This window comes from Trichomycterus rosablanca, chromosome 8, assembly GCF_030014385.1.
Source record: "Trichomycterus rosablanca isolate fTriRos1 chromosome 8, fTriRos1.hap1, whole genome shotgun sequence".
Classification (NCBI taxonomy): Eukaryota; Metazoa; Chordata; class Actinopteri; order Siluriformes; family Trichomycteridae; genus Trichomycterus; species Trichomycterus rosablanca.
In genome coordinates this window covers 23,450,328-23,522,416 of record NC_085995.1, presented here as the reverse complement: position 1 = coordinate 23,522,416, position 72,089 = coordinate 23,450,328, and the positions used below count along the sequence as shown (strand labels likewise).

The 72,089-nt window shown below is 40.0% G+C and overlaps 1 protein-coding gene across 2 annotated transcripts; it reads left to right on the top strand.

Moving 5' to 3' along the window:
- Nucleotides 1–17,770: 17,770 nt before the first annotated feature.
- On the top strand, nucleotides 17,771–71,742 carry psd2 (pleckstrin and Sec7 domain containing 2). Of its 2 annotated transcripts, XM_063000592.1 has the most exons (15): nucleotides 17,771–17,922; nucleotides 30,888–31,324; nucleotides 33,330–34,001; nucleotides 54,028–54,198; nucleotides 54,286–54,366; nucleotides 57,122–57,234; nucleotides 60,408–60,466; nucleotides 63,089–63,178; nucleotides 64,124–64,167; nucleotides 64,279–64,469; nucleotides 65,515–65,585; nucleotides 66,698–66,855; nucleotides 67,820–67,964; nucleotides 70,238–70,381; nucleotides 71,414–71,742. In XM_063000592.1, the coding sequence occupies exons 2-15, from the start codon at nucleotides 30,951–30,953 to the stop codon at nucleotides 71,618–71,620; spliced, it is 2,520 nt and encodes an 839-aa protein (XP_062856662.1). In that variant the 5' UTR covers nucleotides 17,771–17,922; nucleotides 30,888–30,950; the 3' UTR covers nucleotides 71,621–71,742. The 2 variants fall into 2 exon arrangements, with proteins under 2 accessions (XP_062856662.1, XP_062856663.1); XM_063000593.1 differs by lacking the exons at nucleotides 17,771–17,922; nucleotides 30,888–31,324; nucleotides 33,330–34,001 and adding an exon at nucleotides 44,179–44,293.
- The last annotated feature ends 347 nt before the right edge of the window (nucleotides 71,743–72,089 follow it).

The following is a 72,089-nucleotide window of genomic DNA, read 5'->3' as shown; positions in this document are numbered from 1 at the left end:
GTGAGGTGTTTAAAAACTCCATCAGCATTGCTGTGTCTTATCCACTCATACCAGCACAACACACACTAACATACCACCACCATGTCAGTGTCACTGCAGTGCTGAGAATGATCCACCACCCAAATAATATCTGTAGTGGTTCTGGGAGAGTCCTGACCATTGAAGAATAGCATGGGGGCTAACAAAGCATGCAGAGAAACAGGTGGACTACAGTCAGTAATTGTAGAACTACAAAGTGAGTGGAGTGGTAAGTGGAGCTGATAAAATGGACAGTGAGTGTAGAAACAAGGATGTGGTTTTAATGTTATGGCTGATCGATGTATAATGGAATAATTGCTTCCACATTCTCAGACAGTCCTCATTTAATAAGGCATATATATGGATTAATGGGGTTGTATGATATACTAACATGCTGACTTACAGTGTAAATTAGAGCGAGATCAGACATGTAGATACCACTTTCATATCTCTTTTTTTAGCTTTATCCTGGTTCTTGCCAATTTCCTTTTTGGTTGGGTGTTTTTACTGACCTTTTTAGGACCCATGCTTACTAATATTTACACAAAAATGTGTGAAAATCACAAGAAAAGTTAAAGTTTACAGTGGATGCTACTGAAGATCTGCACTAGGCAGAAACAACAGCGAGACTGATACTTGCTGCTTTGTTTTGGCTGGTAGGGCATCTGAGGGCAGGCATCTTGATCCATACAAGTTTATGCGTGTGCATCGATTGCCAAGCAAACATTGAGTGCCGAGCATTTTTTTCTAAATTCTGGTGATGCAGTTGAGTGTCAAGGTACTACTGCAATTTCCTTCGGGATCAATAAAGTGTTATCTTATCTTATCTTATAAGTACTCAGACCCTTTGTTGTGACATACCAAATTATGGTCAGGTGCATCTACTTTGCTTTAATTGTTCTTGAGTGCCACATACCCAGTGATGTTTCTTTTTTTATAAACTGATACACTGATACAGATTCAATCATGAATTTGATCCACTGTTTGATAGATGCATACGATTGATAAATTTACATGCATAATATTGTTGGTACTTTAATCCATTTACCTGTGATAGGTTTCCAGAACAATCACTTTGTTTTTCATCTAGGTTCTTTTGTAAATGAAAGTGGCCTGTAGAGAGTTAGTCAGGCATGACTGGTTTTGTTTACATTTCTTACAGTGTAATAACTCTTCTATCACTGAGTAAGTCAGTAGTGAAGGGGGTGTTAGCAGGTCTGTTAAACCCTATATCAAATTCTCGCCATCTCACCCTGTTATCCTCTCTCTTTCTCGCTCTTTCATCAGGTTGGTGGATTTAATTACACGGATAGGTCTAAGTGTCAGCCATGCTTATTCTTATTCTTGATAATAACTATTGCTGACTGGGTAATTATTGTACTTGCAGAGCTGCTGTGCTGCCTAGTGCAGAGTTTCTGTCTGGATATTACAGTTCCTGCTCTAGAACTGCAGCTCAGGATTTCTTTTTCCCCCTCTCAGTTTCATCATGTCATGCAGTGCGTGACATCTTTATTATTTTGTGGCTGATATTAGCAAATAGGCTGAGAGCTTGGTGACAGCGCTCATGTGTAAATGTCACAGCATGAAAACAACATGCTAGCTCTGTGCTTGTAACTGTCTCCAGTCATACTGTCTTCTGTTAAATTCCCCTTCAATTTCTCTCCCACATATTTTCTTGCCGTCTGTCTTTACCTGTTTGTCTGCTCTTTTGTGCACATTCAGATACGCAGTCTGTATATACAAAAACAATGAGAATTTCAAGGTTAAAGACAAGTGTTAATGTGCGTTAAAGCAGGTATTGCTTTAGTAAACACAAAGGTGCTAAACCAGATGGGTTAACATTTGTAAGTTCTTTTCTTTTGTTATTTTCAGCAATGTCAGCAGTGTAGGCTAATCTTCCATGTGCACATGCACACCCACACACACTTAACACACACATGCATGTGCACACTGAGGTAAGTAGGACCGAGAAGGGCTGCAGGAATAAGGGAATATTTGTCTTCAATATTTAAACTGACTTAGATTTTCCTCTAAATTAAGTAGCTTATAATTAAAACAATAAATGATATAAAATCATATATCACAATAAATCATATATATACAGGGGTTGGACAAAATAACTGAAACACCTGTCATTTTAGTGTGGGAGGTTTCATGGCTAAATTGGACCAGTCTGGTGGCCAATCTTCATTAATTGCACATTGCACCAGTAAGAGCAGAGTGTGAAGGTTCAATTAGCAGGGTAAGAGCACAGTTTTGCTCAAAATATTGCAATGCACACAACATTATGGGTGACATACCAGAGTTCAAAAGAGGACAAATTGTTGGTGCACGTCTTGCTGGCGCATCTGTGACCAAGACAGCAAGTCTTTGTGATGTATCAAGAGCCACGGTATCCAGGGTAATGTCAGCTTACCACCAAGAAGGACAAACCACATCCAACAGGATTAACTGTGGACGCAAGAGGAAGCTGTCTGAAAGGGATGTTCGGGTGCTAACCCGGATTGTATCCAAAAAACATAAAACCACGGCTGCCCAAATCACGGCAGAATTAAATGTGCACCTCAACTCTCCTGTTTCCACCAGAACTGTCCGTCGGGAGCTCCACAGGGTCAATATACACGGCCGGGCTGCTATAGCCAAACCTTTGGTCACTCGTGCCAATGCCAAACGTCGGTTTCAATGGTGCAAGGAGCGCAAATCTTGGGCTGTGGACAATGTGAAACATGTATTGTTCTCTGATGAGTCCACCTTTACTGTTTTCCCCACATCCGGGAGAGTTACGGTGTGGAGAAGCCCCAAAGAAGCGTACCACCCAGACTGTTGCATGCCCAGAGTGAAGCAACGGGGTGGATCAGTGATGGTTTGGGCTGCCATATCATGGCATTCCCTTGGCCCAATACTTGTGCTAGATGGGCGCGTCACTGCCAAGGACTACCGAACCATTCTGGAGGACCATGTGCATCCAATGGCGGTGCCGTGTATCAGGATGACAATGCACCAATACACACAGCAAGACTGGTGAAAGATTGGTTTGATGAACATGAAAGTGAAGTTGAACATCTCCCATGGCCTGCACAGTCACCAGATCTAAATATTATTGAGCCACTTTGGGGTGTTTTGGAGAAGCGAGTCAGGAAACGTTTTCCTCCACCAGCATCACGTAGTGACCTGGCCACTATCCTGCAAGAAGAATGGCTTAAAATCCCTCTGACCACTGAGCAGGACTTGTATATGTCATTTCCAAGACGAATTGACGCTGTATTGGCCGCAAAAGGAGGCCCTACACCATACTAATAAATTATTGTGGTCTAAAACCAGGTGTTTATATATATATACAGTGTATCACAAAAGTGAGTACACCCCTCACATTTCTGCAGATATTTAAGTATATCTTTTCATGGGACAACACTGACAAAATTACACTTTGACACAATGAAAAGTAGTCTGTGTGCAGCTTATATAACAGTGTAAATTTATTCTTCCCTCAAAATAACTCAATATACAGCTATTAATGTCTAAACCACCGGCAACAAAAGTGAGTACACCCCTTAGTGAAAGTTCCTGAAGTGTCAATATTTTGTGTGGCCACCATTATTTCCCAGAACTGCCTTAACTCTCCTGGGCATGGAGTTTACCAGCGCTTCACAGGTTGCCACTGGAATGCTTTTCCACTCCTCCATGACGACATCACGGAGCTGGCGGATATTCGAGACTTTGCGCTCCTCCACCTTCCGCTTGAGGATGCCCCAAAGATGTTCTATTGGGTTTAGGTCTGGAGACATGCTTGGCCAGTCCATCACCTTTACCCTCAGCCTCTTCAATAAAGCAGTGGTCGTCTTAGAGGTGTGTTTGGGGTCATTATCATGCTGGAACACTGCCCTGCGACCCAGTTTCCGGAGGGAGGGGATCATGCTATGCTTCAGTATTTCACAGTACATATTGGAGTTCATGTGTCCCTCAATGAAATGTAACTCCCCAACACCTGCTGCACTCATGCAGCCCCAGACCATGGCATTCCCACCACCATGCTTGACTGTAGGCATGACACACTTATCTTTGTACTCCTCACCTGATTGCCGCCACACATGCTTGAGACCATCTGAACCAAACAAATTAATCTTGGTCTCATCAGACCATAGGACATGGTTCCAGTAATCCATGTCCTTTGTTGACATGTCTTCAGCAAACTGTTTGCGGGCTTTCTTGTGTAGAGACTTCAGAAGAGGCCTCCTTCTGGGGTGACAGCCATGCAGACCAATTTGATGTAGTGTGCGGCGTATGGTCTGAGCACTGACAGGCTGACCCCCCACCTTTTCAATCTCTGCAGCAATGCTGACAGCACTCCTGCGCCTATCTTTCAAAGACAGCAGTTGGATGTGACGCTGAGCACGTGCACTCAGCTTCTTTGGACGACCAACGCGAGGTCTGTTCTGAGTGGACCCTGCTCTTTTAAAACGCTGGATGATCTTGGCCACTGTGCTGCAGCTCAGTTTCAGTGTATACAGTGTATCACAAAAGTGAGTACACCCCTCACATTTCTGCAGATATTTAAGTATATCTTTTCATGGGACAACACTGACAAAATGACACTTTGACACAATGAAAAGTAGTCTGTGTGCAGCTTATATAACAGTGTAAATTTATTCTTCCCTCAAAATAACTCAATATACAGCCATTAATGTCTAAACCACCGGCAACAAAAGTGAGTACACCCCTAAGAGACTACACCCCTAAATGTCCAAATTGAGCACTGCTTGTCATTTTCCCTCCAAAATGTCATGTGATTTGTTAGTGTTACTAGGTCTCAGGTGTGCATAGGGAGCAGGTGTGTTCAATTTAGTAGTACAGCTCTCACACTCTCTCATACTGGTCACTGAATGTTCCAACATGGCACCTCATGGCAAAGAACTCTCTGAGGATCTTAAAAGACGAATTGTTGCGCTACATGAAGATGGCCAAGGCTACAAGAAGATGGCCAACACCCTGAAACTAGGCTGCAGCACAGTGGCCAAGATCATCCAGTGTTTTAAAAGAGCAGGGTCCACTCAGAACAGACCTCGCGTTGGTCGTCCAAAGAAGCTGAGTGCACGTGCTCAGCGTCACATCCAACTGCTGTCTTTGAAAGATAGGCGCAGGAGTGCTGTCAGCATTGCTGCAGAGATTGAAAAGGTGGGGGGTCAGCCTGTCAGTGCTCAGACCATACGCCGCACACTACATCAAATTGGTCTGCATGGCTGTCACCCCAGAAGGAAGCCTCTTCTGAAGTCTCTACACAAGAAAGCCCGCAAACAGTTTGCTGAAGACATGTCAACAAAGGACATGGATTACTGGAACCATGTCCTATGGTCTGATGAGACCAAGATTAATTTGTTTGGTTCAGATGGTCTCTAGCATGTGTGGCGGCAATCAGGTGAGGAGTACAAAGATAAGTGTGTCATGCCTACAGTCAAGCATGGTGGTGGGAATGCCATGGTCTGGGGCTGCATGAGTGCAGCAGGTGTTGGGGAGTTACATTTCATTGAGGGACACATGAACTCCAATATGTACTGTGAAATACTGAAGCAGAGCATGATCCCCTCCCTCCGGAAACTGGGTCGCAGGGCAGTGTTCCAGCATGATAATGACCCCAAACACACCTCTAAGACGACCACTGCTTTATTGAAGAGGCTGAGGGTAAAGGTGATGGACTGGCCAAGCATGTCTCCAGACCTAAACCCAATAGAACATCTTTGGGGCATCCTCAAGCGGAAGGTGGAGGAGCGCAAAGTCTCGAATATCCGCCAGCTCCGTGATGTCGTCATGGAGGAGTGGAAAAGCATTCCAGTGGCAACCTGTGAAGCTCTGGTAAACTCCATGCCCAGGAGAGTTAAGGCAGTTCTGGGAAATTATGATGGCCACACAAAATATTGACACTTCAGGAACTTTCACTAAGGGGTGTACTCACTTTTGTTGCCGGTGGTTTAGACATTAATGGCTGTATATTGAGTTATTTTGAGGGAAGAATAAATGTACACTGTTATATAAGCTGCACACAGACTACTTTTCATTGTGTCAAAGTGTCATTTTGTCAGTGTTGTCCCATGAAAAGATATACTTAAATATCTGCAGAAATGTGAGGGGTGTACTCACTTTTGTGATACACTGTATATATATATATATATATATATACACACACTGATCAGCCGTAACATTATTATTACATTCTTTCATCTAAAAAACATAGCACGTCTACGTCCATCACTCTCCTTTTCTGCCGCCGAAACCTTGATTCATGCTTTTATTACATCCAGAATTGATTATTGCAATAGCATCCTTTATGGTACATCTAACAAAATCCTAAAAAAACTTCAGTATATCCAGAATTCAGCTGCTCGCCTCCTTACTCATACTCGCTCCCGTGATCATATTACACCTGTTCTCCAAAAACTTCATTGGCTTCCCGTTGCTCAACGCATTCAATTCAGAATTCTTCTATTCACTCACAAAGCTCTCCATAATCAGGCCCCATCCTACCTCACCGACCTGCTCCATCAGCACATTCCCTCCCGTAGCCTTCGCTCTTCTGAGGCTAACCTACTGTCCATACCCTCTAGGACCAAGCACCGGACCTGGGGTGACAGGGCCTTTTCCATAGCTGCTCCATCTTTATGGAATGCTCTCCCCAAACACCTACGAGATTGTCCTGACCTGTCCAAATTCAAGTCACTCATCTATTCAAAATGGCATTTAACTTGTAACAACACGAAATAAATGCTTTTATTTTTGCTATTCTTTTTAATAGTTTTTATACTTAGATCACGACAGAAATGTGAAGTCCTAGATCCTAAAACTTGTAAAGTTTTCAGTTTCCTGATTGCATGTGAATCTGTCCTGTTTCTGTCCAATTTTAAGAAATTGTTCTATATTTGTTGTTCTCTCTCATAATTTAGCTAATTTTTAATGAACTGTCTTATGCTGCTCTCTTTGTTTTTATCTTAATTATTCTTGATGTTGATGTACTATTTTGATTTTGTACTATGATTTGTATGGTGTATGTATTTGTTTTGATTATTTGTCTTATGTAAAGCGTCTTTGAGTATCTTGAAAAGCGCTATATAAATAAAATGTATTATTATTATTATTAACATTAAAACCACCGTGCTTCTACACTCTCTGTCCATTTTATCAGCTCCACTTACCATATACAAGCACATTGTAGTTCTACAGTTACTGACTGTAGTCCATCTGTTTCTCTGCATGCTTTGTTAACCTGCTTACACCCAGTTCTTCAATGGTCAGGCCCCCGACAGAGCAGAGCACAGAGCAGGTATTATTTAGGTGGTGGATCGTTCTCAGCACTGCAGTGTGGTGTGTTAGTGTGTGTTGTGCTGGTATGAGTGGATCAGACACAGCAGTGCTGCTGGAGTTTTTAAATCCCGTGTGCACTCACTGTCCACTCTATTACATTTACATTTACATTTTCAGCATTCAGCAGACGCTCTTATCCAGAGCGACTTACAGAAGTGCTTCTATAGTGAACATTTCATTTCTCAAGTTTAGGTAAACAACAGTCGAAGAACACAAATCTGCTAAAACCTGTTAGAACCAAAGTGGCCTTTTTTTTTTTTTTTTTTTTTTGAAATGGAAAAGATTGGAATAAAGTGTTAGTAAATAAGTACAAGTTAGCCTAAGTGTTTAGTAAAAAGGTGGGTTTTTAATCGTTTTTTAAAGACAGCAAGAGACTCAGATGTTCGGACAGACAGAGGAAGTTCGTTCCACCATTTGGGCGCTAGAACAGAGAAGAGCCTTGATGCTTGTCTTCCTTTAGTCCTGGATGGAGGCTCAAGTCGAGCGAGACTAGAGGCTCGGAGGTTGCGTGGTACAGAGCGGGGTTTGATTAGACCCCGAAGGTAGCTTGGGGCTGGTCCTTTTTTGGCTTTGTAGGCGAGCGTCAGTGTTTTAAACTGAATGCGTGCAGCTACAGGAAGCCAGTGAAGAGAACGCAGCAGTGGGGTGATGTGGCAGTGTTTGGGTTGGTTAAAAACCAGACGGGCAGCTGCATTTTGAATGAGCTGTAAGGGTTTAATCGTGGACATGGGAGCTCCAGCCAGAAGGGAGTTGCAGTAGTCCAACCGTGAGATTACAAGTGATTGCACCAGAATCTGAGTAGCTTCCCTGGAGAGAAATGGACGAATCTTCCTGATGTTGTACAGGAGGAACCGACACGATCTTGTCATGTTGGCTATATAAGGAGAGAATGTCAGCTGGTTATCAAGAACAACACCAAGACTTCTTACCTTATCAGATGGTCTGATCTGGGAGTCATCCAGAGAAATGACTAGGTCCTGGGTTGGAGACTGATCTCCAGGAATGAGCAACATCTCTGTCTTGCTGGGATTAAGTTTTAGATGATGACCCGACATCCATTGTGAGATATCTCGCAGACATGCTGAGATGCGAGCTGAGACTTGCGTGTCTGAAGGAGGAAATGACAGAACGAGACACCCTCCATGACACTTGGTAGGAGCGCCCTTCTAGGTAGGAGACCATCCATTGCCATGCTGAACCTGTTACTCCAAGGTTGGAGAGAGTGGTAAGGAGAATGCTGTGATTCACTGTGTCGAAGGCCGCAGAGAGGTCAAGAAGAATAAGGACAGATGACAGTTTGGCTGCTTTGGCTGCATGAAGCTTCTCAGTAACCGCTACAAGAGCTGTTTCCGTAGAATGCGCTGCCTTGAAGCCAGACTGGTACTGATCGTGGAGATCATTCTGAGTAAGAAAGGCAGATAGTTGGTTATAGACAGCACGTTCAAGAATCTTTGATAGAAAAGAGAGGAGTGAGACAGGTCTGTAGTTGTTAATGTCTGTAGTGTCTAGTGTAGGTTTCTTAAGAAGGGGAATGACCTGAGCTTTCTTAAAAGCAGTAGGGACAACACCTGATGTCAGGGAGTTGTTGATGATGGGTGTGATGAAGGGGATTAGGTCCTGTGAGATGTCTTTGAGGATGGTGGATGGTATAGGGTCAAGTGTGCATGTAGTGGGATTGCTGGATGAGAGGAGCTGTGTAACCTCATCCATGGTGAGTGGGGTGAAGCTGGTGAGTGTGTTGGTGGGTTGAGGGTCAGTAGAAAGTGGGTCAGTCGGAGAGAAGGATTGATTGATTTTGTCGATCTTGTCCTGAAAGAATGTTGAAAAGTCAGTAGCAGTGAGAGAGGCAGAAGGGGGAGGAGTAGGAGGGTTCAGAAGAGAGGAAAAGATAGCATTAAGCTTACGTGGGTCAGCAGAAGATTGTTCAAGCTTGGCTTTTTAAAAAGATGTTTTTGCAGCAGTCATGTCAGATGAGAACCTGGACAGCAGATCGTGGTAGGAGTGGAGATCAACACTGAGCTTAGATTTCCTCCACTTTCTCTCAGCTGCCCTTAATTCTCTTCTGTTGCTGCGCAGTGCATCTGAAAGCCAAGAAGCAGGGTGAGAAGGTTTACCTCGTTTGAGGGTAGGAGGACAGAGCTGATCGAGGGATGTTGAAAGAGAAGAGAGTAGAGTATTAGTTGCAGAGTTGAGTGGAAGGGTAGCAAGAATGTCAGGGTTAGGTAGTGAAGTTAGGATGGTGGAGATCAACAGGGAGGAAGATAAAGAGTGAAGATGGGGCATGTTGTAAGGGTGAAAGTGTGGTTGGAGGTAGGAAGAGTTGGGAGACAGAGAGAGAAGGACACAAAGTGATGGTCAGAGAGGTGGAGTGGGGTGACAGTGAGGTCCAGAACAGAAGTTGGACGACTGAAGACAAGGTCCAGAAGATTGCCTCCTTTGTGTGTCGGAGGGCTGTGATTAAAGAGGAGGTCGAAAGATGAAAGAAGAGGAAGAAGACATGAGTTTCTCTTTCAACATCCCTCGATCAGCTCTGTCCTCCTACCCTCAAACGAGGAAAACCTTCTCACCCTGCTCCTTGGCTTTCAGATGCACTGCGCAGCAACAGAAGAGAATTAAGGGCAGCTGAGAGAAAGTGGAGGAAATCTAAGCTCGGTGTTGATCTCCACTCCTACCACGATCTTCTGTCCAGGTTCTCATCTGATGTGACTGCTGCAAAAACATCTTTTTACAAAGCCAAGCTTGAACAATCTGCTGCTGACCCACGTAAGCTTCATGCTATCTTTTCCTCTCTTCTGAACCCTCCTCCTCCTCCCCCTTCTGCCTCTCTCACTGCTACTGACTTTTCAACATTCTTTCAGGACAAGATCGACAAAATCAATCAATCCTTCTCTCTGACTGACCCACTTTCTACTGACCCTCAACCCACCAACACACTCACCAGCTTCACCCCACTCACCATGGATGAGGTTACACAGCTCCTCTCATCCAGCAATCCCACTACATGTGCACTTGACCCTATACCATCCACCATCCTCAAAGACATCTCACAGGACCTAATCCCCTTCATCACACCCATCATCAACAACTCCCTGACATCAGGTGTTGTCCCTACTACTTTTAAGAAGGCTCAGGTCATTCCCCTTCTTAAGAAACCTACACTAGACACTACAGACATCAACAACTACAGACCTGTCTCACTCCTCTCTTTTCTATCCAAAATTCTTGAACGTGCTGTCTATAACCAACTGTCTGCCTTTCTCACTCAGAATGACCTCCACGATCCGTACCAGTCTGGCTTCAAGGCAGCACATTCTACGGAAACAGCTCTTGTAGCGGTTACTGAGAAGCTTCATGCAGCCAAACTGTCATCTGTCCTTATTCTTCTTGACCTCTCTGCAGCCTTCGACACAGTGAATCACAACATTCTCTTGTCCACTCTCTCCAACCTTGGAGTAACAGGTTCAGCATGGCAATGGATGGCCTCCTACCTGGAAGGGCGCTCCTACCAAGTGTCATGGAGGGGATCCATATCTCCCCCATGCACTCTCTCAACCGGTGTTCCTCAGGGCTCTGTACTTGGCTCACTTCTTTTCTCTATCTACACCTGCTCTCTGGGCAAGGTCATAGCCTCCCATGGCTTCTCCTACCACTCCTATGCAGATGACACTCAGCTCGTTCTGTCATTTCCTCCTTCAGACACGCAAGTCTCAGCTCGCATCTCAGCATGTCTGCAAGATATCTCACAATGGATGTCGGCTCATCATCTAAAACTTAATCCCAGCAAGACAGAGATGTTGCTCATTCCTGGAGATCAGTCTCCAACCCAGGACCTAGTAATTTCTCTGGATGACTCCCAGATCAGACCATCTGATAAGGTAAGAAGTCTTGGTGTTGTCCTTGATAACCAGCTGACATTCTCTCCTCATATAGCCAACATGACAAGATCATGCCGGTTCCTCCTGTACAACATCAGGAAGATTCGTCCATTTCTCTCCAGGGAAGCTACCCAGATTCTGGTGCAATCACTTGTAATCTCACGGTTGGACTACTGCAACTCCCTTCTGGCTGGAGCTCCCATGTCCATGATTAAACCCTTACAGCTCATTCAAAATGCAGCTGCACGTCTGGTTTTTAACCAACCCAAACACTGCCACATCACCCCACTGCTACGTTCTCTTCACTGGCTTCCTGTAGCTGCACGCATTCAGTTTAAAACACTGACGCTCGCCTACAAAGCCAAAAATGGACCAGCCCCAAGCTACCTTCGTGGCCTAATCAAACCACGCTCTGTACCACGCAACCTCCGAGCCTCTAGTCTTGCTCGACTTGAGCCCCCATCCAGGACTAAAGGAAGACAAGCATCAAGGCTGTTCTCTGTTCTAGCGCCAAAGTGGTGGAACGAACTTCCTCTGTCTGTCCGAACATCTGAGTCTCTTGCTGTCTTTAAAAAACGATTAAAAACCCACCTTTTTACTAAACACTTAGGCTGACTTGTACTTATTTACTAACATTTTGTTCCATTCTTTTCCATTTAAAAAAAAAAAAAAAAAAAAAAAAAAAAAAAAAAAGGCACTTTGGTTCTAACAGGTTTTAGCAGATTTGTGTTCTTTGACTGTTGTTTTCCTAAACTTGAGAAATGAAATGTTCACTATAGAAGCACTTCTGTAAGTCGCTCTGGATAAGAGCGTCTGCTAAATGCTGAAAATGTAAATGTAAATGAGGACTGAAGTGTAGGGAGATTAAAGTCACCAAGAAGAGTCAGAGGAGTTCCATCTGAAGGGAAGAAACTCAGAAGAACATCCAGCTCTTCTATGAAGTCTCCCAATGAGCCAGGTGGTCTGTAAAGGACAATGATATGAAGAGTAATCGGAAAAGTAACAGTAATAGCATGAAATTCAAAAGATGAAATGTTAAGGTGAGAAACATTCACAGTAGTGAATTGCCATTTCCTGGTCAGGAGCAAACCTGTACCTCCACCCCTACCAGATCCTCTCGGTGTATGAGAGAAGGTGTAGGCAGAGGATAAGGCTGCTGGTGTTGCTGAGTTCTCGGTGGTGATCCACGTCTCAGTCAGTGCCAGGAAGTCAAGGCTGTGAGAAAGTGCAAAAGCTGAGATAAAGTCAGCTTTCTGGACGGCTGATTGACAGTTCCAGACCCCACCTACCACCACTGTTTGAGGCTGTTGCAACAGTTGTGGGTAGATGAGGTTGCTGGCGTTGCTGTTCCTATAATGTGCCCTCTGATGTCTGCAGGGTCTGTGAGATATAAGCACAGGAATGTTTGAGTAGCACATGCTGAGAAAAAAAGTTTGATAGATTGAACAATGTCAGAGACTGATAGTACTTACCCAAGTTAGTTTAGATTAGTAGAAAAGTGATAGAGAAGACAAGCTTTAATTTTATACTAAGCCCTGCCCCTCAATTCACACCTAAGCCTCTAACAACAGGTCTAACAACAGTCACCTGATACCACTTTAACCAATCAGCAAAACACAGATTAATGCATCAACAGACTATCTTTTAACAGTAGTTAAATGCTACTTCAATTCTAGCAATGTTAATAATCAAAGTTACAAAGACAGGGTCTAGAACAAGTTACAGCAAAAAATATACACTTTAACCAGAAGCTTACCTTACCCAAGAATACAAATGAACACCATAAAGTTACAAGCACTGATTAATTCAATGGCTGGAGCTTTAATTTTATACTAAGCTTAGCCCTGCCCCTCAATTCACACCTAAGCCTCTAACAACAGGTCTAACAACAGTCACCTGATACCACTTTAACCAATCAGCAAAACACAGATTAATGCATCAACAGACTATCAACCATCAACAGACTATTAGACACTCCTACCTAGTTGGTTCACCTTGTAGATGTAAAGTCAGAGACGATTGCTCATCTATTGCTGCCGTTTGCCGTTGCTGTTCACGGTGGTAAAAGGGCAGTTGTAGCCTAGTGGTTAAGGCACTGGGTTAGTAATCAAAAGGTAGCTGGTTCAAGCCTCACCACTGCCAGTTTGCCACTGTTGGGCCCTTGAGCAAGGCCCTTAACCCTACATTGCTTAGACAATAAAAGACATATTTATGTTTACATAATTTGTGTTTTTATGTTTTTGAGGTAAGATTTCATTTGAGCAAAGTTTGGGATTAAAAATGTCTAAATAATTGAGCAAAGTGTGGATGTAGGCTGTGAGAATTTGCTCTGTTACACTGAAGCACTTACTTTTAAGTTCCAAACTGCCCCTGGAAAAACAGGAGCCTAAAAACACATTCTTGGATAAAACTTCCATGGCTGCACACAGCAGCTGCACACAAGCCTAAGATCACCACATGTAATACAAAGGGATCTGGATTTAAAAATGAAGACATATATTGGAGTGGTGATTCACATTTTAAACTAATTTGACAGTACCAGGAAGATCCTGAGATAGGAATAATAGTCTGGAGCTGTATTAAATGGTTTAGTCTTGGTTTCAGTGAAGTAATTCCTAATGCTAGTGCATAGAAAAATGTGTAGAGAATTTTTTGCTTCTGACTTTTTAAGTAGCCTGTACAGGACCTTCATTGAAACTCTATCCAGCACTTTTTGGGATCACCAGCACTAATGCAAGCAGGAATTTCAGTCCAACATCCAAGTCCAACTCCACTAATGCTTTTGTGGCTTGAGGGAGGCAAATTACAACAGTCATGTTCCAGTGAAAATCCTAGCCAGAAGAGTGGAGGGTGTTATTGCAATGTCTGTGGTTTCGGAATAAGACCTTCAGCAAGCACATATAAATGGGTGTTCACATATTAATGGAAGTAATGTATCTTTTAGAGGGTTTTAAAAATAGAAATGTTTTTTTTTTTCAGATTTGTTCAAAGGACATCCAAGAAAACATTTTGTTAGAGTGGAGCACTGAGAATATTAATCTGCCTTTGTTTGGTATTTCTACATAATTGCTAACTGTTTGACCTTTCAGTATGATTTTACTGTCATGTTTCTTTAGTTAGAGTTTGATACAGATAGTTACAGCCCAGCTACCTTTTTCCCATTAGAGCTAATCAGCCCTCCAATTGTTCACATTCTTTGCCATCTCTTATTAATAAGAATATGATCCTCTTTTCATTATGCAATTAGTTTACACATTGAAAAATAGAACTATAAATAAAACTGATTCAGGGAAATTGCGTCAGCATTAGACAAGCCCAATGACTTATTAGCTAAGATAGCATCTTTCTCATTTCTAAACAAAATGACTTTCCATTTGCCACAATGGCGAACCCATTTTCATATCTGTTTATCCATTACAGAATGCATTTAGTGTTCTTGGGTTCTTGCCTCTGTCCTGCCCTCAAGCTCTTCACAGAACTGTTTACTTACCCCCTCCACCATCTCTATTTATTCTATCCATCAATTCAATGCTCATGCTAAATCCTCCCACTGTCCATTCATCATCCATACATCCAGCCCTCCTGCAATACACCTATGAGCTTTCTTTGAATGATTATGCATTCACCAGACCCACATCTGCTATCCATCAATTCTTCACATCAAGACATCGTTTCACTTTTTATGAGCTGTTATGCCTCCTCATCCCATTGAGTGTCACTTTAACTAGTTCATTCAGCATTTATTTTATATCAATGTTTTTAGCACATTTTCCATCTTTTCTTATAGCCAGCCAGTGCCCTATTATAAAAAACTGTCCACACCCTTCAGTTGTCTTTTCTACACCCTCCCCCTGTTTCGCTACATTTTTTTGCACACCCAGCACATAACGTCCATCAAATGGCTATCGGTGTATCGCTAACCATTCCCTACCCCCCAGGCCTTTGTCCCATGGGGGAATTGCATGGATTGAGAGAAAGAGGATTGCTAATAAATAAGTGATTACGATTGACATGGTAAGCGTCTGGGAGTCTCCTCCGTCCTCCATCTTCTGTTTTTAGTCTTTTACACTTCTTTTCACACAACAGCATAGTCAAAAAAGTCCATCCTTTATGTTCCCTAAGGTGTCACTGAAACCATGTAGTCTTGATACATCAGGGCCAAATGCACCTTAAGCATATCTAAAATAAGCATACTTTCTGAATTCTAATCTTTTTGGCATGTTTATTTTCACATATAAAGATTTTTTTTAGTAGTCTTGTAATTTCATTGATTTCTGCAACTGTTATTTTTCTAAAACAAAAATAAAATATAAAAATATAAAAATGTACAAACAGAACACCAAACATTTAGTTTGATTCCACATCCTGGCTTTAACTGGCCTGCCTGTCGTGGAGTTAGGCTTGGGGCTTGGTTACAGAATAATGTCTGTCTGCTTTGCCAAAAATGGCAGAGAGGGCATGGAGGCCTAGTTGAACATGTTCCTCTCAACTGACAGTGAACTGCACCTTGTTAAGCTCCAATTTGCTCCAGGTGGAAGTTTCTATTTATCACAGTTTCTTCCTCAAAGATTTGTCAGCTCCTCTGTTTTAAAACCTGCCTTTCTCTTCAAAACATGATGCCTGGCTTAATCTGATCCGGTTTTCTGCAGGCTCATGATGCCAGCACATTTTGTCTTTTTCTGGGAACTTAGCCAGGGTCACAGCACTTTTTGGCTGCATTTGTCTTTGGGGAGCTACCTCTGGGGCAGCTTGCTGAACTGCCCTTTTTGGAGCAGAACCCACATTTGGACCTACACAGGGCACAGGCTGTGCTAGTTGGTGAGGTGGGGTGCCACCTTTTGTATTGCTATCCTTGGCTTTTTCAGGGTTTCTTTTTTTCCTCTTTTCTACACTTTGGCTGTCGCAGAAGCTATGAGTAGTTTGCCATGTTGATACACCCAGTTTGCAATTCTGATCTATCCCTTTTCTATCCACTTTCTGAGCACGTGTCTTTCCTTTCTTACTTTGGTTGTTATTTTGGTTACTGCTTTTATTTTCCATTTACCTTCTGTAACGTTTTAGCCACAGTTTGTTTCTACCTTGGTTAAGCATTCTGCAAATTTTGTTTATTTTCAGTTCTTCTGGGTTTGAGGCTGCACCTCAAAGTGTCAGTGGCAAGGTGCAACCTGTCCCAGTACATCCGGCTATCACTTTTTATAGCAATCAACAATCTTCTGGCACAACTCTGATTGGATCTTTGACCATCTGCTTGGTAGTAGAGTTTTCCTCAACTTATCTGTTATGGGTTATGATCAGGTTTTTAAAAAGGCCATTGCAAAAGATTATATTTTAATCTGATTTTAAGTTCAAAAGTTCCAGAGGCTTTAGTGTCATTTCAGCTTCAGATAAGTACATACTGAAATGAAAAAACATTTTCCCGGGACCGGGACATGGTGCAATGAAGAACACAAGTGCAGACAGCACAATATACACAGTGTAGATAAAAAAACAATGTAATAAATACAAGACTTAGGCACATACCTAACCTTACCTAAAAAGTGAAGGGGGTGGGACTACAGACAAGTGTGGTGTTGGCCAGTACATGGTACTGAGTGAATGTCAAGTGGGGAAAAAAGAATATACAATAATATACGCAATTGTAAAACCAGTGTATGGTTAATGTTTTCCTGAAACACTTACATGCACCCAATATTTAATAATTCTCAAATAAATTCTTTTTTTTTAATTTATTCTGTCTACTTTTTGCAATGCACCAGTTATATCACTACCACTACCACCAACATGTATGAGAATATGCACATTGTTGTTAGGTTTGAATGACTGTTTCTCCTACAAACATACTTCTGGTTTTAGTGAATAGCAAACTTCATTATCATGATATACTCTAGAAGGCTACTGTCGTGAGTGATCAGAAACTAAGTTAAGTCATTTAAGGTGATGCTTTTGAGACAGAGGCTTCATGGGAGCCACTAAGCCAATAGAGGTGTAAAGCTTTCTTAGTCTGTGAGTAGTGACACTTGTGTTCTAGAAGCATTTAATGTAAATAGCCAAGCTGTTTTAGTGGTTCTTGGATTATTACTAATCTCCCAGACAAATTCCCTCTCAGCACAGCAATGCTCTTTTTACCTTGTACTTTCGGACAACTGTTTGCACAAGGGTAAACTTTTGACTTTTAGTGCATGCTGTGTCATTTTGCAGGTTGTTTCCACAGACTGTATTTTTAAAAAGGCTTGTTGATTGACAGAAATGCTGATACATAAATAAATATACAACTGACGCCCAAACGAATTGAGTTTCTTTATGGAGAATTGATTGGGGAAAGATGGAGAGCAAGGGGGTTAAGAAGGGAGTGTTGCACCCCTGCGATCGAGGACCGCGACACCCAGCCAGACATCGCGTGCACACACACGCACACACACAGCAAACGCATGCGCCCGCACACACTTGCACATAAGCGCGTGCAGATCCCGATCAACCCTCTCTCTCTCTCTCTCTCTCTGTGCTGTGTTGTGTTATGCATGTAGTAATCTGTATCACACCAACAGAAGATCGCGTTAGGACTGTTTGTGTATGTTCGGATCTGGATCTGGAATTAAGAAAAGAAAAAGAAGAAAGGGACTGGATGTGTTTTGTGCGCGTGGATGTGAGAGGACACTGCTTCGGTTGGTGCATTTTGCCGGTGAGCAACAATGATTTATGGCTGCTGTATTACACCCCGATACGAATGATTTGGGGTGTCTAATTGAGACATTACTGTGCGTGTTTTGCATGGTGCATTGAATTGATGTTTAATAGGCTATGCGATGCATCCACATCTTGCATATGTGCTTTATCTTGTGATACATTACAGCCTGTATTTGCACCGGTAGATTTTTAAAGCTCCTGGCTTTAGTTCATCAGCGTCCTGCATCGATATGCAACGTGCAGCGCGCAGTGTTGTCTAGATGGGGTTGTTTTCAGGCATACTGATTAAAATGGGGGACCAGGCATTTCGGATGAAAGCCTCCCAGGCTGTATTTTGGAGAGGAAGAATGAAAGCGGCCGCAGTGAGACGGAGTCCCCTAGCCATGCTGTTGTCATGGTTACTGCGCTGGGAGGCTGGGGAAACAGAGATGCAGCTCAGCCTCGGATAACCTGAGCGGTTTTGAGTGCATGTTTTTTTTACTCCAGCAATGCATAACACGAGGGTTAAGGAAGTATGCAAGAGTCTCACAGATTCAACTGGTACAGATGCCCATGCAAATTACATAGGCCTATATTATAGAAAGCCACTGGTGTGTTGTGTTTTGAACAGGTGCGCATCACCCAGCAGACGTTAATTGAAAGGTATACTGTATATAATGCCGGCTTCCTTTAAATTATCATCCACTGTTCCTTCATAAACAGTGCTCATTCTAATATCAGGGTCTGTGCGTTTACAGTCATGGTACCTGCCCAAACCTGGTCATTGTTTATAATTTAGTAATCCATTGTTAAGTGTTGAAGGTGCGAGACAGACACACATCAGAGCGCCAGACGAGACAGCAGCCCACCACAGACACCGGTTTCTATTTTCTCCTTCACATGTCGGGCCTCTAGCGACCAAACCGCTGAAGGGAAAGCCTTAATTAGATTTATCGTCTGGAATGATTTAAGGAAAGGCGGTGGAAACGAATCGTAGCCGATACAACACGACGTTTGACCTTGGAAGTGACAGAGAAGTGATTTAGGTTACAGAGACTGGTGCCTCCTACTATCTTGTTAGGCTCCTTACATGTCAAACCTGGATAAAAAAAATAACCCCACAGCCCCAACTCAGTTTACACAAAGATGTTAGAGTTATATGACCAGTATGGACAATGGAAGGAAACGACCACTTTTGTTTTCTTCATGTATTAACTTTTAGTGTATATATCCACTTTAAAATTAATTTAGCCAACATACTTACCAGTCTTCTGTCTTGTCCTTATGGAATTTTTAATATGAACAAGATTTGCGTATTTATAAGCGTAAGCAAAGATATGTAAATGGATGGAGTAAAAATGACCTTGACACCACACAAAATAGCATAACTTGTTGCAAAGCTTTTGTTGTCAACTACAGCTTTGATACTTTTACAGACATGATAAACTTTACAGCATTTTGATTTATTTTGACCTGTTCCTCTTGGAAAATTTTCTTTACCTTCTCAAGGTTACAAAGGTAACCCTCAGATGCAATTTTAAAGTCCTCCATAAAGATTCAAAGCAGATTGTTAATACCGTGCAAGCAGTTTTACAGTAAAAAAAAAACTATTTAGTCTTGAGTTGCTTTACGTTTGTGGTTGTTGGCTTGTTGAAGCGTCCTTTCTTGGTGGAATGTGTAATGCAGCAGTAACGTTTGCCGAAACAGCTCCATATCATGATGCTCCCACCTCCATGTAATGTGTTTATAATGTTTCTGAGATGCAACTCTTTTTTCTCCAAACTTAAGGAGCTGAATTATTGCCAAAGAGTTCTATTGATATATGTTCCATCATACTTCTGATTTTGCTAAACACTTTTAGATTTTAGACTATTTGCTATTTGTGCTCATTCTTTTCAAAAGAAAGTTTTTTTTGGTGTAGGGCATTGGAGATGATTGTGGTGCAGTTAATTCCTTGTCGTTCACTGTGTGACTGTTGTTCTTGCTGTTGTCATTTTTTCATCCTTTGTCTTTCATATTATTAGTCTGAGACCATATTTAACATGTCAGGCAATAATATAAGGTTTCATGAACTTTCCACTTTTGGCTTATTGAACCAAATGTACTGGCTATTAAATAAGGATGTTGAAGATGTTTGCTGTAGCTTGGTAGCTGTTTCCATTTGTGGTGCTTAATAATGTGCATTTTTTAGACATTTTTAGTTTTATCATTTTTTTGTTTAATTGTAAAACTTATATTTATATTTATTTAACATTTACATATGTTTTTTTCATTACAGTGACTGAATTCTTTCCCTTTATTAATTAGTTTCACTGTTTAAATCTTATTTTTAGGTACAAAACATTGTGAATGCTGAATAGCTAAATACTTTCCCATTGTATAGAGTTTTTCTTTAAATTCAAGACAAAAAGTGGGATATTCTAAAGCACTTAGTTATATCTGAAAGCTTTTTTGTGACCTGTGTGACCCCTATTTTTGTAAAATGCATGCTATGCTTACAAGAAGATGGATTGCAATAATTTACGTTATTTAAATAATCAATTTTTTTTTAGATAGTTTGGGCATGTGCAGAAGAGGGATGAGAGTTATATGGGGAGAGAGGTGCTGAGGATGGAGCCACCACTTAGGAGGAGGAGAAGAGAAAGGCCAAAGAGGGGGTTTACGGATGCGGTGAGGGAAGGCATGCAGGTGGTTGGTGTGACAGAGGAGGATGTTCAGGACAGGGCAAAATTAAGATGAATGATCTGCTGTGGTGACCTCAAACGGGAACAGCCAAAGGAAAAAGAAGAGGAAGAGAGATTTTTTGGATGGTGAATATTGAGGTTTTTTTTAAATGTCAGAGTTTTCCTTAAGGTGGACCAAAATCTGAAATATTTCTCGATTACAAATCAAGCAAAGCTAAGACTGACCTAAAATGGACAAATTAAGTCATAATGAGCATTCCTGGTCAGTTAGTAGTCATTGTGTACATTAATTAAGAATTTTTACATGGGCTATATAGCACAGTGTACAGACAGTTTCTAGGATTGAATACAGTGTAAAGGACATGCACACTGGGATTGCATGTCTGGGTATGTGTCTGTCTGCCGGCATTGTCTAAAGACTGAAAGGGGTTAGTGGGTCAAAAAAATGATCATGCAGAGAAAAATGTAGGAGGGTGAGGTGTATGGAACTGACATGTTATCATCCAATATCTGCACACAGTGGGAAGTCTGACTGACTGGTGCTACTCTGAATTATTCCTCATTTGTCACTTCACTGGTTTCTACAGTATTGAGCAGCCTTGCCATTTTATAGCTTTCTGCCGAGTCTCGATGCCAGACTTTTAAAAAGGTTGTTTGATTAAGTCTTCCTTTGCTATGGAATCTTAGCTCAGAGTTACTGCATTTGGTTCAGATTGCTGTATTAGTCAGTTTCCTCGGGGACTCTTTTGTCTCGCTTTGTCTATCTTGTTACTCCCCACCACACAGAAAAATTTTGCATACCGCACACCATCCCTAAGGACATTGTGCCTTGTTTTAATATGATCAATAAAGGAGTCGTGGCTTAGATAACAGTAGGTGTGCAAGAACGAGAAAGAGAAAGGATAAAGAAAGAAAACATGCAATGTAGGGCAATTTTGCAATACCTCTTTTTAAAACTGCATCTTTTTAAAACTGCTGAAATGTAGCAATTCCAAGCACAATAATCTGTTTAAAGAAGAGATCCTGCCATCCGTTACCCCTCTAATAGTGCTCTTTGGCAGCTTGATTAGAAAAAAGCATGTGGTACTGCTGACATTTAAATTCTTAAAAATGATACAGGTTATACTGGTTCATACTGAAAGAACTCCCTGTACTACACGGCTCTATAAAATCTCCACACACACTATTTGGACAAAAGTATTGGCACACCCTTTATAATTACTGAATTCTTATGTTTCAGCCACGACAGTTCCTAACAGGAGTAATAAATCAATTATATAAAGGAAATGATCAACTTTTAACTTTGCAGCAGCAGTTTGGGGAAGGGTTTTTTCTGTTCCTGTACACAAAGCAAGGTCAATAAAGACACGAAGAAAGGCTTGGTTTAAAGAAACTTCATTGGCCTGGACAGAGCCCTGACCTCAACCCCACTCAACAGCTTTGAAATTAATTGAAACATCAATTGAGTCTTTTCTGACTTACTCAATGCTATTTTGACTAAATGGGCACAAATTCCCATACTTCAAATCTTGTAAGAAGCCTTCAGAGGAGTGGCTGTTGTTATAGCTGAAAAGATCACATAGAGGTCACTCTACTATAAAACCATTTTTTATGAAATGGGATGTCCAACAAGCTTGTCAGGTGTCCAAATAATTTTGCTCATATAGTGTATCTACCTTTTTTGAAGTGCCTAAAAAGTTTTACTTTGGCTGAAGCCTTTCTCAATATAATATTTTGAACTAACTCACAAACGGAGTGTCTTTTATTGCACAAGAACAAAATTGGAAGGTTGTGTTTTGATAAATGCTTTGTTTAGCTACTAAAATTACCCTAGGTGTTACCTGGCCAGCTGTAGCCTAATGGTTAAGGTATTGGACCAGTGATCAGAGCTGAGTGATCAGTGCTGGTTCAAGGCCCACCACTGCCAGTTTGCTGCTGTTGGGCCCTTGAGCAAGGCCCTTAACCCTCAATTGCTCAGACTGTATACTGTAACTGTAATGTTAGTTGCTTTGGATAAAGGTGTCTGCTAAATGCAAAAAATGTAAATGTGTAAATCTGTGTGTGTGTGTGTGTTTGCCCTGTGATGAATTAGCCTCCTGTCCATGGCGTTTTGCCCATTGAATTGTACCCACTGCGACCCTAAATAAGATAAAGTGGTGGTAAAACGGACAATAAATGAACAAATAAATAAATGGTACACAAAGTTCAAAAAGTAGTTAAAAATAGAAGAAACTTGTGAGGTGCCATCAGCCAAACAGCTGTTTCTTTCACAACATATGGAACTCAGGTCACTGGTTTAAATTATTTGGGCAGAAAAAGGGGTATATTACAAGCACTTTCTCTTGGGTATGCTTTGCCACTAAGCAAATCCCAGGTAAAAGGAATGTAGGTTAATACTAACCAAGTCCATTCCCATGGGTGGATTGTCTACTCTAAATTGTGAGTGTGTGTGTATGTGTAAGCTGCCATGAGTTTGTGTAATAAGTATGCTTGTCTTGCACCCAGGGTGTCCCTTGATTGATCCTGGATCCACCAAGACCATAAATGTGTGTTTGCAGTTACAGACTGACTAATGAATAACTCATTACATAATAATGCCAAACATATATCAGTTCATTGCATGCCTTCACACAGTATGATGTGTAATTACTCGGTAATGATGACCTACAATTGATTAACAGCTTTATTAAATGTTATTAGATATTTTTGGATATACCGCTGGCGAGTAGATGCTTTTATGAGGTTGATTAAATTCAGTAAATCAGCAGGAGTTTGAGCAAGGCTATAATGTGCTGGGTTTGTATGCCTAGCCAGGTGTCACTGCTGGTATGTTAACAGTATACACTTAGTGAGGGATAGTGGTGGGTTGACTGACAACAATTATTGATCATTCTTGAGAGCCTACTGTACTATTGACATTATTGGATCTTTCAAATACTTCCTTGCTTCATTCTTTTCTATGTTGAATCTTAAAGCAGTGGTCCCCAACCTTTTTTGCACCACAGACCAGTTTCATATAAGATATAATTTCACGGACTGGCGGGGGTGGGAGGATTTAAAATAGAATACCGATAGAATGGAAAATCAGTGTGAATCCTGAGCTTTTTTCGCGGCAATGAGGCGCTGCTCCCACCTACTGGTGATTGGGGACAATAACACCTGAAGAGTTTTGGAAATGTAATTGCTCTTGTAGCAATCTCTTATTATTTATTCTTTCTGTACAGCCCGGTAATAAATGACCCACGGACAGGTACCGGTCCGCAGCCCGGTGATTGGGGACCACTGTCTTAAAGTATTTAAAGTTACCATCGCTTGATAATGGTCACATGGGGTAGGAATTGGCTCAAAATAATCATCAAAGTGCTGAAGTGACATTTTCCTATTTAAACAGGAACCTATTAAGTGCTTCCAGCTAATGTTGAGTTTTTTAAATGTATTTTTACAAACCACATTTCCAAAAAAGTTGGGACACTCTAAAAATGCAATAAAAACAATAATATCTTTAATTTCTTAAATCACTTGTTTTAGCTGATAAATGTGTTTTCACTAACAAACCTAATTGTATTCTGTAATGTGATGCCTGGAAGACACTCAAAAAAGTTGGGACAGAGGCAAAATAAGACTAAGCTTCGACTGGCAATGGGTGAGGTCCTCAAAATTGAGTATACAAGGAGCATCCACCAAAAACTTTGCAAGCAAGGATGTGTCATAGTTCACCACTTTGTGCCAAACTGCATGAGAAAATTGTCAGACAGTTCAACGGCAATGTTTCTTAGTGCTAAATTGAAAAGAATTTAGGTTTGTCACCATCTACCGTTCATAATATCATGAAAAGATTTACGGAGTCACAGGAAATCTTGGTGCGTAAAGGCTAAGGGTGAAAACTGCTGCTATGTGATCGTTGGGCCTTTAGTCAGTAAACCGTTGTGCTACTGTGATGGACAAAGCTACGTGAAATTCCAGATTTCAGTGTTTATTGCAAGTTTAGAAAGTGTGCCAGCTTTGTTGGAAATGTGGTTTGTATATAAAAATAAAATTTGTTGTGCAAAGAATTTTTACATATTACTACTACTCTGACGCTTTTGTAGCCATTATTAAAACTCTAATCACATCAGAAACTTGCTGTTTATATCCTTTGCATTTTGGCATGGTTAGGCTGAGATATGAAGCTTTTAGATGGCAAACATCCACCATTGCGGGTCAGTTAGCACTTAAGCTTTTTTCAGCTGCACAAATGCACTGACCTCTGATGTCACACTTTCTGCTGCATAATTTGCCACAAATTTTCAATTGGGGACAGGTTTGGACTGCAAATAGCCCGGTCTAACATTCACACTAATGTAGCCACATTAATGGGCATGGTTTTATTATAAATAAGCATGGATGTCCATGAAAGAGACATTGTCTTTTCAGGCAGCATATGTTGCTCTGAAATGTGAATACATCTGTCACTGTTAATGGTGCCCGCACAGATGTGAAAGTCAGGTCAGTAATACAGCCTTATACCATGACAGATGTTGCCATTTAAACTTTATGCTTGTGTCAGTCTGGATGATCTTTTTTCTTTGGACCAAAAAACACAACATCCTTTATAAGTCCTAAAGGTTAACGTGTCAGACCACAAAACAGGTTTCCATCAGGCATCAGTCACAGGTGAGCAGGAACTACTTAGGTAGCAGAATCTACCCCGCCATTCTAAAACAGGATCTAAATTGCACCTGTGTGTAAGTATATTGGTAATGTGTGATTCCCTGTGATGAATTTGCCTTGCTTAGAGTGTATTTCTGTGTTGTGTCCAACATAACCCTAATTCTGTTAGGACAAGGAAGTTAGTGGTTATATAGCTCAGTGGTTAAGATACTGGCCTAGTGATCAGAAGGTTCCATTCATCCATCCATCATTTAATCAATCTACCAATCTGTCCATCCATCCGTCCATCCATCCATCCATTCATCTGTCTGTCTATCTATTCATCAATCATTTAGTCAATCAACCAATCAATCTACCAATCCCTTCATCCATCCATCCATCCATCTATTCATATGTCCATCAATCTATCCATCCATCCATCCTTCTGTCAGTCAATCTATCCATCCATTCATCTGTCCGTCCATCCATCAGTCATTTAATCAATCAACCAATGAATCCATCCATCCATCTATCCATCCACTCATCCATCCATCCATCTGTCCGTTCATCCATCCACCAATCAATATATTATATGTATATTATTCCATTCTTTATTACAATACTAATTTAAATCAGACACACTGCTGTATTCCTGGGCAAAAATTTCCCATTTTAGATCTTGCCACCTTTATTAGGTCAGAAATTTGACCAGGCCACCCCGATTTTATCAAATATGAACTTTATTTTGTATTTTGCTGGGTTTTTTGTTGTTACTGTAATGCAGCAAAACACAGTCATATCTTCTTTATATTAGTTTACCTAGTTTATGTTTTAATTCATCTGTCCATAGAACAGTATCCCTAAAGGTTTTTAAATAATGCTATTTTGCACTAATTTCAGTCAAGCCCTGGTGTTCCTCATGGTTAATTTTCTCTTTGTTTCTCCTTCTTTGCTGCCCTCACATAAATCCCGTTTTTGTCGTAAATCATAAGCACTAACCTTAGCTAAGATCACTGATGTCTATAGGTTTTTTGTTTTTCATACATGTATTTTGACATCCTATATGAGTTTTTGATGAGCCCCTGGAGCAGGCTGGCCACTCCTGGGTAGTTTTATCACTGTTTCTTCAAGGTTTCCTTTATTTAAAGATAATAGCGCTTCTGTGATTCTGAAGAGTAATAAAGGCTGTAAGGACTTTTGTTCATACCACTGTAAATCTCTGTGTGTGTGCGTAGGAGGAAGGCAACACTTTAGAGTAAGTCATCAGCGTGGCCCTTAAATGTCACCTAAAATTATTTCATCTACTGTGCTCTAGTGTGCACGTTGTAAACCAAAAGGGACAGAATTACAATATCACTGAGACAGCCCAGCGCTTCCTGCAGACACTACATGGACACACTCCTCAAGTCTTGCACACTTGATTCAATCCAGCTGTCAGATAAACCTGATCATGCCACGTATGTGCCGACACAAAGGTAACCATAAACAGATTTCATTTCTTAGTTCGTGAGACGTTTTCACAGCAAGCTTGAATTGAACTGAAGCTGCAGTTTTTATGGCCATTTGATCGAATTGGGTGCTAGGATTGAGATCATCTTAAACTGCAGCGTGTGCGTCAGAGCTGAAAAAGAAAACTGCAGTGGATCAGCCTGTCTGCTTGACGAGAGAGGAGGCGAGAAATTTCTGCTTTCTTCTTTAACCAGCGGGAGAGATTACAGCATCCTAAAAAGGAGTGTTTATATCAAATTCTGTTTTAATCCTCGTCTTTCTGAACTCTGAGTGCTTATTAAAGAGATTCATACTCCTTTTCAAGTCAAACTAGCAATCATGGCAGGGGCAAAATATTGTACACCCTTCCAGTTTTGAAGCTGAGAACCTACTTAATTCTTCAGGTGTTAAGTGACTTCTTAGGACTCAGACAGAATGACAACTAACAACAACTTCTAAGTGTAATAAATTCTCAGATTCTTCAACCCTTTTGCTAACACTCAACAACCACAGACTCCTCTAAGCAGCTTACAGAGGACCTAAAAAATTATGGGGAAAAAAACGCCAATGGATGCCCATGATGCATTTTTGTTACTGTCAAAAATACAGTATAATTACAAAATAGCAGGTGTCAACATCTATTTGAAATCTGAAAGGCCAGGACAGGTCTTATATAGAACTGTTTGGATGTTGGCCAGAAAGGCTAAGCAAATCTCCCATATGACATGAAATGACCTACAGCATGGTTCAGCTGATACAGGAGTGGTGGTGCGCTAATATTTGCACAAACATATTTGCATGTAAGTGTCATATTTTTTTTTACCTATCTATTAAATATAACATGAATGCTAAAAATACCATTTTGCTGCATTTAAAAATAATCAAAATATGTACTTTGGCCAGTCCCACTGACACTTTCAGGGCATCATCTATGGTTTACAAATAAATTTAACATGGCACTGGGTGCCCAGGTGGTGCAGCGGGATATTCCACAAGCACACTATTCCACAAGCACAGGTAACTCGGCTACCGGTCGTCTGGGCGCCCCCTAGCAGGCACAATTGGCAGTGCCTGCAGCTGACAGAATTGGCCACTCTGCTGGGTGGGAAGAGACCAGACTCATAAGTAGGTGGGGTCTTTGACACTGTTTAGGGACCCTGGTTAGTAGTCTAAGGTGTCTGTACAAGGATGAAAGTTTGAATCCCAGCTTACTGCCAATCAGCCACTGTTGGGGCCTTGATCAAGGGTCGTACAATGGCTGACCCTGCGCTCTGACCCCAGCTTTCAAAAGTGCTGGGATATGCAAAAAGAGAATTTTGTTGTAATGTACACCTGTATATGTATATATGACAAATAAAGGCATTCTATTACAGAAGTGAAGGAACACTGAGATCAGTATGTGATTGGCCTCCACCAAAGCGTGAATCCACCAAAGTATGGCTGAATAAAAAGGAGTCAGTGGACTGTACGTGTCAGAGGGAGTGTGTGTCAGACGAATATACCCTCCTCGGATGCCATCAGGGTTCCCAGCAGCGGAAGATTAATTGGCTAAGCTAAATTGAGAGAAAAAAGGGAGAAAATGCATAAATAAAGTAATAAAAAAATGATGGCACTACATAACTAAGAAACCATTTTTGCACTTGACATGCCCATAACAAACCTTTACTGGAATAAAAACATAAATGTAGTAAAACAAACACAAAGAAAACAAAATGTTGCATAGAAAAATGTGCTGTTTCATCAGAAAACACTGCTAATTTTAAATGCTGCAAACACACTTTTCAAAAGAACAGATTTTACCCTGCTTGCCTGCTGGGGCCAAATTATTACACCACATTAAACAAATGTTTTCCCCAGTACAGTCTGATTATTCTTTTTACAATAGCTTGTGGCTGCATACTGTGAGCTGATGAACTGTATTAGATCAAAATGGCACTTACATTTGAGGTTTGCAAACTCTAGGTCACATTCAGGCATTGTTTTGCATGTCTCAATGTTGATGAAATAGAAAGTATTATAAATTGAATGTAAATAAGAACTGCTTGATGTTTAACTGTAGTACTTCAAATGTTCAATGTGACCTTTAAATTGACCAGGATTTCTTCATAACAGTGGTACATTGTAACTCAATGTCCCCTAAACCATTAAAATTAGAATTAAAATAGAATAACTATACTGCTCACAAATGAGCTTTTTTTCGCTGCAACGAGACGCTGCTTCCACCTGGGGGTGATATGAGACGATAAACACCCTTGTGTTGGAAATGGAAGCAGTGTTTTCATTGCTGATGTAGCGATCTCTAATCACTTATTCTTTCTGTGCGGCCCGGTAATAAATGTTCCACGGACCGGTACCGGTCTGCAACCCGGTGGTTGGGGACCGCTGCCCTAAACTCAAAATCTTTTAAACTCAACACCCTTTGTCGAGAAATTTGTACCTTTAAACTCAATGTTTCTCTTAAATGCAACGTGTTCAGTTTGTTTTTTGAAAATGTATTTATTCAATTTCAAATGAACAATGAACAGTCGCTTTGTTCATCGCTTGGCTTGAGCGGTGCGGTAATACGTCATCAAAGTGTGCATATGAGACGAAACTGCATTTGTGTGGAATAACCGTCAGATTCACTCTGAAAGCTCCACATGTATCTGTGTTTAGCTGGATTTTCCTCACTGTTTTACTTTAAAACTTGTATTACAACTCGGGGTTCTGAGAAATGGTAAGAATCAGCTTTTTATTTCAGTGTTTTTTTATTTTTTTTATTATATTATATTTGTGTTATTTTCAGTGTTTAAGTGTCAAAAACAACCTCATTATTTGACATAAGCCTAAAATATATGCAAGTCCATGGGAGCATGGAACGCATTAACAGGTTTCCCATATAAACTCAACGCCAGTCCCAGAACCGATTGACGTTGAGTTTTAAGGTACCACTGTAGTTACAAATAGAATAGAATATTTTTATTTAACATATATACATATACAAGTGTGCAATACAACAAAATTCTTTCTTTCCCATGTATTCCAGCTTTTTCCTTGTTTGAAAGCTGGGTAAGAGTGCAGGGTCAGTTATTGTACAAAGATTAAGGGCCTTGCTTAAGGGCCCAACAGTGGCTGCATGGCAGAGCTGGGATTCAAACTCTCAACCTTTTAATGATAGCCCAAAGCTCCACCCACTAGGCTACCACTCACTGTCCCTAGAACAAAACTCTCAGCCAGCCTCAGCCTCCCAGTAGCTTTAAAAACAGGCACGTGTCACCTCGTCTGTGATCTAATTTGTACATTTGTACTATACTGAAATATGTATGTATTCATTTGCCTGAAAACTCCTTTAGCAGCAATATCATTTCCTGTAGCTGTCAATCAGATTTGTACAATGGTAAGGATGAATATTAGACCATTCTGGAATTTCCTGCCTAATTAGCTCTTCTCAAGCCATGTTACAGTTTCCATTATCTCAACTGGATAACTGTTTACATTTTACATTTTTGCCATTTAGCAGACGCTTTTATCCAAAGCAACTTACAGTACCGTGACAGCATATTTTCTAAGCAAGTGCGGGTTAAGGGCCTTGTTTAAGGGCCCAACAGTGGCAACCTGGCAGTGGTGGGGTCTGAACCAGCGACCTTTCGATTACTAGTCCAGTACCTTAACCACTAGACTACAACTGCTATTAGAATCAAAATAAGCAAGTAAGCAAAATATCATGATGCTCCCTCCATCATGCTTTGCAGTTTGTAGTGTATTTTTTTTTTAATGCAGTGCACTTCTTATATTGTGTTTGTGTTTTCTGTATTGCCAGTAAATTGTTAGATTAGTTGCTAATGCTGCCATTGCAATCCTTTAACAGGAGTCCAAGAGAGGATGTATGACATTCCTCTCTTCTCACTGCTGCCACATCTCAAGCATTTATGTTTTTGGTGCTCTCTGAAAATGTGTTTTCATTTGTTTGTTGATGTTGCAAAAGCTGTGACTGATTTACACGCTTTACAATAGTGCACAGTTTAATTCCAACACATGTTATTTTAGTGTTGAAAAGCTGTGCTTAATCAGCTCCAACAGGGGTGTTAGATTAGGGCTAATCTCAGCCAAATTTGCACTTGACAGGCAGCTTTTTATAATTCTGTATGGTAGCTCATTTCTACATTATTAATAAATCACTTTACTCCATTTGTTTTTACAGCATTAAAATCTAACCCACATTTACCTGGACTGCTAGCTCATTGTGACTGAAGAAAAGGCCACGATGAGCCAGGAGGGGCAGGATGACCCCCTCCACACAGACACCCCACCTCCACAAACGCCACCAGAGACCCTAGAGAACAAAGAAAGCCCTGGGACTGTAAATGAGGATGAAGAGACTGATAAACCAGTGACTTGTCCAGGTGATAAGGATGACAAGGATTCAGGAGAAACAGAAGCCGTGTCAGAAGAAGCGAGGCAAGCAGAAAAAATAAATAGAGAAGCACTGACTAATGGAAATGAGAAGCAGGTCAGAGATGATGCTGGGGAGAATGGAGAGATGGAGCACATCAATGGAGACAGCAGAAGCATCCACAGCTCTGATGACATCCCCCCACCTTCATCAGGGGAATCGGCCGGGCCACAGCACACCGTGAGGTCAGTAATCCACCTATCGGCCTAGCGTATAAGAGATACGGATTACCATGCAAATTAGACATGAATCTAAATTATACAAATTGCCATTGTTTAGACAACAAGAGATCATTTGAAGGTCAAAACTAATAATACTTATGATACTGTGATGCTGTGTGATATGAATTAGTGGAGTTTAACCAGATTTTTGGCATATATCTGATTTTGTCTGTCAACATTCTTAATAGAGTAAAGATCAGGACATGGACTAGGACATATAGTAGTGACACTGTAGTGTCTATGAGTAACTGGTAAGAGTGCAATGTTTTTGGAGATGGTAAATTAAAACAAATTCACCAAATCAGTAATGAGGGGTTATTTAAGAAGCTATAAAGTCTTCATTGTATTCAAAAATGGTCTATCACCAAGTCAGACATTGTATTTCAAAAGCACAGGCATCAAAATGGAGTTAGCCTATTTGGTGTGTGTCTGTGGGAATTTGCTTCATGTAGGTAGATAGATAGATAGATGGATGGATGGATGGATGGATGGATGGGCGGGCGGTTGGGCGGGCGGGCGGGCGGACGGACGGACGGACGGACGGACGGACGGACAGATAGATAGATAGATAGATAGATAGATAGATGTTAATCCTATAGGAAATTAGGGCCTCAATATAGTTAATATAGCATTCATAAAGTCAGGATGTTAGTGCCCATTTGGTGTGTGTCTGGAATTTGTTTCTATATAGACAAAAAGGGATATGGATAGACAGACAGACAGACAGACAGACAGACAGACTGACTGACTGACTCACTATCTGACAGACACACAGATAGATAGATAGATAGATAGATAGATAGATAGATAGATAGATAGATAGATAGATAGATAGATAGATAGATAGATAGACAGATACATAGGTAGATAGATAGACAGACAGACCGGTAGACAGACAGACGGATTGTTAGATAGATGGATGGATGGATAGATAGATAGATAGATAGATAGATAGATAGATAGATAGATAGATAGATAGATAGATAGACAGACAGACAGACAGACAGACAGACAGATAAATAGATACTTTATTAATCCCAAACGAAATTAAGGCCTCATTATAGTTAATATAGCATTCATGAGATCAGGTACTGATGTTAATGCCCATTTGGTGTGTGTCTGTGGGAATTTGTTCCCATTTAGGAAGAAAGATAGATAGACAGACAAACTGACTGACAGACAGACAGACCCACTGACAGACAGACAGACCGACTGACAGACTGACCGACTGACAGACAGACAGATAGATATATACTTTAATAATCCCAAAAGAAATTAAGACCTCAATATAGTTAATATAGCATTCATGAGGTCAGTCACTGATATTTGCAATAAATCATTCATAAAGGTATTTTTAGTATTTTCTAGAGTTTTGCCACCCTAAACTCATCTTTGTGGATCTTGCTTTTTGCACAGTTATGCTGATACAGTAAATGTCTCCTCTAAAGTGTTGCCTTAATGTTAGAAGCACGTTTTATTCTCTGTAATTAATTTCATACAATTTTTAGTGATAGTCATGAGGGGTGTCCACATATCTTTGGCAATATAGTTGCCAAATATATATTGACAGTATACCTAGGTACATAGCCATTGAGTCTGGGGGCTGAACTGAAGACAGGTTACTTATTTTGAGAATACTGGAATAGTGGTTTCAGTGTCTTTAAGAAGAAAGCACAGTAAGATATTTTGGGTCTGAGTGGCAGGGGATCTGTCCTGAATGAAGCTCTGCTGGGATTCTGCTGTTCCTGATGCATGAGTATGACAGCAGTGCAGCTAAAGATAGAAGACAAACTCCATTCTTCTCTGCAGTTGCAGTCGTGTGACAGCCAGCCGCTGCATTATCTACATATTCTGCTACGTGCATTGTTCAGGGTTCTTGTGGGGTGTGGCGTTTTATTAGCCAGTGTAAGTGTAGGGAATTGAGGTACGTTGGTTGTGCTACATGTTGACCTTGTGTGTATAAATTTAGATTGGAGAACGGCACCGAAGAGGACAGCGAAGAACAAGAAGACGAGAATTGCTGTGATAACGAGCCAGGACGAGGAAACCTAGACACCTTCAGCTCTACCTTTGAGCTGTCAGTGGAAGAGGTGGATGCAGAAGTAGAAGAGGAGGAAACACTGAACCGGGACAGCTTCAGTTCAGCGTTTGAACAGATCGTTGAGCAGGTTGGGGAGTCCCCGACACTCCTGGAAGAGGAGGAGGAGGACGGTGAGGAGGAACGTGACAGGACGAAGGAGAGTCAGGACGGCTTTAGCTCTACATTCGAGCGCATTGTGGAGTCTGAGTTGCTAAGAGGCGGGACCTGCTACAGCAGCCTGGACTCGCTGGACGTTCTGTCTCTGACGGACGAGACGGACAGCTGTGTGAGCTTCGAGGCGCCTCTTACACCACTTATCCAGCAGAGGGCACTGGCGGGGCCAGAACCCCCAGAGCTGGAACTGGAGACTGTCCAGGAAGGCAGTGAAACCCAGGAGGGGGAAGAGGATGAGAATGGGGCTGGATTGGATAGTCCCCTTCACACCTCCATACCAGGCAGCAGGTCTGAAAATGTGCTGAGCCAGCCAGCGCAGTGGAGCATTCCCAATGGATTCCACAATGAGCCTGCTGAGAGACCAGGAATCCTCCCCGTTTCTGTCAGGTAGGTGTGTGTGCATGTGTGAGTTGTACCAGGTGTCCACAGAGTCTCTAAAATAACAAGCCAATTTAGTATCGACTGGCCACCTGTGCCACCCACTGACGATAAATAAAAACTGTGCCAAGAAACACAGCTAGCTTAATTCATTTAGAACCAAACCAACAAGCTACAAGATTAATCATCACATTAAATAAGAGAAAAAAATGGCCAAACAACAAGATTTTCAATGATTAATGTTACTCTAATTTTAACTTGAGTAAAATTAACTTGCACAACAACTTGCACAAATAATATGAACACAAACTAAATGTTAAACTAGCAAAAAAAAAAAAAAAAAAAATTATATATATATATATATATATACAGTGTATCACAAAAGTGAGTACACCCCTCACATTTCTGCAAATATTTAAGTATATCTTTTCATGGGACAACACTGACAAAATGACACTTTGACACAATGAAAAGTAGTCTGTGTGCAGCTTATATAACAGTGTAAATTTATTCTTCCCTCAAAATAACTCAATATACAGCCATTAATGTCTAAACCACCGGCAACAAAAGTGAGTACACCCCTTAGTGAAAGTTCCTGAAGTGTCAATATTTTGTGTGGCCACCATTATTTTCCAGAACTGCCTTAACTCTCCTGGGCATGGAGTTTACCAGAGCTTCACAGGTTGCCACTGGAATGCTTTTCCACTCCTCCATGACAACATCACGGAGCTGGCGGATATTCGAGACTTTGCGCTCCTCCACCTTCCGCTTGAGGATGCCCCAAAGATGTTCTATTGGGTTTAGGTCTGGAGACATGCTTGGCCAGTCCATCACCTTTACCCTCAGCCTCTTCAATAAAGCAGTGGTCGTCTTAGAGGTGTGTTTGGGGTCATTATCATGCTGGAACATTGCCCTGCGACCCAGTTTCCGGAGGGAGGGGATCATGCTCTGCTTCAGTATTTCACAGTACATATTGGAGTTCATGTGTCCCTCAATGAAATGTAACTCCCCAACACCTGCTGCACTCATGCAGCCCCAGACCATGGCATTCCCACCACCATGCTTGACTGTAGGCATGACACACTTATCTTTGTACTCCTCACCTGATTGCCGCCACACATGCTTGAGACCATCTGAACCAAACAAATTAATCTTGGTCTCATCAGACCATAGGACATGGTTCCAGTAATCCATGTCCTTTGTTGACATGTCTTCAGCAAACTGTTTGCGGGCTTTCTTGTGTAGAGACTTCAGAAGAGGCTTCCTTCTGGGGTGACAGCCATGCAGACCAATTTGATGTAGTGTGCGGCGTATGGTCTGAGCACTGACAGGCTGACCCCCCACCTTTTCAATCTCTGCAGCAATGCTGACAGCACTCCTGCGCCTATCTTTCAAAGACAGCAGTTGGATGTGACGCTGAGCACGTGCACTCAGCTTCTTTGGACGACCAACGCGAGGTCTTTTCTGAGTGGACCCTGCTCTTTTAAAACGCTGGATGATCTTGGCCACTGTGCTGCAGCTCAGTTTCAGGGTGTTGGCCATCTTCTTGTAGCCTTGGCCATCTTCATGTAGCGCAACAATTCGTCTTTTAAGATCCTCAGAGAGTTCTTTGCCATGAGGTGCCATGTTGGAACTTTCAGTGACCAGTATGAGAGAGTGTGAGAGCTGTACTACTAAATTGAACACACCTGCTCACTATGCACACCTGAGACCTAGTAACACTAACAAATCACATGACATTTTGGAGGGAAAATGACAAGCAGTGCTCAATTTGGACATTTAGGGGTGTAGTCTCTTAGGGGTGTACTCACTTTTGTTGCCGGTGGTTTAGACAATAATGGCTGTATATTGAGTTATTTTGAGGGAAGAATAAATTTACACTGTTATATAAGCTGCACACAGACTACTTTTCATTGTGTCAAAGTGTCATTTTGTCAGTGTTGTCCCATGAAAAGATATACTTAAATATCTGCAGAAATGTGAGGGGTGTACACACTTTTGTGATACACTGTATATATATACTGTATATATATACTGTATATAGCTCTTTGTTCTGGGCTGAGTTGCTTACACTTACTCGTTTATTGCCCACGTTTAGGGACAAGGATCAATTTTGGGCTTGTTAGGGAAGGGCATCATCATTGCAGAGCCCAAAGCCCAATTCTGTTTTGCACCCATAATGGCATATCTAGTGTGCATTACTTCTTTTCCCCAAAATGTTTGGTGGAAGGTGAATTTCTATATTATTATTACTTGTATTTATTTATTTTAGGATTTCGTGTTTTGCCTAATGCTTCCCAACTTTGCTTGTCACAGATCTACTATTTCAGGCAAAGGTGTGTGCTTACAGAAAACAGTTGTACTTACTTGTATTAAATACTTTCCTGTTTTTTATTAATGACCAAAAATGTATATCAATGACCAAAAATCTATCTGTGGTTTCTGTGATTTATCCTTAGATCTCATTGCTCAAACAAACTTGAAACAAAAGTGCAAAAAAAGTGTTAAAACACACCTATAATAGATAATTTTATCTTGAGGGGAGTGGATGGTGCATAATGTCTAGTAATTACATTACTGTGGAAATTGGGAACAAAACCAGGTACAGGCATGTGGGTGATGCAAGTCTCTGGTTTGTGCTGCAAAGGCTGCACTCTTTGTAGCAGCTGCAGCACTTTTATTCTGGATTGAACTGTAAAGTGATGATAAGTGAATAGAACAGAATGCTGAACTGTTTAACAAGCTATTCATTAAGTGTAACAGATGAAGGTTTTAATCATATTACAGTTATAATAAGCTTTATACTACAGTCATATCATGATAAATTTGATTGATATTTCTGCTGCAGTTTTTGATATCTTGACGCCTCTTAGGTAGATCTAGTTATTTTTTGCTTACTCTTCTAAATCAATGCTTTTGATCACCTATTATGTAAGCATGCTTAAATGTAGCTATAATAAGCATGAATAATGGTTTTGTTCTGGCTCATATTTTTGCTGTGTCGCACTATAAGCATTGTTCATTAGTTTCTTATTGCTGGCTATTATCTAACATAATACCAAGTGTGTTTATGAAATAATACCCAAGGTTGCTGGCACATCATAGTCTGTTAAAATTGCCTTATAACGATATGCAATATGATCTCAAGAAAGAAAATCCCTCATAAAGGAACAGTTTTCTTTCTCACTCTAACAAAGGAACAGTTTGATGTAGTTTGCAATGTGTGAAGACATACTACCTTTATTTAAATAGGCACAGAGAAGTCACTAGGAAATTTAGGATGACATGCCACAAAGTATTATATGAATACCTTTATAAAAAGCTGTTTGTATATTTTTGACTCATATTTTGTCATATTTTTAGAAATGTGAGTTTTAAGCATTAAGGGACAGAAAAATGACTGTTGCAAAATTCATTAAAATTCCAAGACTATGATGACATACAGTACATCTTCCTTACGAGTATATGTAAACTTTTGATTCAACTGTAACGTGGTTTAATAATCTGTAAAGGGCATGTAGGTACAATAATAAACAGTAAAAGTTGATTGTCATAAGCAGTTATAACAGTGTAGAGACATAAATAATAATACCAACTTTACAAATGTAAGTATAAAGGAAAGGGAAAGTTTTAAGTATGTAGGTGCAACCTGGAAAGTTGCTTATGACATCAGTAAATGTGGGAAAGCTATTGAGGCTAAGTATTTTCTTCTTATTAAAATTCTACAATAATGTATGTTATTATAAGTCTGAAACCATTCATTCCACCAGCCCGATTCATTGGGCGAAATGCAGGGAAACACCAAGGACAGGTTGCGAGGACAGGTTGCCAATCCATCACAGGACAAATGCACACACACGCACACACACACACAAATATATATACACCAATCAGGCATAACATTATGACCACCTTCCTAATATTGTGTTGGTCCCTTAAGCTTGTCCATTTTTCCTGCTTCTAACACATCAACATGAGGATAAAATTTTCCCTTGCTGCCTAATATATCCCACCCACTAACAACAGGTGCTGTGATGTAGAGATAATCAGTGTTACTCACTTCACCTGTCAGTGGTCATAATGTTATGCCAGGTGTGTGTGTGTGTGTGTGTGTATATATATATATATATATATATATATATATACAGTGTATCACAAAAGTGAGTACACCCCTCACATTTCTGCAGATATTTAAGTATATCTTTTCATGGGACAACACTGACAAAATGACACTTTGACACAATGAAAAGTAGTCTGTGTGCAGCTTATATAACAGTGTAAATTTATTCTTCCCTCAAAATAACTCAATATACAGCCATTAATGTCTAAACCACCGGCAACAAAAGTGAGTACACCCCTTAGTGAAAGTTCCTGAAGTGTCAATATTTTGTGTGGCCACCATTATTTCCCAGAACTGCCTTAACTCTCCTGGGCATGGAGTTTACCAGAGCTTCACAGGTTGCCACTGGAATGCTTTTCCACTCCTCCATGACGACATCACGGAGCTGGCGGATATTCGAGACTTTGCGCTCCTCCACCTTTCGCTTGAGGATGCCCCAAAGATGTTCTATTGGGTTTAGGTCTGGAGACATGCTTGGCCAGTCCATCACCTTTACCCTCAGCCTCTTCAATAAAGCAGTGGTCGTCTTAGAGGTGTGTTTGGGGTCATTATCATGCTGGAACACTGCCCTGCGACCCAGTTTCCGGAGGGAGGGGATCATGCTCTGCTTCAGTATTTCACAGTACATATTGGAGTTCATGTGTCCCTCAATGAAATGTAACTCCCCAACACCTGCTGCACTCATGCAGCCCCAGACCATGGCATTCGCACCACCATGCTTGACTGTAGGCATGACACACTTATCTTTGTACTCCTCACCTGATTGCCGCCACACATGCTTGAGACCATCTGAACCAAACAAATTAATCTTGGTCTCATCAGACCATAGGACATGGTTCCAGTAATCCATGTCCTTTGTTGACATGTCTTCAGCAAACTGTTTGCGGGCTTTCTTGTGTAGAGACTTCAGAAGAGGCTTCCTTCTGGGGTGACAGCCATGCAGACCAATTTGATGTAGTGTGCGGCGTATGGTCTGAGCACTGACAGGCTGACCCCCCACCTTTTCAATCTCTGCAGCAATGCTGACAGCACTCCTGCGCCTATCTTTCAAAGACAGCAGTTGGATGTGACGCTGAGCACGTGCACTCAGCTTCTTTGGACGACCAACGCGAGGTCTGTTCTGAGTGGACCCTGCTCTTTTAAAACGCTGGATGATCTTGGCCACTGTGCTGCAGCTCAGTTTCAGGGTGTTGGCAATCTTCTTGTAGCCTTGGCCATCTTCATGTAGCGCAACAATTCGTCTTTTAAGATCCTCAGAGAGTTCTTTGCCATGAGGTGCCATGTTGGAACTTTCAGTGACCAGTATGAGAGAGTGTGAGAGCTGTACTACTAAATTGAACACACCTGCTCCCTATGCACACCTGAGACCTAGTAACACTATCGAGTCACATGACATTTTGGAGGGAAAATGACAAGCAGTGCTCAATTTGGACATTTAGGGGTGTAGTCTCTTAGGGGTGTACTCACTTTTGTTGCCGGTGGTTTAGACATTAATGGCTGTATATTGAGTTATTTTGAGGGAAGAATAAATTTACACTGTTATATAAGCTGCACACAGACTACTTTTCATTGTGTCAAAGTGTCATTTTGTCAGTGTTGTCCCATGAAAAGATATACTTAAATATCTGCAGAAATGTGAGGGGTGTACTCACTTTTGTGATACACTGTATATATATATATATATATATATATATACCCACATACACACAACAAGAACAACAACAGATCAATTAGGTCATGGTTTATCTTTTTATCTTTATTATCTTTTTTAGTATTTTTTAAACACCACTAAAGATTCCCTAAAAGAATAGAAGGCAAGAATAATCTAAGGATCACCAAACTGATCACTTGCGCTCCCCCTTGGCCTCTCTGTGCAACAAATACTTTTCACCATAAAGAAGTCAAGAAATTGACCAGTAGGTGGCATGCAGACTCTAGCAATTACTGACTGAATTAGCTGCTTTTTGGTCCAGGGTCAGTCGATACTTTTATGAGCCCGTCGCCTGAAAATGCAAACTTTTAATACAGATCTGTTGAGCTGCCTTTACACCCAGGGTTCCTAGACTGTCAGCTTCATCACAGCCCAGTGTAAAACCTCTGGGTAAAGATGAGGTGTAGATATTACCATCATGATGATCTGTTCAATATCTGTCAGTGAATAGCCTGAACATATGGTAGTGATAGCTTGGTGGTTAAGGTACTGGACTAGTAAGCAGAAGGTTGCCGGTTCAAGCCCCGCCACCACCAAGTTGCCACTGTTGGGTCCCTGAGCAAGGCCCTTAACCCTCAATTGCTCATCGTGTTCCGTTTGGATAAAAGCGTCTGCTAAATGCTGAAAATGTAAAATGAAAATGTAAATATGGTAGATTCTTCTATATAATAACACAAAGTGAAGTCCATCATTAGTGGATTTAACGTGCGCTCCTGCTGCTTTGGGCCTGCTGGTTCTAGCACAGAGGCTACAGCTGGCTTTACTCTTTTGGATTTTGACTAGGAGCCAATATTCGTGTGGAAAGAATTCCACTGCTAAGCCAGTGGTTCTGAGCTGCTGAAACCAGGGGTCTGTGCTGCAGATCATATCGGCCCCAAAAAAATTTAATATAGTCAAACGTCTCTCTTGGTTTTTTGGGGGGTCTCCAATTCTCTGTGTCCATATTTCCTTTTAATCTGTCCGCTTCATGCTTTCTCTAATGTGTTTGCTTTTTCGCTTTATCTCTCTCTTTCTTGGTCCTTCTGGAATTCTAAGTAGCAGATGTTGCTGCCCCCCCTCTTTTAAACGACTAGCCACTTCCTGCCCCCCAGTGAGGGCTGAATGAAGCATTGTTTAGAGCGGAGTGACATCATTGCCTTTGGCTTTCCTCTTGCTCTGCAGGAACCCTGTTCTAAATTTCACTCACATGGTTCAGCCCAGACTGCTGCTAGCCTCATCAACGCTTAACCTTAAGTGCTTCATTAGTCTAGTAGATGCTCACTTTTTCATAAACAACAGGAGGTTAATGCTACATTACTGTCTTATCTATTAACCTGTGTTCTAGACATTTCATAAGACCAGACATTAAAATATTTATACAGACTTTAATAGCTGGTAGCGTTATGCTGTGGTCCATTACAACTGGGTAACATGCACTGATAATTAGTATGCTTGATGAAAACTTGAAGCTGAAGTGCTCCTTTCACTTGCAGGAAGCCTTTCCATCTTTTACTGTCACGATGACCAAAAAAGGGAATTAAATTTTAAAACAAATGGTCTACAACAGCAGGGTTCCAGTCCTGTCAGCCAAGAGCATTAATATGAGGGGACAGTGGGCACAGTCAATGGGCACAGTTAAAAAATGTAAAAAGCGTGTCTGGTCTGAGGAATGATGAGTTGTGCTCAGATATACAGACAGTAGGGTCTAAATTTGAAATGAAGGACATGAATCTAAGGATGCAACCTGCCTTGTTTCAACAACTTAAGCTGCTGTTGGTATAATTGTGGTATAGTCATATTAGTAATATAGAACACCCCCCCCCCCCCCCCCCCCATACCAATAGCGTATGTCACTGAGCACAAGTCATCTTAAACGACTTTCATTAACATGACTATATGTTAATTGTACTTGAATTCCCTCCCCACTCACCAAATCGAAATCAGATTAACCCGCTTTTGGGATGTGGTAGGGCATTAGATGTTCAGCGTAAATGTACAGTTGAAAAATCTGCAGGAATTAAGTGATGCAAATATGTTGACATGGAGTGGTAAATAGTACGTCTGGATATGTATGCAGTAAGTTTTTATTAGAAACTGCTGCCACAAAAGCCAACACACTGCCTGTCATACCCCCTCCTGCCATCATGAGATCAATCAGTTAATTTACAAAGGCTTTACCTGGTCTCGCTACACTCCATTACCCTTGAATTGAAATTGACCTCTGAGTTTACATTTAATTAGTGTGTGCAACTTGCAGTGACTTAAGTGCTTTGGATTGCATTAAGTTTGGGCAGCCAGCCAGTTTACTGTGGTGTTTCCCGTTTTATGCAAAGGAAGACAAATCAGTAGACTGGAAACCTGGAACAACCAGATTGGTATCTGGGCTATCGATTTTATATCTGTACAGTGCAGTGGCAAGTTAACATAGGCCTAATGTTCCCCTTATCAATCAAGCTGAGGAAAAAATGCTCAGCAACCTGGAGTGTAGAGTGGGTGCTGCACACCAAAACAGGTTCTGAAAATAGCTGGCAATAATTTACCCCACAGTGGGAGTTGGTGATTGAATGGGTACCCTGCAATCAAATGGGGCAATGTCAAGGGTGTGTTTTCTTCCTGCCTTGCTACTTGTACACCGTGCCACCTATGAAAACCGTGGTTATGATTATAGTTATAGTTGTACCAACAGGAGCATGTTCACAGGACATTATAGTGAACCTAGCACTAACTCTTGTGGGACTCTAAGTGTGTCATTTCAACTTTTATAATTGTTATTTTTTTTTCACTGTCTTTTGGTCTATCTGAGATGAGCTTGGGCCAAGAAAACTTAACAGTGTATCTGCATTTGCAATTTCTGTTTGCATAATAGATTTTCAGATTGCATTTCTTGATGCTGTGGTGTACTTGGTTAAATGCTAACAGTTTTTTAAAATACTACCAAGCTTATGTGGCTATGTTTATCATAGTAGCATGACGGTTTCTCATGCAGTGTTGGCTGATGACACAAGATTGCTCCAAATTCCCTGGATCATTTTACAATATTATGTATGGTAGATGGTAAAATACCTAAATTTCTTTTAATCTTGCATTGCTCAATGTTCGTTTCAAACACATTTGACACTTCTCTCATGAAGCTTGGCACATACAACAGTGGTTTCTGGCCTTGCCCTAAAAAAAAGATTTTCTGAATATTTTTATTATGTACAGCAGATGGTAAATACTATTTAGATATTTAGTATGTCTAAATAGTTTTTTTTTTTTTTACATTCTTTACCATACTAATAGATCTGATGTGGACTCGCACCATCACACTATCATTGATATTCAATGAATAATAAAAAATGAGAATTAATAATAAACGTAGCTAAATGTGAATATCTGAACTCATAATTACAAAAAGACTTACTGCAAACAGTTCATGTGTGGTCTTTATCAGAAGCTTTTATACCGGTGTACTGCATATTTAGTATCCCAACAAAAGAATGCATTACAATAAAAAATAACCCCCTTAAAATTAATAGTTACCCTGAATAAATTATGTTTAGATTTGACAAAATAATACAGAATTCAGAAAGACGATTCTGATCAAATTATTCTTGTAACTTTTTGAATGTGTACATTTATTTTAGATAATAGGATTTAAAAAAAACAATTTGTGATATTGTAAAACACTCTTCAAACGTAGCAATTCTACATTTATTCTAGATTCCAAAAGGCACCATTAATAGTATATGAGAGAGATGGTATTTTGTATCCAGATGTTTATGTAAACAGATTGTCTAAACACCGTATTTAAAAAGACCTATTAATCACCAGTACTATTTTAGGCTGTGGTTAATATAAGAGATTATTTACAGAGGTGTCTTGATACTAAAAAGTTAGGGATCTACTGATCCAGATTCCTGTAAGTTTAAGTCCCGCTTTAAAAGACGCTCCAGAAATGACGCTGGTTTGCCCTGCACTGCTGGACTCGTGGCCACATCTGCATTCAAACAACGGAAATCTGGAACCATGTTCAACTCTTTAGGATCATTCACTAAAATCCTACATCCACCGAGTCCACACTCCACCCTCTTCCTTTCTCTGAGGTTGCCATATTGGGGAGATTTACCTGCATATACTGGTTTCTGTGAGCGTTGTGGATTATATTGTGGGTATATTAGATGTTGAGGATATGGCAACAGTGTGGACTGTAGAGAAGTTCAGTGTTTGGTTGAGTCAGTGGTGTTTAGTTGTATATAAAGCAGTAAAACGGATATAATAATCATATCAGTGATGATCTACACTTTCCGCGTATTACATCTATCTGTACTGCCGCCTCAAACTCGATTTGTTTGTTTTCTTTCGGAAAAACTGTGAGTAACTGGGTCGGATTGGACTGGATACAGATGTGCAGATGGGATTAAGGTGAACATGGCTTGGTCAGTGTGATTTAAACTGAAACATGTGGAAAGACGAGTACGATGTTCATTTTCACTTTCTGCTTGAGCTCCTGTAAGTACATACTATATACTATAAACTGTATACAGAATTTCAGCTTCTGTAACCTTCCATCATTATTTATGCATATTTATATACAGATATGCATATATACATATATACACATATACACACATATATTTACATACACACATACATACATGTGTAGAAAGACATATGTTGTATATAACATATACTTTATGCTTATGTATATCTATTTATATGTCTATATGTATATCTATACATACAGATTTATATTTGTAGATACATAGATATAGACAAGTGTAAATTATATATATATATATATATATATATATATATATATATATATATATATATATATATATGTATATATACAGTATATATATACTGTATATAATGTGTATAAACACACAAGAAATATGTGTGTATACAGTGTGTCACAAAAGTGAGTACACCCCTCACATTTCTGCAAATATTTCATTATATCTTTTCATGGGACAACACTATAGACATGAAACTTGGATATGACTTAGAGTAGTCAGTGTACAGCTTGTATAGCAGTGTAGACTTACTGTCTTCTGAAAATAACTCAACACACAGCCATTAATGTCTAAATAGCTGGCAACATAAGTGAGTACACCCCACAGTGAACATGTCCAAATTGTACCCAAATGTGTCGTTTCCCTCCCTGGTGTCATGTGTCAAGGTCCCAGGTGTAAATGGGGAGCAGGGCTGTTAAATTTGGTGTTTTGGGTACAATTCTCTCATACTGGCCACTGGATATTCAACATGGCACCTCATGGCAAAGAACTCTCTGAGGATGTGAGAAATAAAATTGTTGCTCTCCACAAAGATGGCCTGGGCTATAAGAAGATTGCTAACACCCTGAAACTGAGCTACAGCATGGTGGCCAAGGTCATACAGCGGTTTTCCAGGACAGGTTCCACTCGGAACAGGCTTCGCCAGGGTCGACCAAAGAAGTTGAGTCCACGTGTTTGGCGTCATATCCAGAGGTTGGCTTTAAAAAATAGACACATGAGTGCTGCCAACATTGCTGCAGAGGTTGAAGACGTGGGAGGTCAGCCTGTCAGTGCTCAGACCATACGCCGCACACTGCATCAACTCGGTCTGCATGGTCGTCATCCCAGAAGGAAGCTGACGCACAAGAAAGCCCGCAAACAGTTTGCTGAAGACAAGCAGTCCAAGAACATGGATTACTGGAATGCCCTGTGGTCTGACGAGACCAAGATAAACTTGTTTGGCTCAGATGGTGTCCAGCATGTGTGGCGGCGCCCTGGTGAGGAGTACCAAGACAACTGTATCTTGCCTACAGTCAAGCATGGTGGTGGTAGCATCATGGTCTTGGGCTGCATGAGTGTTGCTGGCACTGGGGAGCTGCAGTTCATTGAGGGAAACATGAATTCCAACATGTACTGTGACATTCTGAAACAGAGCATGATCCCCTCCCTGCGAAAACTGGGCCTCATGGCAGTTTTCCAACAGGATAGCGACCCCAAACACAACCTCCAAGATGACAACTGCCTTGCTGAGGAAGCTGAAGGTAAAGGTGATGGACAAAACCCAATTGAGCACCTGTGGCGCATCCTCAAGTGGAAGGTGGAGGAGTTCAAGGTGTCTAACATCCACCAGCTCCGTGATGTCATCATGGAGGAGTGGAAGAGGATTCCAGTAGCAACCTGTGCAGCTCTGGTGAATTCCATGCCCAGGAGGGTTAAGGCAGTGCTGGATAATAATGGTGGTCACACAAAATATTGACACTTTGGGCACAATTTGGACATGTTCACTGTGGGGTGTACTCACTTATGTTGCCAGCCATTTAGACATTAATGGCTGTGTGTTGAGTTATTTTCAGAAGACAGTAAATCTACACTGCTATACAAGTTGTACACTGACTACTCTAAGTTATATCCAAGTTTTATTTCTATAGTGTTGTCCCATGAAAAGATATAATAAAATATTTGCAGAAATGTGAGGGGTGTACTCACTTTTGTGATACACTGTATATATCTGTCTCTCTCTCTCTATATATATACATGTAAGTTATACGTATCTATAGTAATGTAATCATAATTAAATGTGTAATCTATCTTTTTACAAAGTAAACCTTTAGTATAAATATTGGTAAAAAAAAAGGACTTATTTTTATTTATTCTCTTATCCTTAGTATTTACTTTATAGTTCAGGGTTGCATTGGGTGCACATACACAGGTAAAAAAGAGGCGATACACCCAGACTATCGCAAAACAACACACATTACACATTTACATTTTCACACTCAGGGCCTGTTTAAAATTGGACTTTAAATGCAAAAAATAAGTCAAAAATTGAATAAAAAAAAAAACTGGCAAAGGGAGAAAACTGGAGTACGTTTATTGCATTTAGCAGATGGCTTTATCCAAAGTGAGCAATTATTGGTTAAGGGCCTTGCTTAGGGGCCCAACCATGGAAAATAGGCAGTGGCAGGGTTTGAATTAGTAACTTTCTGATCACTAGACTTTTTTTTGGAAGACATGTTCTCATGCTAGTACCAATTAGTGCCAATCCAAGAACACTATTAACCTTAATCCCTTTTAGATAGGACACTTTTAGAACATGTAGTGAAATTAGTCTGTCTGTACAGGTAGCTTTCATTATATGCATTTCTGAAGATCGACATAAAGATGGACCTATGTGTAAAGTAGACTTTATAGCTGTTTTTTTTTTTTTACATAACCCTAAAAAAGCAGCTTCAGTTTTGATGTTACACTTTTTTTCTGTAGCTTATTTGGGATTGCATAGGCACATTGAGAGAGAAAATACTCTTAATTAAAGTCAGACGTCACCCAGACCCAAACAGTGATTTTGTAATTAAAGCGGACATGCCAAGCTCCACACCTTTGACCTGACTCACTTGTTGCGTTAAAATGGGAGTTGGTGGGGTAGCACGCAGCATTACAGACAGGAGTGCAGCGTTGCTGTATGAGTCATAGGCAAGCGCTCTCATGTTTAATCTGTAACTGCGGGCAAATTCAGACATTAGCTGTTCTCTAAACTTACTTAATCTCAATTTATGACTAATATTTGTTACAGACAATTCCTTAGGCTATTTATTACATATTTTTATTACATTTTTATCTATGTGCTGTATCTATGTGCTCTATGTGTTCATACATTTTTGGCAACACTTTATATGAAAGATACCAAAGTTATAGCGCATTTATACTGTAAGCTATAAATAATGTATATATGGAGCAGTCTTTTAAAGACTTAAAAATTACATTTACATTACAGTATACAGTCTGAGCATTTGAGGGTTAAGGGCCTTGCTCAAGGGCCCAACAGCAGCAACCTGGCAGTGGTAAGACTTGAATCAGCAACCTTCTAATTACTAGTCCAATACCTTAACCACTAGGCCACGACTTGCCTGAAATGTTTTACATGAAAATAGAATACATAGGTGGCCTGACTGCATGTCTTTGGACTGTGGGAGGAAACTGGAGCACCCAGAGGAAACCCACACAGACACAGAGAGAACATGCAAACTCTATGCAGAAATGACCCTGTCCAATTGGCTGGAGAATCAAGCCCAGGCCACTCTTTCTGTGAGGAGACAATCCTATCCACCACGCCACTATTCTGCCATAATTAGTAATAACCTGAGTTTTTAGTTAGTGAGCAATTAAATATGGGAAATTGGAAATGCATACATTTCAGTAAAAAACAGTAACAATTAAAAAAGGATTTTAGCCATATTACCTACCGCGTAGATGTTATAAACAGAGGCTTAGTGGCCATAAGTTTAAGCTTATTAGAATGTTTCCTCATCTTAGTTTTTAATCATTCAGTAAGAGTGCTTTGATGATGATTAAAATGAAATCCATGATCTCAGTCTATGTCTTTCTGATCTGAGACACACACTGCACAAAACCTCTGATGTCAGTTATAGTCTTAATAAAGTATTCAATAGGCCTGCTACAAAGTTGCTATATAACAGTTTTCACTTTGCTTAGTGCTCACTTCTTCCCTGGATACCATATTATACTAATCCTAATACTAATACTAGTATACTAATACTGTACTAATAACAGTATGTACTAATACACACTGTTCTGAGTTGCACAATAAACTATCAGTTATACTATTACAATACCCTGTTGTACAACTGTAATTTCACTAAAAATAAGACTTAAACATTGCAGAGATTATTTTAGGTGCAAGGAAATATGTGTTTGGTAACATTATACACATACTGTTTGACTGTTATGACTAGCTAGGTACAGCCATGTGTGGCGCCAGCTGGCTGCTTCATTTTCTCTTCATGATGAATGTAAAAAATGTTTTGTGTCAAACAAAACTTTATTTAGTTCTTTTTATTTTACTAGTACATTACTTGCAGTTTTATTATACTACTGTACATTTTTGGTTCCTACATGTCATCTGTTTTCAGTACTTGCTGGCATGAATAGCGACTGTGATCCATGCCTTCTTATCCATCATCAATGCCTGACCCCACAAATGCTTTTCAACTGAAAGGGTACAGTATCCCACAGACTTACTCCAAAATCTGTGGAAAGCCTTTTTAGAAAAGTGGAGACTGTAATAGATTTAAGATCGATGTTCATATTAATGCTTCTGATTTTGAAATAGGATACCCAACAAGCTCCTGGTCAGGTGTTCACATACTTTTGGCCATATGGTGTACATGCTGTTAAAAGTGTATATACATTTTTTACTTTAGCTGTAGATTGTACAATTTTAGGTTATTTTATTTATTCCCTTATTCTCACTATTTGCTTTAATGTTCATGGTGGTATTGGGTGCACATACACAGGGAAAAAGGGGGTGTATGTTCCTGGCATTGGGCCGATGCTTTTATTTAAAGTGAGCAATTGTGGGTTAAGAGCCTTGCTCAGGGGCCGAACAGTGGAGGATTTGCAGTAGCAAGGCTTGAACCAGCAACCTTCTGATCACAAGACCATGCTGGCATGAATTTGAGCATTTTTTTAAACACATTAAAATTAGAAGGTTCTGCAGCCCTGTGGCCCAACATCTCAGAACCTGTCTTGTTCCACATGAAATTATTCATATGGGAATAATTTAATCCATCACTGCTGTCAGCTAGAAGCAGATGCTGATGTATTGCCTTTTCATTTACATAATCACTTTTCTAATAGTGTAGCTGTCATATGCAGTTATTACAACAACACCACTGTATTGTAAAACACCTGACCTTAGGCTAAATGTGTGGCTGAATGTTTTTGTTTGATGACATCTAGAGTGATTCAGTTTAGATTTACAGGTAGAGGAAATGATCTTACAGGTCTTACAGGAACTCAAACTTTTTCTTTAGCAATACAGTAATATTTACAGCAATTTGTATCTGACATTTGTAGTTGTTTTGTTTTTATTTTTATTTTGGTTGCTCCAGTATTTTTGGGGTTGTCACAGTAAATCATTATGGTATTTCATATGTTTAATTATATCTTCCTAAAACGTAAGTCCACCATTAGGGACACAATAACAATGTGGCATTACAATTAAAAAGTACCTTGTGTGAGAACGAATGGTTTTCTATTAATTACACTTTTTAATAGTTTGACAAGTGAGGACTGGTACAGTTTGTACCTTGGTGCACTTTTGGCAGTGTAGGTTTTGTCCATTCTTGCTTGATTCCAGACTTCAGCTACTTAATAGTCTGTAGTTGCCATTGGCCGATTCTCCTCTTTATGCTGCACCATACATTTTTAATAGGACACTGACCTGGACTACAGACAGGCCAGTCAAGCAGAAACACTGTCTGTGAAGCCACACTGTCATGGTGGCACATGTATAATGAGGCCTGGCATTGTCTTGTTAAAATAACCATTAAAAAAACTTTTTTCCATAAACGCTGTGAAACGTAGACTCATCTGACTACTGCACTCGTTTCCACTGTCTTTCAGTCCATCAAAATCAAATCAAATCACTTTATTTTCAGGCCACATTAACACTGGTAAGTAAAAATTATAGGTGCATAGTCCGCTGTAATACACATAAAATACAAAAATATACACATTTACTTACATATTCTAGCACCATCTGTTCAGTATATACAGGTCGTTTAAAGGCTTTTAATGTACAAATGTTCATACATTATGGCATGCTGTACCGTGAGACTGTGATTAGGAAGATGTCATAGGAAATAGGAAAAATGTTTAGAATTTGGAATAATTATTATAAAGTCCATCTGAGATGAGCTTGAACCCAGATAACACAGTGGCATTTCTGAATGGAATTGACCCATGGCTTTCTCTTTGCGTAATACAGTGGTGGACTGTGTTATGTGACAATGGTTTTCTGAAGTATTTCCGAGCCCATGTGGCTATATTTATCATAGTAACATGATGTTTTTTACACATGCTAAAAACACAGCATTAAACAGCATTAACTAGTGCTTTCCAGTTTTGCCTTAAAATTAGATTTGCTAGATTCCCTAAATCTTTTCATATATTATGTAAGGCAGATGGTAAAGGACTTTTTGCATCTTGCATTGAGAAATGTAATTTTGAACTGATTGACAATGCCCTCATGAGGTTTGTCCACAAGCAAGTCTTTCTTGCAAAAACTTTGATGACTCTTTGATGGGTCCTCTTTTTATACCCAGTCATGATTCTCTTACCTGTTACCAATTCACCTGTTTATGTTTTAAAACATAAACTTTAATATTCCGTAACACTTTTTGTGGAAGAGCCACAACTCTACAGAGAGAGAAAGAGAGAGAGTGAGGTGAATCCCCTCTCACATAGTAGAGAGGAAATTAGAATCCCTTATGCAGATTCTCCATCCAAGGTAGAATAATACTGTGGCTAAAAACCAAATTAAATGGGCGGAGGTGAAATAATAAATACAAAGTAACAAAGGATTAATGGAATAATGGAACAAAATACGTGTACATATCCTCCGTACTGTATGTAATAGTTTTCCTGTTTGTGAACTTCAGAGTTCAGCATGCCATTGTTATTTTGTTAAAATAATAACCAATACCAATAAAAATAATAAAAACCAGCAGCATAGATAAGATGGTGCTTTTTTGTGGGGTATCTGTTGTTTATTATTATTGTCACATTAGGTAAAAGAAAACATGCATTACGATAGCGTAATGATGGTATAATTGCTATTCATCATCTGTAAACTGCAATCCAAGTGACCATTCCAGCTTTTCCTTAAGTTAGTAAAATACATTTGGTCCCCATTTGGGCCAGTTCTTCTCATTTTGTGCAATTTTGGAGGATTGCGGGTTCCGTTATTGAAGAGGCCATCTGTTTAAGGGGGACATAAATTACGCTCTTCTCTCAGAACATCAGGATCCGCTGGTGCCATGGCAACCAACACATTACTGTGTCTTATTAAGTTCGGGTCTAATGTGATTGCATCAATTGAATTATGCAAAACGAATTGGACTCACCGAAAGAGAAGACCTGCTGTAATATATGCAGCAGCGACCGTATCGCATGTGAGAGCGCATAAGTCTATTTCTGTCTGATGACAGAACATTTTAGCACCACATACACTGAATAACGTTCATTTACAATTTAAGTTTTTAATGAAAGCATGGTAAAAAAAAAATACCACACTATAATGCTTATGCATATTATTTACATTTAATGTACAAAGCTCATTTTCAGAAAAGCTAGGACAGAGGAGTATGTACTTTGTTTATTCTCTTGATTCTTTATTTAACACATCTAAAATTGAATGCCTGCAACACACTCAAAAAAGCTCGGACAGCGGCATGTTTAGCACTGTCTTCCATCAAACTTTTATATTAAGGAGACTTTTTAATAGTTTGGGAACTGAGGACACTAATTGTTGATATAAGCTGCTCAACAGTCCTTCTTTGTCCGATTCTCCTCTTCATGATGCACAAACATTTTAATAGGTGACAGATCTGGGCTGCAGCCAGGCCAGTCAAGCACACACACTCTTGCACTGTTGTAGCGTGTACAGGATGAGCACTGGCATTGTCTTGCTAAAATAACCACAACTTTCCCAGGAAAAGATGTTGCCTTGATAGCAGTTTCACAGTTGTGTTTACCATATTACACAGATTTACATCTGACCAGCAAATCACTAACTGCCTCCTTTGGATTTATGATATTTTGCTTGCATATATGATTCAATGCAATGTCTCATCAGATTAGCTTTACCAAATTCTACTCCGCATAAAACCACAAATCTTTTTTTTTATTTCTTATACTTGTAAAACATGATAGGAATTTATTTATTTGGTGAAAACCTGGAGCCAATGAAAATATTTAGGTTGGCTCATTGGTTTCTATGCAACTGAACATATCACTAGTGTCCGTATCAGTAGTTTTTGAGAAAGCATACAATAATGCTAAAGATATCAATTATTTGCAAGATCATTAATTTACTATAAGTGACACATCTGGTAGAGTGGGTGCTTTTTGTTTGGAATGTTCTCCAGTTGTTTTCATGGGTTTAAACTGGCAACTTAGTGGTACAATGGTAGCCTAGTGGTCAGGGCTTTGGGCTATCAGTTGGAAGACTGCTGGTTCAAATCTAGTCTCTGCTATGCTGCCACTGTTGGGCCCTTGGGCCCTTGAGCACGGCTCTTTGCTCCAGGGGCGCCGAACAATGACTGACCCTGTGCTCTGACCCCAGCTTCCAAACAAGCTGAGATATGTGAAATAAAAGATTTTTATTGTACTGGACATGTGTATATGTATATATGTATAACAAATAAAGGTCTTCTATTGTTCTAACTCTGGTTTTCTGAAAGTTGATTGGTGTATTTTGTCGTCTACAATGTCAAATATGGCATCCACGTCTAATAGCACGAGTTATAATATTTTGCCTGGATTAGTGTTTAGGTGAATGTTACCAAGAAGAACCTTAACTGAGTGATCTTAGTAAGGCTGAAACCCTAAGAAACAACCGTAAGAGTATAAAAATACATAAATCTTAGAATTGCTTTAATTGCTGTGTCAGAAAAACCTGAACTCAATAATAAGGAAGGGTGTGGCCAGGGGACACACTTGTGGCTAGGGTGGTCTCGCTTGATTGTTGACTGATATAAACTGTATAAAAAAGGAATTAATCACATTTGTTGCACTTGTTAACTGAGGTTCAGAAGCTATACGAGTTGAGGGCTTTGTTGGTTAACAGTGGCAATTAGAAAGTAGAAGATATTCATTATTTTAATAAGATGTCTTAAACAATGCTAATCTTTTCTTTTTTAATTATATATGGTATATGTAAATACTTTATACTAAATACTATCATTGTAATCCGAAGGCCACCCACCCCACCCAAGCCAATACAACTTTATGTTTTTAAAGTGTCACTATTTTTCTGATACATTGGTAGCAAACCTTAGATGTAAATATTGTGATACCAATCGTATATCATTTAAGCTGACATGTACTTACTTACTAACACTCTTATTCATTTCTTAAAAAAAAACAACTAACCTTCGCTTCTAACAGGGTTTCAGCAGATGTGTGTTCTTGAACTGTTGTTTACTTGAACTAGAGTAAGGTAATGTTTACTATGGAAGCTCTTCTGTAAGTCGCTCTGGATAAGAGCGTCTGCTGAATGCTGAAAATGTTAATGTAAAATGTAAATATATAATGGAACTATACTTGTGCTATCACCCCCTCCTGCCTGTAATATGGTAATAATATTGTTTTATTGTTGAAGCATTCATGAAAGTCTCATATTTAATACACTTGTGGTATTTTCTTCCCCCATGTTTGTCTCCAAAGTGATGTCAGTCTCATAGATGGGCTTTGTGACTCCGACTCTGAAAGGGGTAGCACCGATACCCTCGCCAATGGGTGCCGTCCCGACACAGAGGCTGCCAAGCGACTGGCCAAGCGACTGTTCCACCTGGAGGGCTTCAAGCGGTATGATGTGGCACGGCACCTTGGCAAAAAGTGAGTATGTATGATGAGTGTGTGGGTGTGGCTGGCAACCATCTGTTAGATGAAACACACAATTTAAACTGATCTCTCTTCGTTTAGTAATGAATTCAGCCAGATGGTGGCGTCAGAATATTTGAGCTTTTTCGACTTCACAGGGATGTCCTTAGACAGAGCTCTAAGGTAAGAACTAGTTTTATGACTCATGTTATGCATGATTTATTTGTAGTTATGTCAGTAAACTGTTAGTGAACTTGTTCCTCACCAGTTTGTGTGGCTAATTTATTTCCTACGTGAGTAACCAGTTAGCATTTTTACTAGCGCCTTCATACCACCCACAGTAAACATTGCTTAAAACTTGTACACTATCACTTTTTTTAATGCAGTTTTCCACAATTTTTCTCCCAATCAAGTTGTATTCAATTACCTGAATGTATTTTGCTTCCTGTACTGCTGTTGACTTTCACTCCTGACCGAGAAGAGTTGTGACTAACACACGACCCCTCTGACACGTGTGCAGTAGATGACGCTTTTTTTCTTTTTCACTTGCACAAGGCAGGTTCATATGAATATCTGCATTGTGCACAGAGATCGCCAGTGCAGGCGCCACTGGTCAGCCAGCAGAGGTCATTGCAACAGTTATAAGATGAGAAATCCGTACGGCCTCTCCTTCTCTGACAAGCCAATCATTGTTCATATAGGTGCTTGGCCTGCTGGTAGCAGAGCTGAGAATCGAACTTATGAGTTTGAGATGTGCTAGCGTGGCATGCTAGCATGTTTTACTGCTGCATCATCTGAGCACCCCCTTGATCATGCTTTACCTCAGACCTTTGAACCTCATTTTTCAGCCAAATTTATTGATCATTGTTGCAAATAAGCAAATACACATACACATAAATTCCCAAACACACTACAAAACCTTGAGGAAAGCCTTACTTTTGGAGTAAAGACTGCCATTGTCTTAAATAGAAGGTGGTGTTGCCTCCATATTAAGTCCCATTGTTTTTGGAATGGGGTGACCAACAAGCTTATTGTAAAGTGTCCAGATATTTTAGGCCATATAGTAAAAAGTAAAATTTTTGGATATTAGTTAGATATTAGTTAATTAATTCATCTCAAATCTCAATTCACATTAACTATATAGTAGTGACACTGGTCATCAGTAGATAAAAGCTCTGGACATATCTACCTTTTTTAGTCATAGCCTTAATTTGCCTAAAATGCTGATGTTAAAGGTGCTACAAAATTGACTGTAGATTCATCGTTTATCAAGCCCCACTGTTTTTGTTTGTAGATGTTTAGATTATTACAGAAGTGTACACTTCTGTCACATGTCAGTTAGGCACTGGAGTCTTAGTCATGATTCAGACAGACTTCCCTAATGGACCAGTTTAGCTCAGATCTATGTTAAGCACACAGCTAAAAGCAAATCGGGTACAATCGGCTTTCAAAATACCTTTAGCCTACATGCCATTCCTAGCCATGAAATCAGCCATGAAATTACTGATGAAAACAATCTGGACCATGAACCATTTTAGGAATAAAAGTAGAACAGCTGGTGGCAATTCCTTTTTTATGAAACACTTACGGTATTACATAACCTACCTGTCCATATGAGAAATAGCCTTATTTTTTAAAATGCATTTGTTTTAATATTGTGTTCACTCTAACCAGCTAGGCAGGCGCAAAATATATATATACATATATTAAAATACTTTTTTGTTTTTGAATTGTATTGGTTTTTCTGTATATACTGTCTGTATATACTATATGGATGGAACTAAAGTATGTGGTCACCATGAGCTTTTTTTTCCCTCTCTTCTGTTGCTGACCTCGGACTAACACACACTCCTTTCGACCCGCACAGTAGCCTGCGCAGGGCGAATTTATATGGGGCTCAGTCTCATGTTCGGAGAGTCATGCACTGATCTCCATTATCCACCATCTCTGTGCAGACACCATATATCAGTCAGCATAGACTGTAATAGTATCAGTTATGAGGAATCCCCTCTGGCATTCTACCCTGGGACGAGCCAGAGAGCTGAGATTCGAACTTTTGACCTACCTTGAAATCCTGATAAGAATGGATTGGTTATTAAATTTGAAGGAATTGATTAATGACATTACTGGTGCGTTTTCAATAAGGTTAGACAAGTGGAATATATGAATCACCACTGTTTGTTTACTAAAACATTGCATTTTTACTTTTTTTACTTCGGTATGGTCAGTAAGGCCTTCTCTTGCATGTCTAATTAACCAAAGTACCTGAAGAACAACAGTGAACACAGATGAGGATCAAACCTGGTCTCTAGCACCCTGGTGCATTGTGGCATGTACTCAACACTCAACACAAATGCATAAACAGTAGTAATTGTCAATCATGCAACAGAGCATGGCTGACTAAAAAAACAGAAAGAAATCCAGTTTCCTGAGATCAATCTTCAGTATTCGATAGCGAGGTAACCGACAACCCCTGTTTTTTTGTTTATTTATTTATTTATTTTATGTGATCAACATCTCTGATTACAGTTGTCAGTGCGCTCTAAATGCCAGTCCCAAGCCCAGTTAAAAGTAAGAGGGTTGTTTTAGGAAAGGCTGTGCCAAAACTGGTATGCGAAACAGATCTGTAGTAGTGACACCTAAATATAAAAGCTGCTGAAAAAAATTATTTTGTGACATGTTGTTAACCCTGTTGAAAAGCACTGGGATGATTCAGAACACTGACCCATGTTTTTTGTTTATTTATTACAGTCCTGATTATAATTGTAACTGTTTATATAAAACTATATTACACGAGGTCAATCCTTTTACCAGGCCAATCCTTTTTTTAACTTTGTGCAATGTGACTGTTTAATATTTTGGGCTTTTTCATGCTCATAACTTTTCTGTTTCATTGCTGTTCCCTCAATTCCCTGTCTATGTCCCTCCTCCAACACAGGAACTTCCTGAAGGCATTTCCTCTGATGGGAGAGACACAGGAGAGAGAGCGAGTCCTGGTGCATTTCTCCAAACGCTTCTGTTCCTGTAATTCAGAGGCGCTCACGTCTGAAGGCAAGAATTACTGCACGTATTCAGCATGTTATAAATAATCTCTGACGTCCTTATTTACTAAGTATATGTGTAAAACATGCAAATTTGACCACACACAAACAGTGCAAGCTAGTTTATCAACACAATCTTTTAGATGATTACATGTGCTTTTTGATGATACATTCTGACGTGTGCAGAAGCTGACCACTTCTTTTCACCTGCACAAAGCAGGTTGATATTAAGATTAGTATTGTGCATAGAGAGTCATGCACCAGTCTCCATTATCCCCCCGCTTTTTTGTGCAGCCAGCAGAGGTCGTAATTGCAGCAGTTATGAGGAATCCCCTCTGGCTAGTGAGATTTGAACTCACTAGTTTAAGATGTCTTAGTAAATAAATTGGGCTATTTCTATTTTTAATTTGAGTTGGTGCAGATCAAATTATGTAGCACATCCAGTTTCATTTATTAAGTTGTTTTAGAAAGCAAAGAGCCAGTAAGAAGCAAGGTGATGGAGCATAGCAACATGGTTTAGTCATTGTAAAGAGTCTCTCTGGTCTCCCCATATTCTTGTTGGTTCGGCCAGGTATCCTCTTACCTCCCAAAAGCATGCTGAAGGTAAATTGGCTGCACTTAATTACCCCTTGGTGTGAGTGAGCGAGTGCCCATTGTCCTGTGTTTCCCAGTGTGACCAGGATCATATGTTGATGATGATAAATGAATAAATGAAGGGCAGGTACTAATCTCAAACTATGTACTATGGCTGCAGTTATTGTGATAGAAATATAAAAAAGGAAAATGCATTGGTTTCAGAAATGTTACAGCCCAAAATGCTCGAGAGAAATTGTTTATATTACCATGCAGTTTTGTTCTACAAGTCTGCATAATCCCTGGGTTTGTTCTTTGTGGTGTAACTGAGCATGATGCAACAGATAAAGGTTTTCTACCCACAAACATGCGGTCTTTTATTTTATAGCACTCTAACATACAGTGTATCACAAAAGTAAGTACACCCCTCACATTTTTGCAAATATTTCATTATATCTTTTCATGGGACAACACTATAGACATGAAACTTGGATATAACTTAGAGTAGTCAGTGTACAGCTTGTATAGCAGTGTAGATTTACTGTCTTCTGAAAATAACTCAACACACAGCCATTAATGTCTAAATAGCTGGCAACATAAGTGAGTACACCCCACAGTGAACATGTCCAAATTGTGCCCAAATGTGTCGTTGTCCCTCCCTGGTGTCATGTGTCAAGGTCCCAGGTGTAAATGGGGAGCAGGGCTGTTAAATTTGGTGTTTTGGGTACAATTCTCTCATACTGGCCACTGGATATTCAACATGGCACCTCATGGCAAAGAACTCTCTGAGGATGTGAGAAATAGAATTGTTGCTCTCCACAAAGATGGCCTGGGCTATAAGAAGATTGCTAACACCCTGAAACTGAGCTACAGCATGGTGGCCAAGGTCATACAGCGGTTTTCCAGGACAGGTTCCACTCGGAACAGGCTTCGCCAGGGTCGACCAAAGAAGTTGAGTCCACGTGTTCGGCGTCATATCCAGAGGTTGGCTTTAAAAAATAGACACATGAGTGCTGCCAGCATTGCTGCAGAGGTTGAAGACGTGGGAGGTCAGCCTGTCAGTGCTCAGACCATACGCCGCACACTGCATCAACTCGGTCTGCATGGTCGTCATCCCAGAAGGAAGCTGACGCACAAGAAAGCCCGCAAACAGTTTGCTGAAAACAAGCAGTCCAAGAACATGGATTACTGGAATGCCCTGTGGTCTGACGAGACCAAGATAAACTTGTTTGGCTCAGATGGTGTCCAGCATGTGTGGCGGCGCCCTGGTGAGAAGTACCAAGACAACTGTATCTTGCCTACAGTCAAGCATGGTGGTGGTAGCATCATGGTCTTGGGCTGCATGAGTGTTGCTGGCACTGGGGAGCTGCAGTTCATTGAGGGAAACATGAATTTCAACATGTACTGTGACATTCTGAAACAGAGCATGATCCCCTCCCTTCGAAAACTGGGCCTCATGGCAGTTTTCCAACAAGATAACGACCCCAAACACAACCTCCAAGATGACAACTGCCTTGCTGAGGAAGCTGAAGGTAAAGGTGATGGACTAAACCCAATTGAGCACCTGTGGCGCATCCTCAAGTGGAAGGTGGAGGAGTTCAAGGTGTCTAACATCCACCAGCTCCGTGATGTCATCATGGAGGAGTGGAAGAGGATTCCAGTAGCAACCTGTGCAGCTCTGGTGAATTCCATGCCCAGGAGGGTTAAGGCAGTGCTGGATAATAATGGTGGTCACACAAAATATTGACACTTTGGGCACAATTTGGACATGTTCACTGTGGGGTGTACTCACTTATGTTGCCAGCCATTTAGACATTAATGGCTGTGTGTTGAGTTATTTTCAGAAGACAGTAAATCTACACTGCTATACAAGTTGTACACTGACTACTCTAAGTTATATCCAAGTTTCATGTCTATAGTGTTGTCCCATGAAAAGATATAATAAAATATTTGCAGAAATGTGAGGGGTGTACTCACTTTTGTGATACACTGTACATACATGCTCAGTGATACAGGATGGTTGCTTAGACAACTAATTAGGTCTATTTAATATCAGTTCTGTGCTGCTCTGCTGTCTCACAGCAAGAAGGTTTGAGTGTGTATGTCATAGACTGGCGACAATGAATCTGAACAACTGTAACCCTGACCAGGATAAAGTGGTGGTAAAACCGACAAGTAATTAATGAATGGTATGAGCTCAGCTTTTGTCTGGGATGTTTATTATTATTATTATTATGGATTGGCATTCTGTCTGGGGTGTGTCCCACTGATTTTGGGAAAACCGGACCAACCACGACTAAGATAAGGAAAAAGCAGTGGTAAAATATAAAAATGATATAAAAGTATTATTATTATTATTACTGACCCTAACATTGTTCCAAACAGTGACAGTGACGTTACACAGCTTTTTCTTCTATAAGAATAATAAAAGGTCTTTTACACTTTAGAATACAGACATTGAAGAGGAATGAGTAACCAAAGTGTGTAAAACATGCGATTAAAATACAAATAAATAAATAAATAATAATACATATATATTATTTTATGATGCTGGTTTCTTCGTGATAAAGTATATGCTGTGTTTACATGTATCACTTTGTGTATTTGCAGATGGAGCTCACACACTGACCTGTGCGCTTATGCTTTTAAATACAGACCTGCATGGCCATGTACGTATATAAAATATACACACTCTCTAACATGAGCATGCACAGCTGTCCTGTTTCCCTCAAAATCCTTAATCTCAGACGATTAATCGAACTCCATGTCTGTTCGTGCTTATGTGTTCATTAGTTTTCTCCATCAGCTCCTGACATGCTGCACTCTGTAGGAATTCAATATGTAACGTACATAAATTTTAGCACTGTTTGATTGTTTTATGTGCTGCATAATTAGTTTTCCGTGTAATGTATGAAAGCGCGCAGTAGGAAGTATGCAGTAGTGATCTTCTTTGATTTTATTAGGAGTGTGTATTAGATCGATGTGCAGACTGCCCTGATCAAGCTCTACGTATTACAGCATCTTTATACAGCAGTCGTTTCACTAGCTCCTGTTTTTTTTCCCTAGCCTCAGGCTTTTCTGTATTTTAATACATTCAAAATTGCTGATGCTTTTTTATTTTTTACTGTGGATATTACACATTTTCAGCACTGGCAGAATGGTAAATATTGCACCAGTAGCATGAAAGTTTTTTAGATCTTAATACTTTAACCAGAAAGACTGAATTATAATTGGGGGGCATAATTGGCCTCACAACAAGAAGGTCCTGGATTCGATTCCAGTTAGAGGGGTCCAGGTCATTTCTGTGTGGGTTTCCCCCGGGTGCTCTGGTGTTCTCTCACAGTCCAAAGAAATTCAGTCAGCTTAATTGGACATACTAAAATTTAAAAAATAAAAGTGTATGTAAATGTGTGTGTGTTTGCCTTGTGATGGGCTGGCAACCTGTTCAGGGTGTTTCCTTCCTTTTGCCCAGTAAAACGGACCTGCCGTGACCTTGAATATGGTAAAGTGATGGTAAAACAAACAATAAATGCTACTAATATCTCATGAAACAGTGACCAGACTACACTGTCCTCTACTAATAAACTGTAGTTCTAACACTTCATTATTCTGATTTTCAGTCTCTGTAACACACTTCTGTCTCTTTATTTCTGACTTAACTTTCCTCACACCCTCACCTCGGCTGCTGTTGTAAGCAGGTGGTAAGTGCCACTTCTATTCTCATCTTTTGTGTATTTGTGTGTTTTTTCTCTTTTTACCATCAGTTTTGTTTTGTTAAAGCCTGTTTCTGTTTATGTATTTATCCACATATCTTTGACAGCAGGATTTATTTATCTGGCAAGCAATTTACAAGTCGGACAGAATCCACTTCACTTCCATGGTCTTGTTTATATCACATTCCAAATACAAATACATCTGTTTCTAGTGTTTTAATATTTACTTTTACAAGTGCTCAACAGTCTTGTGGCAACTTGTCGGTGGTGGAGCTTGAACCAGCAACTTCTGATTACTAGTCCAGAAATTGTTTTTTTACCCTATGAAGAACAGAGGGAACAAAATGGTGCGTTACTAACCCCTGGCAAATAATGGATTTCTCGGTGATGCGTTAGTAACGCACTTCTGCCATCTAGTGGTGGAGTTTAAAACATCGCCCTACAGCTGTAACCTCAAAGTCTGGTCCACAGCTTCTCTCATACATTCTACATGTCACATCTGTTTTAAATTTTAAATATTCCGTTTAATGTTATTGTTTTATTTTATATTTTAATTACTCTTGGTTGTTGCATGTCTTGTTATCCTATTGTGCTTAAAAGAAATACTTACTGAATTAATACTACAAATTGGTCAAAGAAAAAAAATTTGGGCACCACTGATTTAGAGGTTGACATCTGTAATCTAAAGCATATCTAAGGCAGCAAGAGGAACAATAGGTGGAACAACACCAATACTCAACTGATTTTAAAGGATGTTTTATGTCAACCTGTAAAATACATGAAAAAAACATATATGATTTAAATAAAGGGGAATAAATGTCAGTGCCATGTATGTGCCATGTATCACAGACTATCAATAATATTTTGTTCAGACTTGTTCAGAGTGTTTTCTTAACTTTCTCCCATTTAAACTGACTTACCAAGACCCTAAATAGAATGAAGTTAGGGTAAATCAGACAATGAATGAATGAATGCTACTTATATCCACAAAGCAGTGACCAGACTACATAGTCTACAAATTAACTGTAGTTCTAACACTTCACAGACTATTAATGATATTTCATTGAAGCTAATCTATTGTAATTATTATTATTGTAGATTTTGGATTTAGAGAAAATGACCCAAACACATAATGTTTATTATTAAATACAATATGACCAATCTTATTTTTATTATATAATTGGCCAAAACCTGTAAATCAGTAATCTAAGTTTTTTTAAGTAAACTGTGTTTTTTTGTAAGAGATTAGCGTACATCATTCAGTTTAACAACATATTGACCAAAGAAAGGCGTTCTTACAAAAAAAATCTAATTAAAATCAGAGGCTCTTTATTTATATAACCTGTAGATATTAAATGTTTTAATTTGGTTTACACATAGAAGTGCACGTTAGCTAATAGTGTACAGTGTAAAAGTAATGAATGTTAGTGTGGATTATTAAAATAATAAACAATTATACATGGTTCCAACTCATCAGATTTGCAAACTTCAGTCAGTTTGCTTCTCTAAGTACAATTTCAACTCAGTAATTTTTTTTTATCAATAAACATGATTTTTATGTGTTGTGTTTTATTGTAGAACATTGGGAAGAAGATGTCCTGCCAGCAGTTCTATAGCAATCTTGATGGCCTAAATGATGGCAAAGATTTTGCCAAAGAATTACTCAAGGTATTTTGCACCTACTGCATTATGAATATTTGTACACACAGTTAACCACTTGACTTGGTGGTTAACAGTTAATTGTTTAACATTTTTACTGCTACATTTAACTGTAAATGCTTTTATTAATATAAAAATGTCCAGGAGCAACAACATCTCAGCCACAAAATCAGCAGGCGTCACATGATTACAAAACAGGATCACTGTGTTAAAGTACATTTTGAATAAAATGGTCTATTCTCAGTTGCAGAGCTTACTGTTTTTATTTTTTAAATAACATTTTAGAACAGGAATTGGTTATCAGGAACCAAAACACAAATCTACTGTTGCCAACAGGTTTTGGGAAATCTTTTTTTTTTTACTTCAGTTGAAATATAAATTGATTCCTTTAGAGCTTTTTATAATAGAAGAGTGGCTTTACAGGAAAAAAAAAAAGCTTATTTAGAGCAAAAGTTGCATAAAAGAACCTTAAGAGGACTCAAGCAAGTCCCATCTTATCAGTGGCCTGTGAGTGCCAGAAAGACAGTTTTCTATTTATATTATGGCATTAAGTAGATGCTTTTATCTAAAGTGATTTACAATTGTAACTGTAATTCAATCGCAGTTTGAGAAATTGAGGGTTAAAGGCCTTGCTCAGGCGCCCAGAGGTGGCAACTAGGTGGTGAGTGGGCTTGAACCTTTTGATCACTAGTCCAGTACTTATTTAATGAGCTACCACTGCCCAGTTGAGGGTGGAAGAATTACACTGGACTGGAATGTGTAAGCGAAGCCTTATGGTATCAGGGCCTGAGCAAGAAAAGAGCCAGTGCAGTGCCTGCAGTCATGTTGCAAAATGACTTAAAGGGTTTTACAGCTGCAAATACTGATTCCTTTTTTATAACAATGTGCATGATTTTGTATAAAAAGTTCAGATGTCCACATTTATAACACATTTTATCTCTTGTCCTGATTAAGGTGCTGTATAATTCAATAAAGAATGAGAAGCTGGAGTGGGCCATGTAAGTATCCGCTTAATCACTGTGCAGTGTATTTCTTCATTGCATCTGAAAGCATGTGACTGAAAATGAAGTGGATGAGCCAAAATAATTCTGAACTTCCTTTATTTGCAGTGAGGAAGAAGAGTTGAGGAAGAGTCTATCCGAGCTGGTGGAGGACCAGTGTGAGACAGGGGGTAGGAGGGTTGTCAGGGTAACTGATGGCAATAACCCATTCATTGCCATCCCACTACTGCTCAATGCTGCCACGTACAAACACGGAGTCCTTACTCGCAAGAGCCATGCGGATATGGACGGCAAACGCAGTGAGTGTTCTGAAGGTCTTGGGTCAGAAGTATACATACAATAACATGTAGAGTTGTGTTTATACTTGTCAGCTTTGATAGATAATCTTGCACCTGGAAATTGAACCAAGAACTCACTGTAATGTGACAGTGCTACCCACTGAGCCTTAAAAGGGGGCAAAATAAATACAAACACTGTATAAACGTAAAAGTTTGGAATTTCTGAGCATATTATTGGCATTTTTAATACCTCAGGAAAATAAACAGCATAACTCCTCATTGTAAAACAATATAATCCTGTTTGACAGTCATATAAGAGGAGTTATTTTCTCAAATCAAAATTGCTGATACTCTTGTGTGCTGCAAAGAGGCCAAAGAGGCCAAATTGCAATAAGTGTATTTTTTACTCTTTAGTATGGTACATATAAACATGCTGAGCTTCACTCAGGCACAAAGTAGTATTCATTCATTTATTGTCTGTTTTACTACCACTTTATCTATTCTATCCTATTCGGGTTCACTGTGGGTACGATTCACTGGGCGAAAGGTAGGAAATAGGGCAGTTTCTTTTAATCTCCAGTTTAACTAACTGCATGTCTTTGGACTGTGGGAGGAAACCAGAGCTCCTGGAGGAAACGCACACAGACACAGGTAGAACATGCATCTGGGAATTAAACCCAGGACCTTCCTACTTTGAGGCAACAGTGCCACCCACTAAGCCACCATGCCACCCAGGGAGTAATATATTCACAGAGAATATCACTGTAACTAATAAATGGTCTTCAGAACATAGCTTTACACAAGATAGTTTGTTGTAATGATTTATCATCAGTAAACATCCGTGTCCTCAAGGGCTCTGAGTTTCTAAGCTAACTGCTTCAGTATGATGTAAGGCATAATTAGACTAATTATTGTGTGTTTGGCTGAGCTAGCAGCTTGGTTGCTAAAAATCTGGGCTTCCAGTAGGTGGAGGACATAGAAGGGAGATTCTTCACAGCTGGAGACAGCATTAATAGACTACAAGTCGTTAGTGAAACACATTTTCATCTCTGTGTCTCTTTTTTAGCACCGAGGGGGCGGAGAGGCTGGAAGAAATTCTATGCTGTACTGAAGGGCATGATCCTATATCTGCAGAAAGTAATGCGCGCACACACACACACACACACACACACACAGCTAGTGGGTAGAGATTTGGGCTAGTAATCAAAAGATTGAGAGTTTGAATCCTGGCTTGAATGCTGCCACTGTTTGGCCCTTGAGCAAGGCCCTTAACTAGGGTGACCATATGTCCTTTTTACTGGACATATCCTTGTTTTTGGACCTAAAAAATGCATCCAGATTGAAAATGAAAATTTAATTACAGAAAACAAATCTGTGTTTTTGTCTCTGTCGGGATAATTGGGAAGCAGTATGCATGACCTGCAAAGTGGACACGTACGTGTCAGTGTTGAATGTAGGTGCCAGTTCAGCAAAACACAAAACTGCAGCTAAAGGAGAGAGTTTGTCAGGTAAATATTGGGTAAAACAGAACACGTTGTTACTGCTGCAGAGGGAGTTTTTGCATTTCACAACATGACTCAACACAACAGCTACAGATCAATGGACTGCACGCCTGCTTTGTTAAAAAGTCTTTCAATAGGTGCAGCGTGATAAGTCGCTAGCACACCAGCGCCAAGGTTCTGAACTCCCAGGTTCGAGTCTCGGCTCTGCTACCTGTCGGCTGGGCGCTTTCTCGCAGGCATAATTGGCTAATGCCAGCAGGCAGTCTGCTAGGGTGGGAAATTAACACATTAAACATAGGGGTGGGGGTGTGTAAGGATCCTGATTGCCCAGGGTGCCTGCACAGCGGTGGAGGACCACAGAGGTCGGGACGGGGCTTTCTCTCAGTCTTTCGATGATTCTAAAACAGCGTAAACAATTCCAAATGTGCATACTAAGATTAGTGACTACACTGTAATTGCACCACATTCTGGCAAAATGCCTCTACTGATGGAGTATTTTATTCCCCCCCCCCCCCCCCCCAAATCTTCCACTCAGTGCAGGTGTCTGTTTGTGTTTTCTTTTTTGAAAACCAAAATATGGTCACCCTATCTCTACTCATATATGACAAATAAGGGTGTTAATTCTATTCTATTCTATTCTGTTCTATACACACATACACACACACGTACATCCTCTGACATGACATTTATGTAACCCATTCGATGTCTGTTCTGAGCTCCTGCTCTGCCTGTTCCTCTCATGTTAAGGACGAGTATAAGCCAGATAAGGACCTGTCTGAAGTGGACCTGAAGAATGCTGTCCGTGTGCACCATGCTTTGGCCACTAGAGCCTGCGACTACAGCAAGAGGCCCAACGTCCTCAAGCTCAAAACCTCAGACTGGAGAGTCTTTCTCTTCCAAGCACCGTAAGATCGAAACTTCTAGTAGTTCCTTTATAAAGAAGTATCGGGCCTGATCCATTTATACTCTAATGCAGTGTTAATTGATGTTATTTAATCTGGAGTCCAGATGCATTCAGTGTGATTGGTTCATAAGGCAGCAAGACTGCAGCCAATTATTAACAGTTTACTAAGCAAAAAAAATCATAATCATTATTTATTAATACAATTAGTCACAGGCACTCAAGCTGTGTCTCAAATCCATCTTTTTTACTTTTTTGAAGAATATAAAATAATAAACAATGTTAGTGAATATATACATAGTTTTTCAGTAGAGTAGTATACAGTTTGTGACACAGCCAGAGCAGTTGTGATTAAATAATACACTATATGGACAAGTATTGGAACACCCCTTTTTTTGAATTCATATATTTCAGCTAGAACAACTGCTAACAGATATAGTAACTCAATTATACAAAGGCAATTAAAGGAACAGTTTAGGGAAGGCCTTTTCCTGTTAGCATGGTCTATACAGACTTGATTAGACGTCTATACTATCCCTGACCTCAACCCCACTGAACTGCTTTGGAAGGACTGGAACATCAATTGAGGATTTCTTTGACTATCAGTGCCCAGCCATACAAATGCTATTTGACTAAATAGGCACAAATTCCCACGGACATACTTCAAAGTCTTGTAAGAAGCTTACTTACCTGCATTGTATAAGGTCATAGTTGTGAGTCACTTAGGATAAAAGTGTCTGTTAAATGCTGTTCTTTATACGTGTATGTAAACATTTTACTGGGCTTGAAGAGTAAACTATAAAGCTGCACATCAAGCTCAGTATTAAAGCCTTTAGACTGAGACATTCATTGTATTTACTCAATATGATTGTGTAATATTAAGTAAGTATTAAGCAGGTGAATGCTTTTTTGTAAAATAAATTCATACACAAAGTGTGCGTGTTTGTATGTGTGTCTCATTTGTACAGGAGTGAAGAGGAAATGACTTCATGGATATTTAGGATCAATCTGGTTGCGGCTTTGTTTTCTGCTCCTGCTTTTCCAGCTGCCATCGGTTCCATGAAGAAATTTTGCAGACCACTGCTTCCATCCTCTACAACCAGACTCAGTCAGGTACACACATTCACTGCATTAAGACAGACTGATTTTAAATTATTGGCACCTTTATTAAATTAAAGTGAGTACTGAAAACTGTTAAAAATACAAGTCACAATAACACCACAGGGATCGTTTTAAGGACCTTTAAGTCATACATTATTATAGGTAAGATGTATACAAATTTACAGATTATTGTAATATTGTAATTACTGTGTTTACTTGCAATGCAATGGGTGCATTCCAATCACCACAGTAGGTCCCTGTGAAGTGGACTACACAAGGAATTTGGCTATTTTAAGTGAGATTCCAAACCGTAAGAAGTGAAAGTGTTAAGTTTGACGGGAACTTTAAACTGCGCGGGGAAAAGTAAGTAATGGTTCATCACTGCACAGGAAGTTGACAGTAAAATTTACCCATCCGTCATTGCGTGTCTCTTGGTTAAGACATCTCGCACATTATCTGAGATCAGCAACTGGTACGAGCAGGATTACGTTGGACTAATGTTTATTAATCTTTGCTGAAACTAGCAAGGATGTGAAAGTAATCAGTGAATGTTCTGACACACCTAAAATCCACTAAAAACTAATTTAGCTTATTAGATTTACATAGCTAACAAGCAACACAAAACGTGAACACGACTCAGACCTGATGTATGTCCGTAAAACTACGTTTATTTCAGACGGTCAGGTGGCGCAACCACTCAGCAAGCTGGCCGCCTACACGAACTTGGCTTGTTGTTCAAGGAGGGTGCTGGAAGGGACCTCATAACTGATGCAATTGCGACCTTTGCTGGCTGATTGAAATAATAAGGATCAGGGTGTGTCTATCCATACACAAAGCTGGTCCACATATAAACTCCCCTCGTGCAGGTGAAAAGATGCAGTTGGCTACTGCACTGTGTCGGAGGGGGCGTGTGTTAGTCACGGCTGTCCTCAGTCAGAGTGGAGGTCAACATCAGTAGAGAGGAAGCTTAATGCAATTGGGTAATTGGATACGACTAGATTCTAAGGAAAATTGGGGGGGAAAGCGAAAAATAAATACATAAATTATGTTTATTCCAATATAACATACACATTTACATTTTCGGCATTTAGCAGACACTTTTATCCAAAGCGACTCACAGTACTGTGACAGTATGTTATCTAAGCAATTGAGGGTTAAGGGCCTTTCTTAAGGGCCCAACAGTGGCAACCTGTCAGTGGTGGGGCTTGAACCAGCGACCTTTAGGTTACTAGTGCAGTACCTTAACCGCTAGGCAACAACTGCCCTACACAAAACTATATGATACATCGCAGCACTTTATTAGTTTGCTAGTTAGTTTACACAACAAAGAAACAGTCAATGATTGCTGTCAACGTGATTCTCTGACGTTCATTTGATGACATTGTACAGCATTCTAAATAAGGGGATTAACCAACTGAAGTTCTCGAATTCCCACTGTTACCTTTGGTATAGCCATTATTTTAGTGAATGTTTTTCTTTGCCTAGTACGCTAGCTATCACTGGAACCTGCTGCAACCCTGACCAAAATAAAGTGCTTGATGAAAATGAAATATATAGAAAATAAATGGATAGTTTTGGATTTGAATGCATACTGTGTTGTACTGTAGGGTACCTTGCAATGGAACAGAGACAAAATTGTAGAAAGTGTTCAGTTGCAGTCGTTGCTGCTAAATGCTATGTAACCCATTATTATAATAAAACAGCATCGTGTTAAATAAGTAAATGTAAATATATTATAGAAAATGCCTTGTGTTCTAAGCTAAGTTGTAACAGGGACTCAGAACCCAGTGCCGGTTTTATTCACAACCCATGGCAAACAGTCCAGACAAGCACAATCCAAATAACTCGTAGCCAGAACACACAGGCACAGGTCGCTCGATTAGTAAAGAGACTTCAGGGAAAAAGACAACAAGGAGAGTCAGGATCAGAAAAAATAGGCAAAGGTCAGGATCAGAAAAGCAATTGATATTCATAAACAGCTCAGTGCAGACTACTAACAGGTTCTACCTTGCACTGGCCTGTGAAAACAAAGAGGCTTGAATGCCTGCACAGAAACAAGACACAGGTGAAACGCATCACAATCAGTGAAAAACAGGTGTGTAAAATGGGTTACTATTTCTGTAAAACCACACATGGTTTCATTTTGACAGGTAGGCAATCATTAAAGGGGGGTAATTATTTATTCACAACGCTGTTTATAGAAATCTTCCAGGTAATTTCAGTATAACATGGTATATGTGACTGTCTGAACCTTGTTATTATTTATTCTTTGCTCACTGGTGCAGGAGGAGCAGCTGAAATGTCATGAAAGCAAGTTGAAACAGATCTCTCTAGAGGTGGAGGAACACAAGAGGAATCCACCAGAACTCACACCCAAGAGCAAAGAGACTGAGGAGTATCGCATCAAAGAGCACTACCTTACCTATGAGGTTAGCAACATGCTAAAGCATTGCCATAGCAACACCCTAAATATGTTGATACTACTAAATGCAAAATGCTTTTTTAAACAAGGTGCGTCCATTGGGGTGCCAAACTGCTTTTGTATAAAATAAGCATTGCTTATATGTGCAGACAGTTGATTGGTTAGATTCAATCCTTACATAATCAGCGGGTTTTTTTTAGCTTAAAAGTGGCTAAAACCAAAGATCTAGTGTAAAATAAAAAAGCAAAGCCTGTTGGAATCATTGAAGCTTATACTGGTCATTTATTCCAGTTGTTATAGCATGTTCGTAAGGGGCTCAGGTGGCTCAGCGGTGCTATCGGCCAGCCGGGCGTCTACACAATGACATGATTGGCTATGTCTGAGCAACCGTCACCTGCCCTCTCGACACGTGTAGCCTAGTGGTTAGGGTACTGGACTAGTAATCAGAAGGTCGCTGGTTCAAGAAGGTCTGCTGTTGGGCCCTTGAGCAAGGCCCTTAACCCTCAATTGGTCAATTGTAACTGTAATGTAAGTCGCTTTTGATAAAGGCATCTGCTAAATGCTGAAAATGTAAATGTGTGCAGTACCAACCACATCTTTTCACCTGCACAAGGCAGGTTCATATGCGGACCCTTTTCGCACCAATCCTCATCATCCCCCGACTTATTATGCAGGCACCAAAAGATGTCATAATTTCAGCAGTTATGCCATTGTTTCGACTTAGACACACAGTCAGTCATGTGTCTGTGTAAGCACCCGGCCGGCTGATAGTGGAGCTGAGATTCAAACTCAACTGCTCGAGATCTCAGTCTAGCGTATTTTACCACTGCACCTTTGAGTGCCCTAGATATGACATTTTGTTTACACCTCCTGATATAGTCATTTTGTCCCCAAGAGCTTTCAAAAGCTCTATCTTTATGTTGACTTCCTTTTTTATAATACAACCTGATGCAGTTTGCACTGGAACAGTTTATTTGCGTCAGTATTAATCCTGAATGTTATTTCTTTTATATAACTTTTATATTACATGTTCTTGCAGAAAAGCCGTTACGAGACATACATCAACTTGCTACAAGCCAAGCTGCGAGTGGGGAGTGACGACCTGGATAAAATCGAGGCCAGCGTGTTTGGTGGAGATATTAAAGACAGCCTTTTACGCAAAACCCAGTCCAGTCCCTCCATCAGCGCTGCTCACGGACTGAACGGCCGGGCCGCTCACAAAAACGACCCAGAAAATTGCAACTGACCATCTCAGGGACCTCTGAACTCATGATGGTCATTTCGGAAAAGGACGGAAACTTGAACGTAGCATTAAACGTGGTATTCTTTTAATGCGCAGTAAATTATGATTATTATTGTAAGTAATATTAGTATTATGACAATTACAATTTTAACACTAGTAAACATTCAGAATGTGCCAAAAAAGAAAGTATAGGACGTTAAAAGTGACCAAGACTAGACTTAGGGTGCATTCACATGAGAGGTGGCAAAATAGCTTTTGCGCTGGCTGTGTCGTTGTTTCATATAAAGTGTGGCAGTTTTGCCGCATTGGACTCGTGATTTTTGCACTTGCCACACCACTCAAAGTTCACCTGATTCAAGGCACCTCCATTGAGACGAACTGTTTGATATGAACGCTTAACATGAACAAAGCTTAATGTGACTTACTGTATTAAAACAATGAGCAAGAAATTCCATTAGTGGAGAGAACTTAT

Coding starts and splice junctions, on each gene's coding strand:
- psd2 (XM_063000592.1), top strand. CDS start 30,951: ATGAGCCAGGAGGGGCAGGATGACCCCCTCCACACAGACACCCCACCT. Junction 65,586..66,697: donor TGATCCTATATCTGCAGAAA/GTAATGCGCGCA, acceptor TCTCATGTTAAG/GACGAGTATAAGCCAGATAA. Junction 70,382..71,413: donor AGCACTACCTTACCTATGAG/GTTAGCAACATG, acceptor ATGTTCTTGCAG/AAAAGCCGTTACGAGACATA.